Raw genomic sequence first — 65851 nt, forward strand, 5'->3', positions numbered from 1 at the left:
AGACAAAAGTTTGTAGTTCAAAACGAAGATTTCAATATACAGATAGTCAATTACGTGATGCAGTTAATGCTGTTAAAAAAGGTATGGTTATGTACAAAGCGAGCAAGACGTTTGGAATTCCCTATCAGACGCTTCGTGATAAAATATCTGGAAGAACATCTTTGAAAATACAACACTGCGGGTATGAATCAGTTCTTCGTGAACAAATTTAAAACAAGTTAGTCAAATGGTTACTAACATACACCAGAATGGGATTTGCCATGTCTGTAGTACAGCATTTAGATATTAGGCAAAAATATTTGAATTCCAACAATATAAAAGCACAATTTACTAACAACCGTCCTGCAAAATGTTGGTTTTATGCATATTCTCAAATCTGCATCATCTCAAAAACGTGGTGAATACTTAAACCGAGCTAGAGGAGGAGTAACTGAAAAAACCATAAGAGATTGGTTTACTGAAACTCCAAAGCTTTTAGGAGAAAACGCTCAATATTTTAATGATTCGATGCGCGTTTTCAATATGGATGAGAGTGGTTTTTGGTTGTCACCAAAAACTAATTAATTAATTGGTGAACGAGGTCACATTTTTTTATCGCAAATAGTGAGCTTTGCTCTAAAAATGGAATAATTCTTGTTGCTTTGTTCCCAAATGCAACACATATTTTGCAGCCGCCCGATGTTGCAGGTTGTGGGCCAATTAAAGCAATCAAAAGTGTTTTAATATGGCCAAAACAACCAGTCCAATTGTCCAAGCACAAAGTAGAACGTTTACCATCGGTTGTAACATCTGAAACGTGGCAGCTTATTCAGAAGACAAAAGTTCAAGAAAAGTCAAAAATAAAGGATGAAAAATTAAAAAAGGAACAATTATCTGCAGATAAAAATTAAAAAAAGAAGAAGAAAGATCAAGAAAGAAACAAATGGCTTTGGAAAAAAAGTTAATAAATGAAAAAACTAAAAAAGAAAGGGAAAACATGAAAATTAAAAAAAAAAAAGTTGCAAAAGAGTCAGAAAACGAGTTCCATTTATATGTTGATAATAATTATAAAATAAGACTAACATAGTTATGATGAAACGCTATCCTTTCCAGTTTAAGAACTTAAAGGATAAGGATACCAAAGTAATCGAAATGCCTAAAAATCTTTAAGTTTAGTTCATAATAATGTTTTACCTAAAAATGTTTTATAAAATGTTACTAATGCATTAAACTTTCATTTAAAACCGCGAGCGCATTTTGAACCAGACACTAAAGCAGATTTTAAGTGTCGACAATATATACGATAAGTGTGAAACACTTACGATAAGTATGGAAAACTGCGCTTTAAAAGATTGATCAAAGTAAGTACATTATTGATTTAAAGTTCAGAGTGTGAATAATTTTAAACTAACCCTTATCGTATTACATTGACGGCTGCAAAAATTCATTTCTAATGCATTTCTACTTTTTGTGTAATCTAATATATTATAATAACTTTTGTTAAACTCACGGTAAGTGTGGAAACGAACCTATAAATATATATATATATATTTTTTTTTTGTATATATATATTCGTCATTATTAATATAAGTTTGTACAACATTTTACCGTGAAATATATGACTGGAGCAGTAGAAGACAATAGTATTATCATCTTGCTCCATTTTTGTCTTTATTTATAAAGACTAACAAAATATTTGATATAGATGACAGTTAAACGAAAATATTATGGACGTTGCTAGTTTTATTATTATGAAAATAATTCATAAAACATATGCAGTTTTCACATGCGTAATTTTTTGGAAATGCCCGATTTTAATCATTTCCGATATAGGTTATAATTCCCGTTTCGTTAACTGTTCCTTCGAAAAAAAACATTTTATGATTTAAAATTTGAAGATCAGAACTCATTGTTACTGTTTCCTCAGTACACTTAGTTTCTGTAAGGTCCCGATGACAAGATACTTAGTATCTTGTCATCGGGACCTTATAAAATATAATAAAATATATAGTTTTTTACATCTTTTTTAATATTTCTTATTTACAATAATTGTGAAGTGTAAGGTATTATGAAGAATACATATATATTAATCTTTTACACGAGTTAAACTGTAAATAATATAAACTAGCAAAATATTGTAAATAATATAAAATACAAAACGTGAGAAAGAAATAAGAAAAAAAAAGTTTTCATGTGATATTATTGCGTTTTGTTCAAATATAACAGTGTTATCAATTTTAATCATTTGTGGTAGAAAACCTAAGAACGATTTTTTTCCCCTGTAATTTGCTTCATTATTTTCCAAATGCGCTTTGTGTTGTTTTTAAATTTGTTAATTAATTCTGAATAATAATTTTGTTTTAAGTTTTTATGAATTTTATCAAACAGTCATTTATAATTTTTGTAAATTTTTTCGTTTGCAATTGCTTTTGTTTTAAGAAAAGTTATATACAACTTTTGTTTGATTTTCGATGATTTTTTTAATCCCCTGGTAATCCAAAGAGAGTTCAAACTCTTAGGTTTTTCAATTATTTTGACAAAGGGAATGTTAGCGTCATATACCGAATAAAAAGTTTTGAATAAAGTTTCATATATGTCATTTGCATTATCATTAATGTTTATATTACTCCAATTTAGTAAAGATAGTTGGTCTTTGAATGATTTAAAGCTATTCTGATTATAAATTCGTTTCTTTATTACTTTTTTTTTATCAAATTTTTTTTCTGTATAGGTGTTAATTGTAACGAAAATGGGGAAACAGTCTGTTATATCAGTTTTTAAAATACCTTTTTGCAAATCATTATTAAAAATATCTGTTGAAATAATGTTATCAATTAGAGTCGCTGAGTTTTTTGTTACTCTAGTAGGTCGATTAATTAGGGGGATTGATCCTGTTTCAAAAATTGCGTCATAAAAACATTTTCATTTGTAGTCATTATTATTAAGAAAACAATTCATATTAAAGTCCCCAAGTAAATAATTTTTTTTCTTTTCCGCGTCGCCTTTATTAGTTATTTGTTGTAAAAACATGCTTAGGTTTTCGCTCATGCCACCAGGTGGCCAGTAGCAACAGCTAAACAATAGGTTTTTTGTTTTTTTGTTTTCAGTTTCAATTGTTAAAACTTCTTTATCGCAGTCAGAAACGCTAAACTCGCTTCTAAGTATAAGCCTTAGTGTTTCATGTGCGTAAATTAAAATTCCACCACCTCGTTTGTTTGTTTGTCTCTCTAATGAAATTATGTTAAAGTGCGGGATTTGAAAAGCGCTATTTAAATCTTTTAAAGTTAAGTTTTTGTTAGGCATATTGTATTAAAAAGATTTTTTGTTTCTTCTAATAGATTTAAAAGTTTTTCAAAGTTACGATTTAAACTTCTTATGTTGAGGTGGAGAATTCTAATTTGATTAGAATTTTTGTCATTCCTTATAAGAAACCCTTCTAATTCGCTTAAAAAAAGCTACGAACTATCTGAAAAATTCTCAGAATAAAAATTACTGTCGGGGTCTAAGTTTTCATCCAAGGAAAAAAATTCTTTTTCAAAAAAATTAAAAGCAAGAGATTCAAAATTATTTAGTGCAGCCATGATTGTTTTAAATAAGCTCAAAAGATTTCCTTTTAAGAATGCGTATTTTAGTTTACTTTTACTCTATCATTCTCAAAAATAGCATTTTTAAAGAAAATAATTTTATCGTATCGAACAGAAACATTCTCACCGTTTAAGCGTCATCGTTAAACATCGGCAAACAATTTTTTTCTAATCAAAACGGTCTCTAGCGAAAAGTCTTCGTTGATGAAAATATTAGTGCCTTTAAGTCGACTCGATTCTTGTAAAATCTTCACTTTAACTTTGTAACTTTGGAGCTTGATAATTTTTGTCCGAGATCTTCCGTCTGTCTTTAATCCGGTACGATGTGCACGCTCGATTTTAATGTCTTTAATTCCAAGTTGTTGCTGGAAAAACAAAAGAACTTTTTCTTCCGTTTGTCCCCACGTTTCTTTTTTATCTTCGTTTAAGCCATCTATTCGGAAAATATTTCTGCGCGATCGATCTTCAAGCTTACGATGTTTATCTTTTAAAACTTCGTTTTCAACTCTTCCATTCTTTTGTTGATTTCTTTGGTGTTCAAATTGTTCTTTAATAAATTTTTCGTTGAAGTTCAAAGTTCGTGTTTTTTGAACAATGCTTCTGTTTCTCTTTTAAACTCGCTAAATATTTCTTTTTTAAATTCATTAAATATTTCTTTAAACAATTTCTTTTTTCTTGTGTAGTTATTGCCATAGTAATTTTAAAAATTGCCAAGTTGGTTTGTAAAGATGATATATATATATATATATATATATATATATATATATATATATATATATATATATATATATATATATATATATATATATATATATATATATATATATATATATATATATATATATATAATTAAATTCTTTTGATTTTACAGTTGAAGAGCTTCAAAAAACGCGTCCGTTCGCTTCAAGTAACAATGCGCAAAAAACTAAGAAACGCTTAGAAACAAAAACTTTCTGAAAAAGATTAAACGCGTTATTGTTTGTTATTTAAACTCTTACTATCTTTGATATGATATTTTTCCCTTTGATTAATCAATTCTTTCTAACAGTCTTCGAATATAAGTAATTCTGTCACTCTACTCCTTTACATTGTTATGAACTTTTATTTTATCTGAGACAATCAGTAATTCAAAGATCTGGGTACTTTTTTTCTTTTCCAATACGAGTTCGAATGCGATGCGCGACTTTAAATTCACCAAATGCGAGATTTTAATTTTTTCAACTTAGCAAATTAGTCTGATTTCTACAACCTTTTAGTTTTTAAATTTGGTTTTATCTACACTAGTGATCGACCGAAACGGTAAATGAGCCGAAACCGAAATAAACCTAAAATTCGGGAACTCAAATTTGATGCCAAAACCGAAACCGAAACTTTGGCAAATACTATACCGAAAACAATACCGCAATTTCGGCTAGTCAAAATTTATTTTATTAGAAAAAATTACTCAAAAATGCAATTTTACATTTGTTGTTTTTTTTATACTCGTATTATGTTAAAATTAATGACACATGTGTATCCAAATTTGAGATTTATACATAAGTCGGCAATATTAATTAAGTTAATAGCGAAACTTATCAACTGGCAAATTTCCTTAACAAAACAAGATTTTTTCGATGTATTTTGTGAAAATTCTCAAAAGGTTTTGTAAAAATTTTAAAAAATAACTGCCTATCTAAATTAGATAAACATCGATTTTCGGTATATTTTTTAACCAAAATTTCGGTTTTTATCGAATTTATAAAAAGTACCGAAACCCAAATTTCGGTATTGGTTTAAATTGAAATTCCGGCCTAAATTAATACCAAAAAAGACGCCAACTTTTAGCGTCTGCAAGCATTGGTCCACTAAGTAATCGATGAACAAAACTACAGCGGTCCGCTCAAAATATCTATATAGGTCCAAGAAAAATTTTTCCTGGGTTTAATAATAAAATTTTAAAAAATGTCTCACCTTAAAATCGATTTGTATTCTGGCCCTAAAAATGAATTTTTTTGGTAGCAAAGAAATCAATTGAATTTTAAATTACAATCGTTTTTTTTAAAAAACAATGCACTTGTTACTTAATTAATGAAAAAAGTGGGTGAATTACGGGCGCTAAGAAGCAACAAGTCGTCATCTAATTTCACGACTATCCTAATACATTCTGGATTAAAATTTTTAAGGACGAAATAACAACATGGCATTATAAAAATGAGAATCATTAAGTTGTGCATCAGTCAATGTTTCAACAGATCAAATTGAGGGGTTTTTAAAGATAATTTATGACTTTTTCCAAAAATTCAAAAATAGTACGTCCTTGGACGTCCGCATTCGAAAGTGATTACTATTTATATAAAAGTGTTAAGTATAAGTTAGAATACTTGTAAAATAATATTTTATGATTCCTTAACTTATTTTCGACTTAAAAAGGATTAAAGTTTGAATAGAAAAGTAAAAAGACAGACACTTTTGAAGCATTTTTATGAACTAAAATAGTTTTTTATAAACATAGGCTTATAAAAAAACTTTTGAAAGAATTTTTTAATTATTAAAACTTGATTTTGAATTATCTTTAATATATTGGGAACTTTTGATTTGGATTTTGAACTTTTATTCCACACTTCGGTTTCAGCTTTTGCTCATTTTACAAGCCGCTTCATTTTTTAGGTGTAGGTCTTTTTATTGAATTAAGTAAAGCTTTCGATACAGTCAATCATTAAATCCAACTTTCAAAACTCAAAAGTTTTGTTTTAAAAAACACTAACATGTCCTGGTTCGAGAGCTATTTGATTAATAGAAAGTAGCATTTATTATATGATGAAGGAAAAACTGTTTATGAGACAATTATATATGGTGTTCCTCAAGGATCAATTTTAGGACCACTTCTATTTCTCATTTATATATACGATATAAATAAATTTTCTCACATTTTAAACAAAGTTTTCTTTGCAGATGATACCAGCTTGTTTTATTCAAATAAAGATACGAATATATCATTTCAAACAGTAAACAAAGAATTAGACAAACTAACCCAATAGTTTAAATCAAACAAATTATCTTTAAATATAATTATAACAAAATACACTATATTTCATTGTCTACATAAAAAATCAAATACTACCTCAGAATCTCCGGATTTTATTTATTGACAATAAATTAATTTAGAGAGAGCAATCAATAAAGTTTTTAGCCGTTTTTCTAGACAAAAGTCTAACCTGGAAAAGTAACCTGGATTATGTAACCTGGAAAAGTATTCTCTTGACGAAAATGTAACCTGTATAGGTGTTGTTGATAAATATCGAAAAATTTAAGAATAATGTACAAAGCTAAGCAGTTTTTAAATCAATTTTATTTAAAAAACATTTACTATTCTTATTTTCATCGAAACTTAAGTTAAGCGAACATTGCTAGGTTCAGCACTAAACCAACGAAAATAAAAGCATTGCTTACCAAACAAAAACAAGCTATGAAAATTGTTTCAAACGTAGATTGTTTCTCTCAAACACAATCACTATTCCCAACCCAATGGGCACACAAATTACCGTTTAGAGCCATTCGTCCATGTCCAAAATATTACGTATTTAGACGTCCATTAAACGTCCAAAGACGTATCATATTGGTCGTACCATATTGGACGTCGAAAGACGTACCACATGTCCAAATCCAAAGTAGATGGTACTCTATCAAGTGACGTTAAAACTCGCGGCCGCTTAATTGTAACGCAAATAAAGTAAACAAAGCGAGCGTTTATTAGCATAACGTATTTAATTACAATTACTTAGATAACATACCTTGAAGTAGATAGATTTTTAAAGATTAATTTTGAATAACTTAATGAAAAATTTAAATACTTTTTTTAAACATCTTCGCTTCAAACAAGGCTGCAAGCAACCACTAATTAGAGGTGGAAGTTACTGGAAAGAGAAAAGATGAAGATTGTAGAGCAAGATAACTATTGACTGGCGACATAAAAATTAGCAAATTATATGAGTCAGAAAAGCAAGATGAAGAAGCAAATACCAAGAAACTGGTGTTTGCGGAAGAAAACTAGACGAATAAGAGTATTCCATACAAGGCCAGATTTGAGATTTATGGAGATAAAAAATAAAATACGGAGTATAAAAGTGTCGAGCTCGATAAAGAGATGCAATCTTAGCAGGTGCTAATTTTAAAACAGATTTGGAGGATATCTGGAAGATTGTTAATATAAATTAAAAAGAGTATAGGGTCAAGATATGAACCTTAAGGAACCTAATTTTTGTTATGAAATACGAGATTTTATTACCTGAGTATAACTGGCTTTGGCGTAAGACAAAATTTTTTAACAATAGCTTCCAGATGTAATAAACAGACTTCTGTTTTCTTGAGAATTAATTTGCTAATAGATATGGAAGTAATGGTTTTCATTTGCAATTGCAGCAGCACGTGAGGAAAACCACGGGGAAGAGTGAGGCTTGACCTGGAATTGTCGAGGGAATAAAAAATTTCATGCCAACCTTAATCGACGAAGTTATGTAAGGAGCACATTTGTCAACGGGAAGACGAAAGATTTCTTTCCAAGGGCCATCAAGACGAAAATCACGGACAGAGTCCCAGTCAGCTTTAAGGTAGTTGGAAGAAGTACGATGATAAGGGGAATTAGATGACGAAGAAGTAATTTAATAGTTTTAGAGGGATCAAATTGTGATCAGAAGCACCTATGGGTAAATGTGGAGAAACTGGGCAGGTAATTAATTCGGGTTATCTGGAAAATGAGTAATTGATTTAAAGATTAAGAAAGGCAAAGTTGTGAGGTTTAATGCCTGCAGAGTCACTGACACTAGAGGCAAGCCATTCAGTTTGATGAGCATTAAAGTCACCGACAACAACAATATTAGCTGATGGATACAGAGAGAGGGCTTGTTCAATATGATTAGTAGGTCTGATGAACATTGCAAAAAATAAGACTCAACAGAAGAAACGTTACATTAAAGGCCACGAATATTAGTGATTAATAGGTTTAGAGAATTTGGTAATGACGATGGTTTTTTGTGTTTTATAGTTATTGGTACTTTATTCATTTTGAAATTTGTTAAAGAACTTGACTCAAAGCATAAATAGTACTCAGTACACTGTTTAATAGCCCAAGCAATTGCCTCATTACTATTAATAAACCCTAAACCCTTAAAAAACCCTAATTACTTAATTTAATTCCACAATATTAGTATTTTATTTTTGCTTAAGATAAAACTCTTTCAGCACTTGTTTTCAAAGGTGTGTTATATTAATAATAAACCTTTGAATACCAACAATAAACAACATTACCCCAATAAGAAACTATGTATGGAAATATAAAACTCCGTTCAAACGACCTACAGAAAAGCAATTTTTACTCCGTCAAATTAGTGCCACGGACGTTGATGCCATTATAAGTGCGCTAAAAACAAATAAATCCGCTGGTTACGACAATCTGCAACCTTCCTTTCTTAGAGATAGCAAAGATGAAAAAAAGTTACTCAATCTCATGTTTTTAGTCTTGTTATAAAAACCTAATGAATGGAAAATAGCTACAATTGTACCCATACTTAAATCTGGCAGTAAATTAAAGTTTGATAATTACAGACCAATCTTTTTCCTTTCCATAATATCTAAGGTTTTTGAGAAAATAATTCATCGACAAATAAGTGATTACCTAGAAGAAAGTAATTTACTATGCAATCACCAATTTGGTTTTAATAGCTGTTATAATTTTTACTGAAAACGTCAGAAAAAGCATCGATAAGAACCATTTTGTCGGATCCGTATTTATTGACATAACTTAGGCCTTCAACATAGTAAGCCATTTGAGTCTGTTATCTTAATTACCAGCTTATGAAATAAATGGCTTAGCATTACAACTAATAACGGACTATCTATTTAACAGAACCCAGTATGTCGCCTATGATGGGAAAGTGTCTGAGCCTCATAAAATCACAAGAGGAGTTCCGCAAGGTTGAATTCTTTGTTTTTTTTTGATTGAATGATGTATCAGACGTGTTAAAACATAGCTCGATTATCAAGTATGCTGATGAAACGGTTATTTTCGTAGCAGATAATGACATTCAATTAATAGAGGAAAAACTACTTGAAGACTTAAATAGGATATCAAAATGGTTTGAAATAAATGATTTATTGTTAAACCTTCAAAAAGGTAAAACTGTAGCAATGCTTTTTGGAACTGCAAGAAAATTATCTAAATGCCAATGCTTAAATCTACATATTAATGACGTTCAAATAAACAATACCAAAACATACAAATTTTTAGGAATCCATCTAGATCCAACCCTTTCACTTAACGACGATTTTAATTTTAAATGTAGTAAGATAAGTGGGCGTATTAGCATACTAAATAAAACACGACACCTGCTAACAATAAACGCTGTTAAATTAGTTTATGTCTCAATGATCTTGCTAACTTTTACTTAATGTGGTTTAATCAACTTATAACACGCGGCAACCCAATTATACCGAATCAGCCGTTTATATATTCGAATAAACCAAATAATATTAAATGCAAATAAAATTTCAAACATTTATATAAATTTGCCGCATTTTAAAGATGTCAATGGAAAAAAGCTGTTACTTGCTTATTTAAGATCTTAAAGAAAAAACTTGGTTCATATGTATTTTCTAAAAGTTTTAAGGCAATTTGTCATTCAGCAAACACAAGAAACAATGAAATATCATTGACCATACCAAAAGTAAAGCTTTACCAAAGAGTAATTTGGTATAATAGTTTCCCATTCGCTGTTAGCCAAAGTAAGAACCTTAGAGAATTTAAAACTAAACTAATGGATATTTCTAATTTTTAAATTTTATTTTATTCTGTGATAAATCTGTTAATATTTTAACATTACTTTATATTCTTAAGTAACAGTTAAAATTACTAATATTTTAATGTTTCAGGGCCCAATAAAATAACAGCCTAATTTATTGTGCATTACATGTATAAGTATTTTACAATAAATAATAAAAACAATAACTTTAAATGCGTTAGAGTATTTTATATGCAGTTTAGTTATTCGGACATTACTAATAATGTATAAGTAATAAGCAAATAAGTAAACTGTATTAAATTTACTCCAAAACATTCAAAAATAGACTTAATTATTTTTGTTTTACATTTTGAACATCTTTGAAGTGTTTAACACATAATATTATTTTATTCTTTTAAATATTTTTGTCAGTTTACCAACATCAGAAACAGTAAGCACATTTTGGTTGTTTAAGCATGTTAAATAACTTTTTAAATTTTAATAATATTTTAAAATACTATGCATATAAATAGCATGCTGAATTACTTATTAAATTGCCTTAGTATATTAAAAGTATTTAATAATAATTAATAACAATAATATATGGCAACAAGTGAAACCACAAACGTAAAAGAATGTGTGATATTAGATCGTGCTAAAGATGTAAAGAAGTTGCTGAGGAACCAAATGATTATCATAATATTATGACCTTCAAGTTGTTGAAATTATATCTTTATCTTTTTGCTCTCATGTCAAGAATCGTTTTCATAAAACAGACTCTTTACTAACAAACTAACTTATCACATGTTTGCTGTTCATAATTTAAACTTTAAATTTAAAAGCTTGCTTAAAAGCAGTATTTTTAATTAACCCTGCTTTGCATCAAATTATGCTGCAAATAAAAGTATACATAATAAACGAAATCGATTGAAAGATCTGCATCAACTTTAAGAGAAGTAGGAAGACAACACAAATTAAATTCTAAAATTTTTGATATAAGTTGTAACATTTCAAGGACTTCTAAAAAGAATACTTGTAAATACGTGATAGATCTGTAAGTATTAAAACATTTCCAAGCAAGCTGTTATTATGTTTAGAAGATCTGTTTCATTTCACTGATTAGCGTCAAATAAGTTTCTCAGAAGAGGCGACTCTTTGTCATTTAAAGTTATTATTAGTTGTGGGCCTTATGTGCAATTCTATATATTAGCACTGAATGTAAAGTGGATTGGACATGTGCAGTTTTTTACTAATTTCATTGAACTCAACAATGAATGTAAACAATCGGAACTTTATAATTGTTCTCAATAATGACTTAATAACACAACCTTTTGTTGAGGCTATAAACTAACATGATTCTAAACGTTTTAAGTTGTCTGGATTTTTAAGAAATCAATATTCAAGTATACGTATGTTGAAAATATGCTCAAACTGACAAAAAATATGCTGAACTAGCATGTTTAAAATAATATACATTACAACTTCTATTTAGAATTGTGTTCAATATAAAGTACAACTTTTCTTATTCAAATTTTATAGTTGAAAATAAAAGTTTAAATAAAGAGATTTATTGGTTATAGAAAGTTGGTTGGTTTATTTTTATTATACATTTTAAAAGAGGTTGTTTTGAAACGTGTGTAATATATTTTTGTTTTTTTTCATAGAAACAATAAATTATTTTGTTCTTGTGAGCAAAACTATGCCATGTACTTTTTTTGTCAACAGTTGCTCTAATATTTATATTTTGGCTTGTATTGGAGTGACGCAACGGAAAAACAATCAAAGTCCGAACAGCAGTTTCCTTCTTAGAGTATCAATATCAAACATATAAATCAATATTTTCACATAAAAGTTTGAATTGTTATATTGAGAAACAAATGGTTTTTAAAATAAAAATGATTTTCGGGGTAATTTTAATTCATTGAACTACTTAATGGTGTTTTAAATTTTAAGTATTGATTTTCTCAAAAGAGCATATATATATGTTTATATATATATATATATGTTTATATATATATATATATATATATATATATATATATATAAATATATATACATATATTACATATATTTATATATAAGTATACATGATATACAGTAAATATAAGTATAAAGTATATATAAGTATACATGATATACATAAAATTTTTAAAAATGTAGAAAGATTTTCAAGTATAAGATTTCATTTTAAATCATCTTTATAAAAGGTAAATGTTATAAATGCTCTGGCTGTGTTAAATTAAAATATTTTCCTTAAAATTAACAAGGTCAACACACTAGATTTGAATGTTCAGCAATAAGTTAACTTGCATGGAATGATACTTATAAAACACAGACTTACACAAACCGCCCACTTGGCAATATTGGTTGAAAAACATGGTATATATTTAATATTATTATTATTATTATTATTATAAAAATTATATATTATTAATATAATATTAATAATTAAGTAAAAACTAAAAATATAATGATATTAAATAATTATGAACCGTAAAAACACAAGTATGATATTATTTTGAAAACTATATATACTATTATTATTATTATTACAATGTTGATAGTTGGTACAGTCGTAAATAGGAACGGATTTATTTTGGTACCATTATATATTTTGGTACCAAAAATTGCGAATTTTTCGCAAATAGCTAAGCCGGCTAAGCTATTTGTTGACAACATAAGTAAATAAATGGAAGCTTAATAGTATGATCTTAGATTGCCAAACATCATTAGTGTAGTTTTAATGTACTGGAACCTTTTTAAAACAAATGTCTATTAACAATTTTGTTTATATCGATCAATGTTTATTTGGCATAGTGAAAATCTTTTTAATAAGACTTTTATTCTGATAAAGTTACTAATTAGTCACAGCAATTGAAAATATGGGTTTAATTAACAGAGAATGAAATACTTAATAGAACTTTTCAACATAAAAAACTGTCAAAAATAATGTTATTGTTTTTAAAAAACACTCACAACTTTTTTATGGTCATAAAAATTTCGCAAGATGCTTCTAAAGGAGCAACACTAGTTAGCATATCAATAAAATATGTTTTAATGAACATTCGGATATATAAACCAATAATTTGGATCAAGCCTTTGTATCTTAAACTTGATATATTTGGAAAACACCAAAAAATTTGTTGCACGTAGTTTTACTTTTTAGTTGTACTCCTAATGTTTAACATGTTATGATGAGCTTATAAAAAATTATGTCATTAAAAGTAAAGTTAACCCAGGAATTCGGTTCAAGTAAAGGAAATAATGTTTTCTGTGTGCTATTTTTGTAAATACAACTTTTATAATAATAAAATTGCTGTCATATGTTACTGATGTACAATACTCTGCAAATGTTTATTCCATGCATCACCAATGGCATTTGTAATGTGATTTTGGCATTTGGAATCTATCATATGTACAGACTGCTACAGTAATAAAGTAATAAAAAAGCACTCTTGGAGTTAGTGAATCCTTACGTTGTTGTTGTTGTTGTTGTTGTTGTTGTTGTTGTTGTTGTTGTTGTTGTTGTTGTTGTTGATTGGATTAGAAACAGAATCCACTACAAGACCTTTTTGGTTTAAGACTGTTCGTTTTGATCACTAAACTTATAGTCAAAATTAGCGCAGATGAATTAGTTGCTTAAGTTATAAACACTATTCGCAGTCTTTATTAACAGTAGCACCAAAATTTTTTAAATTATTTAGTTACTGAATTCTACTAAATAATAATGACATCTATAGCATTTTCATAAGCTTTTTTTTTTATGTTAGATGCTAAATGTTGAATTCTAATCAGTTATCTAGAAATAGGTCAATATATTATAAAATCTACATATTTACACATATTAACATATATATAAATTCTAATTTAGTTCATTAAACAACATTTTTTACATTTTGTTAAATTATAATATTAAAATATGTATTCAGTTTTATTCGTTGTATTATTTCAAGTCTATTGTGAATAATTTCAACATTAATTTGAAAATTTATTATAGGTTACACGTTTTTTTTAATAAGAAACCAAGCAAACGGGTTAGTATAAGATAGTTTATTTTTTTAAAGTTTGTTTTAAATCTAGTATTAAAAGTTTCTTAAATTTCTGGCTTTCATTTTTCATTTTATTTGCAATCAAATAGAGTTCCATTTGATTCCGCATGCAAATGAAATACTAATTTAAACTGTTGTTCTCCATTGTAGATAATGTTAACTTCGTGTAATCTTGATGTGATAAGTAGGTAAAAATTAAAAATTTTCCTCTAACTTTTAAATGAGTTTATTATTCATAAGTAACTTATCACTAAAAGTTTCTTAAGATTTTGGGGCTTCAAGTGGTAGTTTCTTATAAACTCGTTTCTTATTAAAAACGTGTATCTTATTACTAATTGTCTAATCGAGTTATTGTTAGTATATTTTATTTATATACGTTATTTTGACAAAATTAAATTTTTTTTTGATTACCTGGATGACTTTATGCCGTGTACATACATGTTTAGTAAAATTAGAAGCGTGACACATTGTTAAGAGGTTGTGAAAGTCCCCTGCTTTAAAAGTAATTATTGGTTTTCAGCTTTTTCTTACGCAAAAAAGCTGATATAGTAGGATTCTGGTCATTTGTATTATTTGGGCTTTACATTAATAATGTCAACAAAATAGGGGAAGGAGGGCTTTTAAATGCTTTGACAGTTGTTGACAAGGGGGAGAGTAGAAGGTCAAAAAAAGTTGAGGTCAACAGTTTTTTTTATAAGTTTATTTACTTTAAAAAAAGTAATTTTAGTAATAGGCAGTAAAAAAAAAAGTAATAGGCAGCGTTAGTAATCGTTTGTAATGTAGTGTTTAGGGGTAAGAGGTAATCAAATGTTGAGTCTCTTGAAGTTTGGCAAGGAGGAGGTGGGGGGGGGGGGAGGTTTAAATTGTCAAAAAGTTGTTGACGTAATTAATAGACAGCCTCATAGTTGTGTCTGGCATTTATTTTCTCTGTCACCAAAAACACAGGAATAAATAATAACAAATAGTGGAATAAAATATAGTAAATAATATGTAATGTTTAAGTAAAACTATGTTTATTTGGATTTGACGTTATGCATGTTTGAATAAGCAACAATCGTCTAATTTTCTGTAAGTGTTAACTTTCCATTTATGTATCAATATATATGTTTCGGTTTTTGAGTCCTTAAAAGCTTTTCGAAACAGGTCTCACCCCCAATAGTACACTAACAATTTGCCAGAAACCCAAATAACACAGACTAACAATTTGTCAAAGAGAGGGAAATTTGTTAATTTGTCGGATAAAGACAATCTATTAAGGGTTAATTTTTGGATTCAATAATTTGTAAGCGAGCAGCCCAAGATTTAAAATTTGCACCACACAATTTTATTAAAGTTTCATGCCCCTTTTAAACAGCCTCCCAAATTTACTTATGTTTTTAAACAACTTGCTGAGTTAAATATATAGATTTCTAAACAAAATACTCAAAAACGAGAAAGGAGATAATAACCCTATGAATTCACCCTTGTTAGAGGGATCATCCTTTTAAAACTAAAGTTTTAAATTAGTTTAATTTTTCGAAAAATTAAATTAGTGGCCCTCTAAAAAATAATAAAATAATGCCTCTAATAAAACAATGCCTGCTCTGTAAAAAGGTTGGATTTCTCTGGTTTAGGAAGCATATTTTTTTGTTTGCTCCTTTTTTTTGCTTTTTTTTTTTAATAGTATATAATGTTGCTTTTTTTTTTTTAAATAAAATAAGTTACATAAAGGTTCCACGTAAAAGCAGTATAAATAAATATGACAATTTAAAAAATAGATCGGGACACAAAGAAGATATGGGTAATGCAATACCATCTCAATCTTTTCATAGAGTTCCTTAAAAAATAAATATCATCCAAAAGTTCTAATAAACTGCAGATGTTAGTAAGATGTTAAATTTCCTATTTAAACACTCAAAAATTTAAAATATAGAAACCAATACATAAATAACTAAAAGAGAGCTTGTAACTTTGATGAGTTTAATGATTTTATGATTTTGTCATATCTTTATCAACTTTTTTTTTTTGTGAAAATAATTACATTTCTTGGTCGTGGAAATGTTATCGAAAACTCTGTATATTTATTTAATTTCATTGGAAATTTAAAAAAAATTTGATTGATTTGTTCTTAAGAAATACTTTTCATTTATATGTTTTTTAAATTTACAAATGAAGTTAGCTGGAGAGAGGTTGTTTGTATATTTATACATTAAAATTAGATTTATCATTTTCATGTCTCGTTAAGAGTTTTGTGTACTCCCCTTGTTTGTTCCCGCATATAATTCAATGCACAGATTTTTGAACATTGAGTATTTTTTTAAGTTTTGTAGGTTGCGTGCTACCCCATGTAGTATAGGCAAAATTATTATAAAACAATGAATTAAAGAAAAGTATAATTTAATCTTCATAATAAATAATTTATGATGGGTATAATAGTTTAATAATAATAAATAAATTAAGACATAATTTAAATAATTTAAGACAAAAACAATAAATGATTTAAGACAGCATATTAACAAAAGGACGAACTCGGTACATCAATCCGATAGTTTTACTAATTTTTGATAGTAAAGATTTAGTAAGGGGAAGCCAAAATAAATGCTTGTCAATAAGTATTCCGAAGACCTTTATATAGTCTTCTTGTTTTATTTCTTTATTATTTGAAAATAGATCTGGTAACTTTAGGAAAGAGGTTTAATTCATGCATGGTTGCAGGTTTAACTTCTTTTTATGAAATAATGTATGCATTGTTTTTTTAATGTTTAATTAGAGTTTATTTGCTGTAAACAACTCATTTATCTTCTTTAATTCAAAGTTCATGTAAGCATAAATTTGCTTGTTATTATTGTTGGAAATTAAAAAGATTTGTATCATCTGCAAGCATAACTGGGTTTAGTTTGACTGATGCATTTCTCAAGTCGTTTATATAAACTAAGCATAAGAGAAGGCCTAATATTGATCCTTGCGGTACTCCACACGGGATTTTAAGCATTTCGTATTCTTTGTTTTGAACATATTGTTTTCTAATATTAAGGTAACAATTAATGCAAATGTAGTCTTTATTAATTACCGCATAATACTTTAGCTTTTCTAACAAGATGCAACGATCGACGGTGTCAAAAGCTTTAGTTAGATCAATAGATATACCTAAGATAAATTTGTTTTCATTCTCGGCCTCTGCTGAAGGCTAAACGAGAAAAAAAAAGAAAAAGAATAGACAAAAATAGCAGAATCGATGTTTTTTAAATTACCCCTTACAAATCTGCACTCTTGAAAAAACCATAAGGTAACTATGATAACTGTGTATAAACTATAAATTTAGGGGCTCTTTAAAGAAATTCGGGGGTTAGAATGCAGTAGGTACTTAAAAAGTGCCTATTACATTCTTAAAAAAATGTCCTCAAATCTCTAAATTCCGACTGGAACGTCCGAATTCCGACTATACAACTAAAAAACCAATTGAATCCACGGCGATCAAGTAACAGGCCGTGACACACAAAACTTAGGAAAAAATGTGTGGGTCGATATTTCAACAACCAATATGATGATAATTGTTTTAAAATAAAATATGTTTCTCTCGTTAAAAAAAAAATAAAACAAAGTAAAAATTTGTACAGTTTAAAAATTTTTTTAAGTTTTTAATAATAAACTTTATTTTATTGCTTCAATTCATAAAATTGGTTAAATAATAAAATAAAAAAGTTTTATATCAGGTAAAAAATCAAAGCTAAATAAAATAGTGTCTAGGAATACTTATTTGTGTTCATGGGATTCCGACTGGAACGTCCGAATTCCGACTATACAACTAAAAAACCAATTGAATCCACGGCGATCAAGTAACAGGCCGTGACACACAAAACTTAGGAAAAAATGTGTGGGTCGATATTTCAACAACCAATATGATGATAATTGTTTTAAAATAAAATATGTTTCTCTCGTTAAAAAAAAAATAAAACAAAGTAAAAATTTGTACAGTTTAAAAATTTTTTTAAGTTTTTAATAATAAACTTTATTTTATTGCTTCAATTCATAAAATTGGTTAAATAATAAAATAAAAAAGTTTTATATCAGGTAAAAAATCAAAGCTAAATAAAATAGTGTCTAGGAATACTTATTTGTGTTCATGGGATCAATTTGCTCATTCATTACTATTTCTTTACTGTTTGGTGTCAAAATGTTCAAATATTTCAAAATTCTTTCAAATTTAGACCATGTGTTAACAACATTAGATACAGTATATACTTTTCTTTTTACACCATTGAAATATGATTCAAACTTTAAACAGCAATCAAATTTAAATAGAAATTTTGGTGTTGCATATTTAATAAAGTCTGTGGATTGTACACAAAATTAACTATCTGAAATGAAGGCTACAATTTCAAAAGTAAAATTGCGTTTTTTATTTAACTATGTGTCACAAAACATGTCAAAGTTAAAATTAACTTGTGCTAAAAATAAATCGATTTCGTCAAAAAAATTTCGGCTAGAGGATAATGCACGCTAGTTGATCTTTAAGAGTGTATAGATGTTAGTATTTAACTTAAAGGAGCATTGGCCAAATTGATGGTGGATTTTTTGGTCTTTATCTTCCTTTTATCTTAACTTTTCAAAATTTTTCGGCCACTTGTCACATTATTTGCATTAGGATTGCATTTTATTCAACATTTTTTCTCTTCTTCGTCTCTTGGAAATCTATAAACTGAAATTTTAGATTCGTTTGATTTTTTTTTCTGTGATAAGTAATTCTTAGAACAGCCATAAACACAGCATTTTTTCACCATTTTTTTAACAGTGTAAATAAAGCAGAAATAAAGCAGAGTAGTTTTAAATATATAAAAAAGAACACATTAACCTGGTTTATAAATACCCAAAACAGTCTAGCCACGCCGTGACGTCACGTTATGACGTTAGTTAACGGTGTCCTTGTGGGTAGTGTTGTCATAAACTGAAATTTTAGTATTCTGTATCAGCACCTATGAAAATACTCTGTACTCGTTACCAAATTCCGTACCAAAATGAAGGAAGATTTACACTGGCCACAAACCAAATTGCAAGCGTGCATAATGCGTGCTTAAAAGCGTGCATAATACAACATTATGAATTTGCATTTTTAGCAAAAACTTGTATTTTTTGAATTTCTAACCTGTTTTCCTAAAAACTTTCTGAAGTATAAAAAAATATTTTGCGTCGCTCGTTTTGTTGTATGTAAATTGCTATACCAAATTTTTGTTTTTTTACAAAAAAACAAAATTTTTACAAAAAACAAATCTTTGGAAATGAGATGGAAAACATAGCCTGTGGGCCAAACCTTAGCCTGTGGGCCAAACCTTAGCCTGTGGGCCTTAGCCAAAATGTCTTATGCGACTTATAGGATTTTTAAACAAAAAAAAAAAGACAAAATTTTGATAGCAATAAACACTTTTTAACTTATGTATTTTTATTTAATGGGGTTCAAATTTGAAATGTTTTTTGTTGCAAATTCTTATAGAATCCTAAAACACTTTTTGACTAGGTTAGTTGCTGAAAATAAAGGTCTATGAGTTGGAACCGCCAATTTATTTTTAGATGCTATATTGAGTTTCAAGAATAAAAAGAAATAAAAATGAAAATCGTAAATTTAATACTAGTACAAGTTGTTTATGTTCAAAAAAGGGAAAAAGTGAGTCAATCAACTAAACTGCAAATCCTCTTTATTCTTATACGCTATTACATCGTTATTTTATCATATTACTCTTTACTTATTGATGGTAAATCCTGAAAATATCTGAATGAAGAAAGGGCTTTATAAATAGCGCTACTGTACGGTTAAAATTGCTCGGTACTAATATTAATACCGATAAAACCGGGATTTTGAACGACTCGACTAAAAGATCTTTTTTTACCAAAAAATAATTCTGATAAAACAGTTATCAGTATTATTTCATTTAAATTTACTAAACCCCTCAATAAAGTTTGTTTTTTAAGTTCAAATTCAAAGAAACTTTTCTCTTTATATTTTTTCTTGAGTGTATTCTTAATCAGTTTATATATTATATTACTTTTATTTGTATTTTTTTTTTGTCAAACTAAAATTTAATTTTTGGAATTTGGAAAAGTTGACGATAAACATCCATGAACTCTCAAAATAAATGTTCACAATAAAAGATATGGGATCTTTTATCATTGTCATTGTTAACTGTTAATTTCGTCATTTAAACCTGTGTTTTTTAGTTTGTTTTTGCATATCTGCTCATCCGCTAAATATATGTAGTAATTTTAGTAGTTTATATATGATATTTTAATTAAGTCTTGGTGCCGTATGTTTTTTTAAATTTAGGAATAAAAACAATTTCAAGAATATCTTGAAGAAAATTGATTAAATAAAAAAAATCTCGGTGGTTATGAAAAATAAGCAATTTAGTTTATGGTCCAAATCTAAGTGAAATATAATATAAAACCACTTTTTGTTGAAACAATACTACTATGTTTTCCGCAAGAAAAAAAAAAAATTAGTTCGTTATTTTTTCAATTTTATCAACTCAAACCTTTGAACGATAAAAATTCCATTTTTTTGAATTTAAATTACAGAAAAATATTTAGTATTGTTAAAATATTAAAAAGTTTAACTATATTTTATTTTTATTCAAAAAACCAATTAAAACCACTGCTTTTTTAGGAATTTAAACTAGGTAATTTCAATAAAAATCACTGTGTAATTTGAGCATGCTCATATTCCACAAAAATGGCATCTTTAAATAAAGTCAAAACTAAATGTTTTTATGCATTGTTTTTCAAGCCAAAAAGTATCGGATTTTTAGCTAACATATTTTTCATTATGAAAAAATTAATTTTATTATTTTAGCACCAAAATTTCGCGCCACAGATTTATTCATGCGTGATGATATTATTTTAAAAACGCAGAAAATTTAACAGCGTTCTAATTAGATGATACCCGCTAATTACTGCATATAGATTTACGCTAATTGTACTAATTCCTGTAATCACCACATAAAGTCGATTCAAAAAATACATAGCAACTTTAACTTCACTGCTTACATCTAAGAAATCTTTAAGTATGCTCATATTACCAAGGTGCTCATATTACCCTACATAAATGATCTTTATTTATCATCAAATCTTATAAACCCCCCTACCCTACATGAATGATCTTTATTTATCATCAAATCTTATAAATTTTATTCTAATTGCAGATGACTATAATCTCATTTATTCACAAAACGATATTAAAATACTTTTTAAACATGTTAATGATCAGTTAGATAAAGTTAATGAGTGGTTTGTAAGTAACAATTTTTCTCTGAATACTGATAAATTCATTTTGTTATTTTATTCCCAAAATTGAATAAAACTGAAAACCACTCTTGAGCAATTTAAAAAAGAATCCAAACGGTTGTTCTTATTTATAGATCTCACAATGCTAGATTTTAAATGTTTCTTTTAAATAAAGTAAAACTCTAATAAAAAATCAAGATAGTTTAAAAAAAAAATCATTTTAAAAGAATGTTATTATCACAATCCACCATAACAAGGTTTATAAATAATATTACTCTCTCTATATAAATATATGTATATATCTCTCTTTTTATTTTTTTATTTTATTTTAATACAAGTATATACTCATTTTTTTTGCAACTGCAGCTGCTTTCTTTTTCTTTTTGCAACTGCAGATAATTTAAGCATTTTAGCAATTACTAATTACTACTTTGTATATTTACACCATTATAATATGGTACTTATAAACCACGATTTTATAAAAATGGGGCTCAGTGATAAGACAGAATTATTTTGTTGTATATATATACAAAAGTTGTATTTATTGTAGAAGGCGAAATAAACATATTAAAAAAAAGTTAGATTTTTTTTTTTTTTTTTTTTCAAAAATGAACAGCTTTTTTTTTCTTTGGCAAGAAATTTCAATACAACTTACTTGTCACAAATTTTACTTGTGTACTTTTTTTTTAATCTTAATTTAGTTTTATCAAAAAAATTATCAAAGTTATTTCACGATTTATTAGACAAAGATTTAATAATATGGACAAAATTTAGAACATTATACGTGAATCTAGTAAGAAATCTAGTTTTAAATTTCCAATAGCATTATACCCAAGCAAGTTTTGGTACATCAGAAAGAAAAGAGTAGCGAACTTTCTGTTAGATGCTCTTGCGTAGTGCTCCGTGAAAAGTAAGGACTTCTTGGGGCACCTAAGTTTAAAAAAAAAAATAAACAGTATGCATTAGCAACAGATGCAGGTGTTTGAGAAAAGCCCCACCCCTCCAATATTTTAAAGGAGATAAATTTTTAGCTTTTGGGTAATAAAAATTTAATATAATTTCGTCTAATATAAGTAATAATTACATGACAAAAAAAAATAAGTTGATTTGCGTGGGTCATTTTAAAAACGAAATATATTAAAATAACTTTTGTTTATTCCATAAAAAACACCACAAGTCAGATTCTTAAGGTGTTTCTAAAATCAACTGTAATTCAGACTTGCAGTCCAGCGCATGCTGAAAGGTGTATTTGTGATTTTTCAAGGGTATTTAACCTCAGATAACATAATTCGGTACTTGACTAATTTTTTTTACAAAAGTGACATATGGTGTTTTTGTACTAACCCGTTCATGTGTCTTATCACTATGCCCCTAAGTTGAAAAGTGCTTCCATTGTAAAGTGTCTCTTATTGGGTCAAAATGTAAAAAACTAAAACTACTGTGTTTCTTATAAATAAATATAGACAAGTACAGTTAAGATTATCATTTTTTTTGTTTACAAGGTACTTCTTTTTAAAAACTTTGAGCTCTAATAAGAAATTTTGGGGTGCTGGACCACAACAATGAATAAAGTATTCCATAACTTAGAACCTCTTGCGGTAATAGAGAATTTGCTTATGGTTGTAATTTTTAAAATTTATCGGATACACGTGAGTAATTTTATTGAATAGGGAAGACCGAGGCAAGATAAATAGTTGGGGAAGACACAAATTCCTTAATAGTAGTTTTTACTTGATATAATTATCGAACACTACTAGCTCTCTTATCAGTCTCTGGTTTAGGAAAGTACGATATAGAAACTGGTATAGAAAAGATAAAATTGCCCTTTAAGTATTAGTTGTGATGCTTCGATTGTTTACCACTGCTTCGTTATACCTTTTATCCATGTGTAAATAAGCTCAGCTACAGAAACAGGCAATATATTTCGTTTCTCTTTGACATTTATTAAGAACTTTAAATGCTACCTACTACCATGAATAGATGTTAATTACTTGCCTTCCTTTATGGCAATGAAAACGAATATATTTAAAGCAGGCAGCCTGGGGCAAGATGGAGAGGGTAAGACAACGAGTAATATATAGTTTTAAATTACAGGAATATTTTGACCTTCCAACAAAAGAATAGGTCCAGTTTTATAAATACTAAGAGTAGTGGCATTGAGAAATGATCCTATTACTATAACATTCTTCTCCCAGGCATATAAATATTATATTCTTCCTCCGGGCCGAAGTCATTTTCCACCATTACCAGGAGCAAATGATTTTTTTGTAAATTTTATGACAATTTTACTCAGGTAAAATTACTTTTACTATACTTAAAAATAATTTAGTAAACAACAAAAATTGTTAAGATCATCTTGCCCCGGTCTCCCCTAAAAAAATTTTTATTCAAGAGCAATTGTCTTATTTGTCTTTACTATTAAATCAAATTAGGGTGCCCAATTCACAAAACTTAATTTATTTTAAAAATTGATATTGTAAACGTCAATTTTTCTTGACCTCCCCAGTCGATAATTGTCAAAATATTTCATACCCCTCCTCCTTTCTATTTTGTTGTTATTATAAGGGACAGCATCAAATCAAAATATCTTCGTCAATAAATTTTTTACATTTTATTTTTTTTAAAAGTGGTATCAAAAACAACTTTAAAAAAATCTTTCTAACAATTTCTTTCGGTTAAACAATAAAAACAAAACATCAGGCAATCGTCTCTTTGAATTTGAGTAAATTATTAATGACGTACACATGACAACCTAAAAATAAAATAAGGTATTAATAAAATAGTAATGCAAAGTTACAAAAACCAATACCAAATACACTTTGGTAATTATTAAACCATGACTAAATTAAAATCTTATGCAATAACAATTCTTTTTTGGTGAAAAAAATCTCAACTTTCTCAATTTACTAAGTATTTATTTATTTTTTTTTTGAAATTTTTTTAAATTCAAACATATACATAATTTTTAATGACTTTTTTAAATATTGTTTTTTAAAGACTTTTAATGTGTTGATTTAGATTTTGACATTAGAAATTATAAATTTCTATTTTGCACTAAGAAAAATCAAATAAAAGTTAAAACAAATTTTTTTTTGTTTTGTCATTCAAAACAATAAATATAATAATAAAAACATACCTAATTTTTCCTTGCCCATTTTGCAAATAGCACTAGGTGTCTGTAATTATTGTAAGCATTTCAACAACTGATTTAAGTATATGCACACACATACTTACACAGTTATGTTAGGGGCAGCCATTTTAAGAGAATTTTTGAAAATAAAATACATACCTAGCTAAAGTTGTCGCAAATGCAAAAACAGCTGTAAAAAATCAACATTTGATAAATAAAATTTAAAACCTTATTGAAGTCAAAAATATTTTAATTGTGGAAAAAGGATGCAAGTAAAAAAGAGGATCAAGATGAATTAAAGTTTAATGGAATATTATACAAATATTTGTCAGGCGACGACCTGGAATGTGGTACTTGGTGATGACATGGAGTGTAGTACCTGGTAATGACCTGGAATGTGGTACCTGGTGATGATACAGAATGTGGTTAATGGTTTGAAGAAGGAAAAATGATGACAAATTGGATAAGTTATTAAAAGACATAACGAAAAGTAAACTATAAACATAAACGAGAGATTCGAAAAAAGTTCAAAAATATGTGGAGGTAATGTGGCAGTTCAAATAACATTCAGCATGTAGAGACTGGCTAAGAAATAAGTTTAAATTAGGAAAAAATTTTTAACTACAAAACACAAGATTTTAAAATTAAGATAACAGCTATTTGCATCCAAACTATGCTGAAACGAGAAGAGTATATACAAAACAATAAATTGAAAATAATACTTTAAAACTTAAGTAATAACAACTTAAAGTAATTTTAATATTTTAAAATTATATATTTTTTATTGGTTATTAAGTAATAACTATTTTAAAAATTTTAATCATTAAATAATATTTTAAGAATCAATTAGATATAAAGTAACTTATCAAACATCTCTGCTCTCCTGAACCATGCATAGCCATAATCTAAATATCTGAATGACATAAGTTTTTTTATTATTAATATGTAGAAAACACATAATACTAATTTATTCAAGATTGAAAAGTCTATTAAAAATCTTTAATAGTTAATATTCAAAAACTGGGGGAAATACTACTGATACTTACTGAATACTACTAAAGATATTTAAATAATATGTGACCTAATCTGGAAGTAGGGACTCTTAGATAAAAATTAATTTTTTTTTTGTAGTTATTAACGAATTGTAACACTTAGAATTAGGCTCGAAATTCCAAAATGCTAGTCTGCAATATTTTTTCCTCATTCAGTGATAATAGAGTTCCTCATACGTACAAGAGCTAATGGTAAAACCTACCACGTAAATAATTGTTAACATACTAATGACTAAAATATCTTAAAATAATTCCCTTTTCCCAGATTAGGTCACAGTAATACTGTATTTAAATAATTAAACTATTCATGTATTTTTACCAAACATTCTTAACAACTATAATAACTCAAACAAATATCTCTCATCTTTTATACTTTAACTTTAAAAATCAAATACAAACTTCTAACAAGATAATTTTGTGTATATATATATATATATATATATATATATATATATATATATATAATATATATATAAATATATAAATATATATATATATATATATATATATATATATATATATATATATATATATATATATATAAATATATATATATATATATATATAGGCCAAATAAAATGTTTTATTTACTTCATAAATATTAAAACCATAATATTCTCAAGAACTAAAAAGAGTATTTCGAACAACATTGGACAATGCAGCTTTAAATAAAAAAGAACCAACAAAAAAATGAGAAAAAAAAATTTAATTTTAATCTTTATTGAAACAAGAAAATTTATGTATTTTAAAAATTTAATTTTTATGATTAATGCAACTCTTTAATGATTCCCAAAACCTCAGTTGATTTATATTTTTAAACCTTATCGAATAGTTGGTTCCATTTTATTTAAACTTTTGAAAAAAGTTTATTAATAAATATAAACTGATAAAAATATATATTCTAATCATAACTGCTATAAAAACGTTAATCTAACTTCTTTCATGGTTAATACGTGTTCTAATCTGGGTAACTGTAAAATTTTCTAATAAACTAGTGTTTTGAAGAACATCTACTATTCGAGTTTGAGAAAGAGGTCCTCCTAAAATTAGATCTTTCCCATGGTTTTTTAAATCATTTAGTTGCTCTGCTGACCAGCTTTTCCTATCATAACTCAAATGCCTTTTTGTCTAAATTAAATACAATATATCTATACATATATACATATATATTCATATATATACATATATTATTATCTAAATTAAAAATTTTAAAAATTAACTAAACTAAAATTTAACAAAACAACCTTTGTGTCTATTTCTGTGACAGTGCATTTTCTCTTGATGCTTTTTAATTTATCGTACACTTGTCTTGGAGAACAATTAAAACTATTGGACGGTGAATTAGCAAGCGAAGATCTCACTTGGCTATATGTTATGTTTTGATTTTCTGGGAATAGTGAACTTAATAATGAGGTCTCATCATTACTCCATATTTTTTTAGGAGTATTAAAACTTCCTTGATTAATATTGATTGGAGAATGAGGAATAAAATCAACTCTTGGTTTTGATGGTGAAGATTGAAAACTTTTTCTGATTATATCGCTTCCTTTAACAGCATGGTCCAACTGATTTTTGGTTTCATAATGGACAGCTGCAGTTTTTTTGCTATGCGCCATGGAACCTGCCACAATACCTCTCTGGTTATAAAACGGAATACTTTCATCATTTACCATAGTCGATGTTGTTTTCCGAACTATGTTAGCCGATAATTTTTTAGGAATGCAACGCCCATCAAAAATACCAGCTTTTACCCATAAGGAGTTTAATCTGCCACTAATATCTCCGGGAGACATTTCATTTCCAGACCAAGATAAAAAAAACTTATCTGAATTATTAGTTGGCAACTTTGGTCTAACAAATTTAACAAATATTTCAAACCATTCGAATTCTAATGGATTTAGTGTTACTCGAGCTGGACCATACTTTGCAACGGTTTTGTGATCCGAAACACTTACCACTCGAATTCCATTACCTAAAACTTTGTGTCTTGCATACTCATTCATACTCATATGAGCAGTAACACCAAATCTGTGAGCACCACAAAAATGAACAATATAAATCATATGGTCCCTATATGAACAATACTCAAATTGAGATAATGGTTTAGCATTATCAATTTTTAAACAGTCTTGCAGTTCTTTGGCAAATAATGCATTTTTGCTGTTTTCATATTTTTTAATTTGATCTGGTGTAACAAGCATTTCATAGTCATCTTCTGCTTTTTTATATTTTTGTAGATTAGCTTTAGCTTTATATTTTTTTTTCCAATTTTCTATGTTCATAATTGTTTTATAAATATCTTCAACAGAGAGATTAGGCGGCCTGTTTTTTGATGCTGAAAGAAATAAACAAAAATCTTTTAATGAATTTAAGTAGGTTTTTATTGAGCCTGCTTCTAATTTTCGCTCAACTCAATATTTTTGAAGATAAAGATTTCTAATGATATCCGTATCATTTTCAAAAAGTACATTAACAGATGATGTTGCATTAACGGCAAGTAAAATTCTTTTGACATCCTCTCTAACCCTTTCAAGAGATCTGGAACTACGACCTCTATCCGGACCTGTATAAAAATTGTAAAAATCAGATAGCAAATTTTCAACCGATGAGTTTAATTTAACTTTTAATGACTGATTTGAAATTTCCTCTGTATCAGAAAAAACATAATCAGAGTCATTATCATTATCATCATTATAATTGCCAACATCATCATAATCTTCATCTAAACAATTTGGGACATTAGATACTCTAGGTCTTAGTTGAGGCAATGTAGAAATTGGAATAGTTAGATTTTCCGTATTAAAATACTGAGGTTTTTCAGTAATTGAAGATGTTGGTTTATTTAAAAAACTGTCATTATTTGAAGTTCCATTTTCAGAACTGTATGATGAAAATGTGGGTTTATAAATCTCAAGAGCTTTATTGGGAGATTCAGTACTTATCTCTATCCCTTTGTATATCTTTGCACTTTTTAAAAGTGCATAATATTCTTTTCCAGGATGAATATTGTGAGCCTTACTCCTTAGATGTTCGCCAACGTTTTTTGTAACTTTGTAGCAGTTGGGCACTGGACATGTTTTTTTTTATGATAGTTTTTAAATTTTAATGGAGAAGATTTTTTTTATAAGGTTTTCTCAAATTAAAAACCCCAACATCACTCTTGCTACTTGCTATAAACCAATTATGTTCTAGTGCCATATGACTAGGAAGATCCAAAGTAGATACATTACATTTTAAGCAGTTTTTTATATACTGATTTCTAACAACAAAAAGAAACTAAATATTTAAACATAAAAAATCTTAGCAAGATAGTTAAATCAAACAAGTAATAATCTAAACTATAAACACAAAGAACCAATACTAAAATCAATTTAAACTGTAAATATTATTTATTCTTTAATCTTACTTCAAAACTTAAATTAATCTTACTTCAAAACTGGAGCTTTAGAAAATTTTTTTGGCATTTCAGGAAGTGTTATAAATTCTTGAAAACTACTTTCTACACTAGATGTTAAGCTAAAACAAAATCATAAAAGATTATTAATTACAGAATTTATTACTTTTTCATAACTTCAATTGAAAGTGGACAACTAATTAAGAATGTTTATGTAAACATACTTCAAAATTTGAGATTCAGAAGTAATAACTTGTGAAGGAGCAGGACTTGCAATAAGATCATCAAAACTTTCTATATATTCATTACTAGATGCTAAGCTAAAACGAAATCAAACAAGATTATTGAATCCAAAAATGTATTACTTCTTCATTACTTCAACTGAAAGCTAATTAAAAAAATGTTTAAGCAAGCATACTTTAAAATTTGAGCTTCAGAGCTGATAATATGTGAAGCAGCTGGACTTGGAACCAAATCTTTCAAAGTTTCTTTAAATTCATTACTAGATGTCAAGCTAAAACAAAATCAAACAAGATTATTCAATCCAAAAATCTAATACTTCTTCATTACTCTAACTGAAAGTGGACCACTAATTGAAAAGGTTTATGTAAACATACTTTAATTTTTGAGCTTCAGAGCTAAAAACTTTTAAAGCAGAGGGACTTGAAACCAAACCTCCCAAAGTTTCTTGTAATTCATTACTAGATGTTAAGATAAATCACAATCATAGAAGATTATTAAATACAAAAATCTAATACTTCTTCATTACTCTAACTGAAAGTGGACAACTTATTAAAAAAGTTTATGGTAAACATACTTAAACATTTGAGCTTCAGAGCTAATAACTTGTAAAGCAGAGGGACTTGCAAACAAATCTCCAAAAGTTTCTTGTAATTCATTATTAAATGTTAAGCTAAAAGATAATCATAGAAGATTATTAAATACAAAAATCAATTACTTCTTCATTACTCTAATTGAAAGAGGACAACTAATTAAAAAAGTTTATGTAAACATACTTTAAAATTTGAGCTTCAGAGCTGATAACAGCCGAATTTGCAACAAAATCTTCAAAAGTTTCTTTGCATTCTTTACTAGATGTTAGGCTAAAACAAAATTAAGCAAGATTATTCATCACAAAAATTTATCACTTCTTTGTTAATTTAATTGAAAGTGGACAACTAATTAAAAAAATTTATATAAACATAATTTAAACTAGTTGTGTTAGAAATAACAACTTTCCAAAGTCTTGGGTTTGGTACAAATAATTCATTTTTGTTTACATGAAGTAATGCAAGAGTCAATTTTGTTACGAAAAAAGTTATCAATAAAAGACTAAAATTAAATACTGTTTTGCAATATAAAAAAAGAAAAAACTTAAACTTAACACTGCAAATTTTTTCAAACTAACAGTAAACCTTTTTTTTCCAAAAAAAACAAAAGACTATTTTCTTTTCAGCCATTTTTCAAAACAGTAATATATCTAGATTATTCTATTTTTTTTTTATATACAGTTTTTAAGATTTTTATCCACTCACTCAGAAATAAGTTATATATATGTAATAACTTCTGAAAAAGCTGGAATCGTTATAGGTGCATAATAGTAGACTTACTTTGTATACTAGGTTGTAAAAAATAATGTAAAATGTAAAATATTGCTCCAACTCTTCCATAATGTCATATTTAAAGACAAAAATGAGATTACAGAAAGGCGTCCAACCACACAAGGGTATTGACTATATATACATATGGTATAAGTATAAAACCCTGGATGTTAAACTTATAAAAAAATAAGTTAATACAATATAATCTACTGGTGTTTCCTCAATAAAAACCAGAAAACATTTGAAAAAACGAAAGAAAATAAAAGTTATTTACTGTAATTAGCAGTTTCAGAAGTAATAACTTCTGAAAATGCTAATGCATATAAAATCTTCTCATAATCAAAACTTATTTAAAATTATACAAATTTGAATATTAAAGCATAAATAAAAAAAAAGAAGATAAATAAAAAATACTTTTTAAACTGTAATCACAAATATTTGGTTAGTTAAAATATTTTTTATATTTTAACTAAATAAATATTTAAATATTAACTAACTATTTACATATATTATTCTTTCTCTCTCCCTCTCTCTCTCTCCCTCTCTCTCTTATTTGTAAATAATTTTCATTTAGTAAGTATGTAAGAGTAGAATAAAATACAAATATTGAATGAATGAATGTATGAATAATTGAATTTAAAAGTATATCTTACCTTGATGAAAACTCCTTTTTTTTTGACACCTATAAATACTCAAGATAATATATACAGTCCTGATCAAATTATAAGCCCAAATTAATATTTTTTTGTCTTTTTTCAAGTAAAACTTGTTTTATTTCAAATTTTATTTGAAATACAAACAATACAAATATAAACTTTATATTTATATAAAATATAATCATTTTGCAACATGAAATACACAAAATAGTCATAAAAATATGTTTATAGTTTAAAATTTAATATTTTGTTAATCCCCTCTTACTAATTAAAGGTACTTTTTACTACACTTAGACATTAATTACACAAAGACATTTCTGCATAATATAAATACAATTTAATTTTCAAATAGCCTATATAATAGTCCTATATAAATCAATAAGTCAATAGTTTTTTAAAGGATGTTGCAGTGTGGCATAGAGCTGCATTTAGTATAAATATGATCCTTTTGTTATTTGAAAATCAATCACTCAATAGAAGCAAAAGACGAGTTTCTTTTATTTGGATCCAGGAGTACTCATAATATGTTTTTATGTATTAACATATTCGAAACAAAAATAATTTTTTCTCTTATTAGTTTTGTCTTGTGTAGGTGCAGGGCTATTAAAATATATCATTTTTACAAAAGACTAATCAAATTAACATAGCTAATGTGAATTCTATTTTCCAAATATGTTCAGAAATAATGTAGACATGAAAATTTAACACCAATTTTAGTGTTATTTTATTATTTTTTACTATTTTATTATTTTTGCTAAATGCAAACATGAAAAATGAATCATTTTACAATAGTTTTATATAGTGCAACTAATATAAAAAAAGGTAATTCATAAAATTTAGCTATCAAAATTTGTAGACGCCGAGTATATAATCTCTCACCAAAACTATTATAAATTATTATTAAAGTAAAAAAAATTTGATAAAGCATCAAAAAATATTTTTTAACTTTTAAACAACCACAAAAAAAAGTTTAGATATTTAAATAAATATAATAGGAATAAAAAATAAAAATAAATAAATAATGAAAAAAATTAAAAACCTTTTTAAATTCACACCCTTGTGAAGCAATATTTTAGCAAATTTAAAATTTTACTAAAAAACTTTTAAAATATGCTAGTAATATAAATATTCTTATACAATTTATATCTTACCATTGATGGAGTGATAAAAACTTTTCTTTGCAAATCCTTTTTTAATAAAAAAAGCTACATTGAATAGGTTATAAAATTTTATCCAATTTTTATAATAATATTAAGTACAGTAAACTGCTGATAACTCAAACCTCCAAGGGACCAAGTAATAACTTATACTTAGCAAATGTTTGAGTTATCGGGACATTTTTTGAATCTTTTACAGATAAAATAAAAAAATATTTGATCTGAATGGTAATTAAAATGTCTAATAAATTAAAATGTTCAAAGGTCATTTTGTCTCAGTTTTGAAGTAATGTTTTTTTCGATTGATATTGAGAAAATTAATCAAATTTAATTAAATGAATGAAAATTAATCACTTTCATTAAGATTTTAATTTATTTTTGCTCTAAAGTTTGAATTTTAAAGCAGAATTTCCAGCTAAAAGGACATATATAATTGAACATGGCAAGTATTTGATTTATTGGGGGTTCAAGTTATCAAGTGATTTTTATAGAAAAATGTTAGTGAGAGTTAGTGTTAGTAACAGGAATGTGATAACAATTCCTGTTACTAACACTAACTCTCACTAACACTTGAAACTATTGAAAACTCAAGCTACTAATAGTTTGAGTTATCAATAGTTTCAGATAGCAGGAGTTTACAGTAATATCAAATATTGTAATATAACCTATTATTTTTAAATATACAACTTATAATGTAAACCATTTAATTTAATGAAACAAACCTTTCCGTGTAAATATGCTATAACATCATCAATAGTGAAAGGTTGCAAATACTTTTTCTAAAAATAAAAACAAAAAAGAATAATATATTTTACTGTTGTGACCAGAACCATAAAACTTGTTTTATGCGGAAGTGAGGAAACTAATTGCGATTTTATTTCAAAACAAATAAAGTTATTATATTAAAAAAAGTAGTGCAATTTTTTTTGTTTTTGTTTTTTTTATTTATAGAATTTTTTTATTTTTTTAAATTAAATTTTTTTATATTTAGAAAACAATAAACTTCTATTTAATATTTACAAAACTACCAGGTTTAAACATCTATTTAATATTTACCAAATACCAGGTTTACCACATAAATATCGAAAAATTTAAAAGATTGTTTTAAATTTTTCAATATTTATGTGGTAAACCTGGTAATTTTTAAAATTTGTAAGTATTTTTTGTTGTTATTTTTTTACCTAATGCCTAATGAATTTTGTTGAATATGTATTTGCAATATAAATACTAAATAAATTTAAATATAAAAAATAAATAATTTACATTTTTTCTCCAACATTGATTAGAGCCATCTCCATAATTATAACGAAGCTCTGTATCTTTCGGGATATACTTTTTAGCAAATAACATGAGACTTTCTTTGCCATCTATGATGCATGTCCTTGGCAAGCAATTTGAAAATTTTTCAGGAGCATCATTAATGTAACGTCCCAAACATTGTGAGTCTGTAGCGTCAATGCTAATTAAAGATAAATGAACTTGTTAAAAGAAAATTAAACAATATCAAGTTATAAATATATCAAAGTAGTGATCAAATTTAATTAAGTTTTAATTTTAATACATAAGCAACACTGGTTAGGAAAAATGAACTTCCTGATTTAATGCACTTCAGCAGTGCTCTGTGATAAGGTCTTTGTAGATTACCCTTTAAACTAAAAAAACCTTGACAATAAAATATAACTAATTTATATATTGCTTATTTGATTAATCACACATCCTCACTGGTAATTAATACTTTATATTATGCATAAAATATGATGTAAAATGAGTGGGAATCAATCATAAAGTATAATTATTATGTATTTCAGGTAAATCTTAAAATCCTTTGTCATGACCTAAAGTAATTTTTAGGTGTTTACCCTATTTTTGTATCAAGGATGTGATTAGTAGTATTCTAATATTTAATACATTTAACAACAACATAGATGAAAGCTCAATATCTGTTATAAGTGCATAGTTTGTTATTCTGGTCAAGTAATCTATAATAAACATTATAACTTTTGTTAACAAACAGATGCTATAATCTGTATTGAATCTGTATATGCAACTCAGATATTCAATTCCTAACTCTAATAACTCTGGTTTTAAATTTTTTCAAACTAAAAAGACTGAATCCTTTTAAAAAAATTTAAATTAAATGTCATTTAAATGTCTTTTTTGCCTAACATTAAAAAAGGGAATTTGGAAACCACTTTCACTATGCAAAATATTTTGGAAGGGACTGTTAAAAGGTTAACACTCATTGATATTATATATAATTTAAGTTTTGTTATTTCTTTAATATGAATTTGTTAACTGTTTAAAAAAAAAAAGAATGAATAATATTAATAAACTCACTCCTTTAAAAAATGTTGAAACATTTAGGATTTAGGAACAACTTTGATTTTAAAATCATCAAATATAGCAATGACCACAGTTGTTAACAAGGCCAATTATAGCAAGGCCAAGCCCAAGAGTTTCAAGGCCAAGTCCAAGAGTTTCAAAGCCAAGGCCAAGGACTTTATTTTTGGGCCTAAGCAAACCCAAGATCAACTTTGACCAAGCCAAAATAGTGTTAGCATTTTGAAGTAGTTTTGACTCATCAAGTTAAATTTAAAACTAAAACTTTTTTTTATGGTATAATCTTTTAGAAGAAGTTGAATACAAAGATAATAATAAGGTTAGGCAAATAATCTAATATATTAAATGGAGAGATGATCCAATTCCAAAATTTAACAACCCATTTTCCAACTTTGAGTCTCAAACTATTTTCTGTGATTATTTTTTACCAATTCTTTATAGTTCAGATCCTTATAATCAGGTGGGGATAGTTCAGATCCTTATAATCAAGTGGGGATAAAATTTTTAAAAAATAAAAAACTATTTAACTTTATTGAAAAATTAAAGAATTCTAATTATTTTGATTTCTTAAAATCTATGGAATCGGAATCAGCCCACCTTTAATTAAATTTTATTTCATTTATCAATTGTAGAATCAAGTCAACTTATAATATAAGTTTAAATATATTAAGTTAAAAACTTTAAAAATAACTATATAATTAAAAATCTCATACCTCATTTTTTTATTATTCAAATAAAGATCAAAAATAAAACATCCTTTATTTTGCATAGCATATCTTTGGCTGCGTAGTTTAGCTTCATTTCTTGAAATAGTTTCACCTTTATATTCAAGTAAAGCATCGCCGACTTTAAATTCTTTTTTTGTAAATACTCCGTGTCCTTTAAAAATCATATGATTTGTTAAATCACAAAGTATATATAGGTATGAAATACATATATATACATATATATATATATATATATATATATATATATATATATATATATATATATATATATATATATATATATATATATATATATATATATATATATATATATATATATATATATATATATATATATATATAGAAAGTGTAGTTAGATCTGCAACTTGATTTCACACATTTTTTAAGGGACGACAGATATCTCTGTTTGTACATTAAATTACTATTAGGGAGAACATGCAGTGAGTATATCTACACATGCTGGGAGTAAATCTATATATATATATATAGACTGATAGGTTAGGGTGGGGCACGAATTGTAATTGCTTTATCAACTTAACCTTTATAATCTAAATAAGTAACTTAACAATTACATTATCAATGAAAATCTTTTGAAAATCCTCCTCTTTATAACTAACATTATAGATTTTTTCTTGAACTGATGGTGAACTTTTAGGTCTTCTCTTAAATATAACAACTAGTTTTACTACAAATAAACTTTACATACTATACAAATAACATGTTATTAACACATAAAATATTGGTTTGTGTATTTAAGAGATCTAGAGTAAAAGTAATATACATATATTTATATACATATATATATATATATATATATATATATGTATATATATATATATATATATATATATATATATATATATATATATATATATATATATATAATATATATATATATATATATATATATATATATATATATTTATATATATATATATATATATATATATATATATATATATATATATATATATATATATATATATATATATATATATATATATATATATATATATATATATATATATATATATATATATATATAATGTAACAAGATATTGGTATACATACAGATGTCACAACAAATGTGTGTGCTTTATTTAAACTCTTATATTAGGGTAGGTTTTTTGAAAGTCCATTTTCTTTATTAAATAAATAAAACTATACTTAATTTAAGTATAATAAACTATGCTATAAACTAATCTATATTTCAACTTAGATGATTGCGGTTTGCTATGATTTTGTAATTAAGATTTATGCCCAGAAGAAATCGTCCCTATTTTACGAGAAATCGTTCCTGTTTCTCGGAAATAGTTCCTGAAGAAATCGTTCCTACGGCTTTTTTCCAAGAAATCGTTCCGATTTTTAAAGTTGAAAGTTAGTTGAGTGTAATAGGAACGATTTTATTTTGGTACCAATATATATTTTGGTACCAAATATTGCCAAATAGCTAAGTCTGCTTAGCTATTTGTTTACAAATTATGTAAATAAATAACAAAGCTGGGTAAAAGCTTAAAAATGTGATATTTGATTTCAAAACACCATTAGTGTAGTTTTAATGTACCATTTTAAAACGAATGTCTATTAATTATTTTGTTTTATATTGGTCTATGTTTATTTGAAATAGTTAAGTTTAATATAGTTACTAAATTATTCGAAGTGAAAATATGGGTTTATTTAATAGAGAATTTCCAACATGCAAAACTGTCAACAATTGTTGTTGATTCTTAAAAATAGTTATGTTTTTATGATCATAAAAGTTTTATATGATGTATCTAATGAAAAATACTAGTTAGCGCATCAATAAAATAAAGACTTTGACGAGGGCAGGAAAAAATTCAAAAAAGAATGGCATAATTCAGAAGAAAAGACTCGTCGGAAGGGGCAATCGTTGTCAATTATCGTGCCGGACAGAGCAAGGGCCGGGAGTTTCTTGTTTGTCTTGAGTGCCCAGCCCGCCTATGACAAAAAATGAAAAATGATTTTTATGTTATTTTTGATCTTTGTTTTCAATCAAACCCATGATTATAAAATTATTTTTTTTAATTTTAAATCTTTATTTAGTTAAGTATCTAGAATACAAATATATTCATAAGAAATTAAGTAGTAAATCCTTTTATTTTTCCATATTTCGCCGTAAGTTTATTATTTACAAGTTTCGTGAACCTAAGTATAACGGAAATTAAAATTAAAATTGTAGAGGAAGGACTTCAAGAAGATTGTACTGATCTTATCTGCAGCGCAACCTATTTTATGAATAGCTGTTTGTTCTCTATGGGTATTTTTATATTTTGAGGCAATTGAAATTTAAAATTGAAAAATAATAATTAAAAAAATAACAATTATAGACTACCAATTTTTTTTTTTGATGAAAATAAAATATGTCTACCGTATATATTTTATCTTTTATTTATGTAAAATAATAAAATTAAATAACTATGCAAAAATGGTTCTGCTATTCTAATTTCAGATTTGAAAATGTGTCATTACTGGGTAATTATTCTTAAGTCACTATTTCAATCTTTGAAATTTCAATATTCTAACGTAGTGATAGGTTATTGTTTTATAAAATTGAAATAATATAGATATTTTTTATTATGGTAGATCATGGTAGATAAAAAGTCAATGCCCATTTTTTAAAATATAATTTTTCTATAAACCCAAGGCTTTAGCCATATTTTTATGGGATTAAAAGTTAGTCATCAGAAAAAAAAGTTACTTCGTTTCATTTCCAAGAAATTTAAAAAAAAGTAAAAAACTATCCTACGGTCAAGCCTTGGGAAGCCCCGAATGTTAATAGTAATATTGTTATTTCTGTTGCTTGATATTGAAGGCACTGTTTTCTGCTTGATAAATTACATCCAAACTAAAGCAAGTTAATGTTTTTTACTACAAATAGAAGAAGTTTTTTATCTTATTTAAATGTAATAGTTTATGATTTTAAAAGTCTTAAAAATCAATCAAAACTCCTAATATTAGGAGTTAATTACTATTATAAATTTATTTTCAACTTTACTGTTTATGTTATTTTTCATTATTTAAAAGTGATACGCAGGCCGCTCATGTTCAGATGTTTCTCAATTTTGGAATGTTGGTTCTTACATTTTATGCAGCATTTTTAAACAAAATTTTTATTAACCACTTAACCAATTAAAAGATTTTACGGATAAAATACGTTTTATAACAAGAAAACATTTCAGTTTCTTATATATTATAATTGTGGCCTTATGCCCTCCACTCTAAAGATATTATTTATTTTATTTTTACACTGTCATACAATGAAAGTAATTCTTGAGTAACGGATGTGTAAAACGTAGACTTATATACTAAAAAGTGAATTAAACTCGGAAAGAATGTTTATATTAATTCTCAATATAGTGAGTAAAGCATGATTAATTCTAAGTAAATTGAAATTTCCCCCTGAACCTCTTTTTATTAAAAGAGGCAATGATTAGTTTTACTTCTCGAAGGTAGCGATCTAAATACTGCACCACGGCTGCTTTTATAAATGCAATGGAGAGGTTGAAAATGAGATATAAAAGAAAAACTTTTTATTTTTCTAGCAGAAAATCCAATGGCGGAAAATGTGTGAGTTTTGACTGTTAAAATGTTATTTTTGAGACATGATATCTTGATAAAACAAAAGCGAAAAAATAAAAATCTGTTTGCACATATGTTTTTTAATGTATTATACTCCCGGTTTGACCGATAGGATTTGCATAAATCATTTCACTAAAAAAAGAAATTCAGTTTTTTCACAACCACCATTTTTTACAAAAAATTTTGATATAAACTTATGCTTTAACTGGATTTCTGCAGATGTTTAGATTCTTCATGTAAAATCTATCGGTCGTCTGAAGTAAGAAAAACCACAAGTCAGTGACTTAAGGCGATTCTAAAATCAACTGTTATGTGATTTCTTATGGGAACTTTTTTTTTATGTGATTTCTCAAGGGAACTTGTATCTAACCACAGATAACACAAATTAGTGCTTGACTCATTTTAGTAATAAAGTGCCTTAAGGATTTTCTGAAAGGTTCATTTGTCTTTTTGCTACGCCGAGACGTGCTTTTTTATTGTAAAGCGTGGCTTACAAATATTAAAAAGTTAAAAACTAAAATTACTGTTACATTTAAAAGCTATATGCATGAATAGTTAAGATATCTATTCTTTTCGTTTATAAGATAAGCTAAAGAAGTTTAAAAGAAATAAAATGAAGCTAAAGAAGTTTAAAAGAAATGAAAAGCTTAAAAAGAATCTATTTTTTTTACATTTAGCATCGGCGTTACTGCATTAGCAGTTAGAAGAAAAGCTACTTTTTTCGATTATGCGATAAAAAATTGCACTCAAGTTTTCTATAAAAGTTAACTCACAATAAACTGCCAAACGAATCTCTCCATAAAAATGACAGCATTACGATTACCTAACTAAATATCGCATTTGTAACTGAGCACCCCCGATTTCTTATCCAATTATCGCAGATTGCGATAACGCTTCTGCTTATATTACGTCGGTAAAAAGTTCTCGTTGAATTTATTAATAGAAAAAGAGAAGAACATTTTTTTAGGTGACTGTTTAATAAAGTCAGAGTAACCAGGCTCCTCCATGCCCCCAATTGGGAAAGCACAGCAAGTTAAACGGCCCTTTGCCACAATTTAGTGGGAACTTTTTGAAATTTAAAATATTTTTTTTTAAATGCTTAATATTAAGTTGTTTTTTAGTTTTAGGTTCTTAATCACAGATGTTGGGGGCCGCACCACTAGCCACAGCACCAAATAAAGTATTCCATAACTTAGAACCTCCTATGGCAATATAATTTGTTTTGAAAATAATAAACTCAATTAGCTTAATATTTTTTCTAGTTTTTATTTAAATATAATGATTTTATTTATAATTGCATAATGGAACAAAATAAAGTTTTTTGGAAAGCTCTTTATTTCGAGTTAAAAACTTATAACTACAGAAAGTAAAATTTAGTTTGAAGTCACAAACTTAAAGGTGGTGGTAGTGTAGTAATTTTCAAGAGAGTTGCCCCTTATTTTTAAACTGGGTGAGGCGTTCGTAAAATTAACGAGGAATTACATAACAGAGTAAGTCCGGTAAATTATTTACGGATTATATATTATTATATAAATTATACATACGGATTAAATTATCTTTAGAAAGTTTGCAGACCAGTTTGGTATAATATGAAAAAAAAAAGTTTTATTAGGCTTCTAACGTTTTTTTTTAGATTAAAAGGCCAATTTTTAAAAATATTTAAATACAAAAATAACAACAATGAATAAAAAGTCAGGTTTATTTTTACATAATAAATTTTACTTGATAGAAATAATATTACCAGACTCAATTATATATAATAAAATAAAACGGGTTAATTAAGTTAATTCTTGGATTTGCAATAACTCGTTCGAAAACTTAGAAAGTTTGAAAAAAAGGTAAAAATAAGAACAACAACATGCTATTTAAAACGAAACTACTTAAGGATTAAAATTGTCTGTTTCTTAAGTAACTTCAACCATAGAATGAAGATGACAAACTGATTGCGATTGTCGAGGTTGTAAATGAACTGAAATAATTTAAAAATAATATCGGACCAATAAGGAATACCCAGCAGGGATTTGTACCGAGAAAACATTGCCACTAATATTACCTTGTATGAGAAGTAACGAGTACGGTTTCAAGAAGTTTTCTGCAGCAATCAAAACTTTTTTCAAACTGACATTCGGTTAATTACTAAATAACAGTTATAAACAAGTTATGGCATGGAATAACTTTCAAATCCATCGAATTGTTCTAAAGATAAAAACGAACTAGCAAAAATAAATATAAATTAGTTTACTACATTTATGTAACACTACATTTGAAACAGAAATAGTTTTCTTTTAAAAAAACAAAAACAAACAAAAAAAAATTTTTTAGTGTTTTTTTGGGCGCCCGTATCAGGCCAAATGTACCAAAACAGGTCCATTAATGATTAAAAATATTTATTCTAATTAATAATAATACAAAAAAAAAGTGTTAGTAATACAAATAAAGTTTTGTGTTGAAATAAGAGCAATATAAAAGATACCTTAAAATCCTTAGTAAATGGTCAAGAGACTCCAGTAATGAAATAAACTTATTTTTTGCTGTTGTTCTTTACAACAGTGAAAAAGTTTTGCAAACCTGATATGATTGCTAACCTTTAAATTATAATAATTTAAAAGTTGACAGTTATATCGTGCTTGCAAAAGCAATAAAAAAAACACAACGAACATAAGGTCATCAACAATACAAAGAATCACAGCAGTTGAATGAATACTTGGCTAAAATTGTAGCAAAAATTAGCAAATTTTATAAAATGTGGAAAGAATCTGTGAATGCATACGACATGTTCTTGCATGATGAGTCTAAGCATAAGGCAAAACAAAATGTATACAAAGTTCAGTCAAACAAGCAGAAGGATGAGGTGAGATGCTAGATGGATAAAATGAATGGAGAATCTAGATTTGTGAAGCAAATAATTACAAAAAATATAGATTTTGTTAAAGGTTGTATTAAAGGTTGTATTAAAGGTTGTATTAAAGTATTTGAAAAAATACTTACAAATGAAGTTTAAGTAAAAACAAGTTGGACAATTCATTTTGAAAATTTGCTAAATAAAGAGTTTAATAGGATCAAGAAAGGTAAATAAGGTTAGAGGACCAGCAGAGTTGATAACAAGTAGTAAAAGGAAACAAACAAGGGAAAGGAAAGATATTCAAAAGGCTCAGTTAGGCAAGTCTGATAATCCTTTTAGTGTATTAAGGTAGTTTTTAAAAGCTTCATGGATGTGGATGTTCATTAGGTGTTAGATCTTTGCAATGAAATTGTACAAATATATAATCCCAAATGACTGTACCCATGAAATCAAGCCATGGCTGTTCTAAATATTATACTTTTAAGGTACGCAATCATATCATGCTTGCAAAACTTTTTTACTGTTGTAAAGTACAACTGCAAAAGGATGTTAAATGAAAATAAAAAATTGGACAGTAAAAATTTGTAAATACAATATGACTCTCTAAAGGGTAGTTTATATTAAAGAATAAACCTGCTTGATTAAGTAATGAAGGTTTTAGAAAGAACTATTGCAAGAGCATATAACAACATAATAAGCAGCGTATTTATCAGTAAAATACTGTTTGTTTTTAGGTCAGAGAAGGGGACAACAGGCGTAATATTTATGATACTATAGCTTTTTATAAAAATATGACAATATTAATCAAAACAAATTAATGAGAGTAAAATTTTTGGAATAAAGGTTGGTGTGCCATCAGGGTTGAGAACTCAGTCCTTTGCTTTTTATTGTTAAGCTCTAAAGAGTTTAGAATAGGTTTACCATGAGACCTATTCTAGTTTATTTGTGCTTGATTGCAAAATCAGAAGAAAAACTTATACTAAGAAATCAGTGTCGGAAGGAATGGTGTTAAAAAGATGTCAAGTAAAGAATGAGCTAGAAAGAAAATACAAGGAAGCGACCAAGTGGAGAGTGTAGAAAAGAGTTAGAGCTAAAGAGATGTAGTGTTTCAATGTTCTTATAAGATAGTCGGTTTTGAGTGCAGAAAAAAAGGCAAAAAAGATAGTAAAATTAATAATAGATAAAAAAACAAGGTAATGATAAGTTTTGTCATCTCAAAGATACAATTGGTACAGCTGCAGGAGCAGAAAAAGCATCAAGGGCATGAGTAAGATGTGTGTGGGTTATTTAAATGTGGTGGGTCTGACTTTGAAAAACAAAAAAATAAGCAAATATTTTTAGAGATTAGAAATAGACAGTCTATCTATTACAGTGTATCAGGGAAGATTAAAGAGTTTAGAAATATAGAGCATAAAATGATTAGTTATTAGTAGGTAAAAAGTAGAAGAATAAAAACTTAAAAAGTGCATTGCAGGTTGTACAATGCAACACTTAAAAAGTGACAGGTAAGGACAGAAGATGCTCAAGGTTATATAAATTGGAGGAACAGCATTATGAGAAATGTTCAATCTGTAGAAGAGACAAAACAAAGGCGCTGGAATAATGATGAGGATCATCATTATAATTAATTTCAAAAAGTCATATATAAATGCTAATTTTTTTCAAAAACTTTGTATATAATCTAATAAAAATATTTTGTATTAGTATTCCTAAGAATACTAATACAATCTATGTGCTTGATCACCAATGCCAAAACTATGAAAAACATAAATTAATAACATAAAAAAATAAACAATAAATTTAGGATTATTTAGGATATATTTAAACAATATATTTAGGATTTTAAGATTAAAAGTTTTCCCTTGTTAAGTCTTAATTTAAATAAAAAAGAAAACTAGCCTATTAAGTTTAATGAAAACTGCCACATAAAAAAGCTTAACATATCCTACTTCTGTTTTTTAAAAATATTTTGCGTTGCGTACTTTATGGACAATCACTTAACTGGTTTACAGGTAAATCAATTTAAAAATGTATAATTTTGTTATTGATAATTTTATTGATGATTACTGGTAAATTTGGTTTAAAAAAATATTATAAAAATCTAAGAAACTACATACATTCATTCAATAAAAAACTGCACTACTCATCTATTTAACACATAGAAAACTAGAAATAAATAGAAAAGTTTTTCTCCATTTTTATTTTTTACTTAAACAGTTATTTTCTTCCTGTTATTATTCTGTCTCTAGAATTTTGTTGATTTGATATTTACTAAATGTGCACATAATTATTTTACTCATATCATAAACATAATCTTATCAAAAAAAAGTCAAAGAGGTAATAAAGTAACAAATATTTTGTCTGTATACAAATTTTTTATAATTCTTATTATAGAGGATAATTTTTTTATAATTCTTATTATAGATGGGAGAAAAAAAATGCATCTAGTTGCTGATAATTATTCATTTTCAGTCTAATTTGTATACTTAATTAACAATTTTAAAATACTTCATTAAATTAGTAAATTATTTGTTTAGTGCAGCAGTTACACTATTAGCAGCCAAAGTCAGTTTGTTACTTGTTAAATACTTGTTTGTACACCTCATAATTTAAGAGCACTGTATAGTGCTCTTAAATTATGAGTACAAGTATTTAACCTCATTATTTTGCTATTAGCCAAAACTATAGAAAGGGTTATACCAATATTCTAAAGATTTTTTTTTTTTTTGAATGAATACCCATAAAAAATACGCAAGATAATTTTTGTCAAATTTAAAACTTGAAGTTTGTTATGGGTTTAGCATCATAGTTTAGAGCTATTATTCTAAAAGAACATTAATCCCATTATTAGACGTGCAAATATAGGTATGTCCATTAAAATATTTAAAAATTGTTACAATATTAGGCCTTTTACCAAAACTAAATGATATAATACTCAACAGTATCATTTCGTCAGTATAAAATCAGAAAGTATTTTTTCTTCTATCGAGCTCATCACAACAAGTGTATCCCTATTAAATGGCCGGATCATAGATGATTTATGCTTCTTGAAAGCATATTTAAAAGAAATCATACTAAAGATTGAATTTAAAAGAATTGATTTTATTTTCTTGTTATTTCTTTATAAAACTAAGTTATGATTATTTTGTTGTATTTTTTAAGCAGTTGAAAATGATAAAAAAGTTATACAAAACAAAATAGTCATGTAATTTGAAATTTAAATTTAAAAGTTCTTCAATTTTAAAAACTAATAGGCATTCCAAAGTAATTTTAGAATGTGTCAAATTACACCAGTAATGAATTTTACTCTTACAGAATTACCGGTAATAAGAAAGTTCAGTAAATTTGCAATCCCTATGCATTACCTCATAAACACAAAAAACTAGACTAGTATAGAATAGAATAGACTGGACAGTATAGTATAGAATAGACTGGTATTAGAATACTTATCTATTTAGACATAAAATATAGTAGTCATAATAAAAAAATAACTAAAGTTAAAATATTCAACAACAAAAGCAACAATTATTATTTATTTTCAAATTGATAAGTTTCTGAAATCAAAAATTATTTTTTTTAATTTTCCATTGTTTCAAAAATTTGAAACTAATATGTGTTTATAACACATATTAGTTGTGACTCTACGATGCACTATGCATCATAGAGTCACAGCAATCATTTAATTGCAGTTCATAAATTACTGCCCTGAAAAACTTTGAAATTTCATTTTTAGTTAAAAAAGGTAATTCAAGATTTGATTTGAAAATAATAGAAAACCGAAACCTTATTTATTTTTTTTGGAATTGTTTTTTTTAGATATTTAGCGCTTTAAAACACTATTAAAACAATGTTACTTATCCTTAAATACCTTCCTAATCAATTGTTTAAAAGGTTAACCAGTGCAAAAAGCACAGATAAAGAGTATATACATCTTTTTTTTGTTGTTGCTTTTTTCTGAATTATTGTAAAAAACTAAATGCATTGTAAAAAAATTTATTTTCTTTAGTTATCCTTTAAATTTTGATTCGAATCGCAAAAAACGAAATTCTTTGATTTTGAAATTCAATTTAAAAAAAAATGCCGATATATATATATATATATATACATATATATATATATATATATATATATATATATATATATATATATATATATATATATATATATATATATATATATATATAAATATATATATATATATATATATATATATATATATATATATATATATATATATATATATATATATATATATATATATATATATATATATATAAATATATATATATTTTAACAATGAGCGAGATCTTGTCTCGTTCTTGTTTCTCGTGAGAAATGGGACTTCTTGTAAGAAACGAGAAATAAATGATTCTCGCGAGAAGTAGAACGAGGCATAAATATTATATTATTTTCCAAATTAAAATTTATTATAATTTACAAAATGCTTAATAAATTATTTTTAATAATTAACTTATATTTTGACTCCGTGATTTTAATAAATCTAATTAAAAATTTAATTTGTTTTTGACAAAAAAAATTAATTTTTTAATTAGATCTTTAATAAGATTTTTTAATTAGATTTAAAAAAAACAACTAATTAAAACATTTTAATTAGATTTTAAATATTTTCAATTAGATTTTAAATACAAAAAATTTTTGTATAAAATGGTGCACTTTCGACTTGATTTCATTAGTTTACCTGTGGAATTCAAATTGACACATATTGTTCATATTGAAAAGAAATATCCTTGCTTCATTTCAATGATCAAAAATGTCACCAAGAAAAAACAAATATATATATATTTATATATATATATATATATATATATATATATGTATATATGTATATGTATATAAATGTACATTTATATACATATATGTATATGTATATAAATGTACATGAAGCAAGGATATATATAAATATATATATATATATATATATATATATATAAAATATATATAAATATATATATATATATATATATATACATATATATATACATATTTATATAAATATAAATATATACATATATATATACATATATATACACACATTTATATACATATACATATATACATATATATATATATATATAAATATATATATATATATATATATATATATATATATTTGTATATATATATATATATATATATATATATATATATATATATATATATATATATTTATTATTATATATATATATAATTTATAATATATATATATATATATATATATATATATATATATATATATATATATATATATATATATATATATATATATATATATATATATATATATATCTATATAATTTTCAAATTGTTTAAATGTTAGATTGTTATATATCATTAAAAAGAGGATCAATACAGTATTTTAAAGGTAAAAAAATTATCAAACTCAAACAATTTGTAAATATGGAATTGTTGAAGAAACTGTGGTCAAAATAAATGTTTTTTTACCTAAAATTACTAGAACTTTGTCAATTCTTAACCAAATGCCTGTAACTTAGTATCAAAAGATAGGTGCAAGAGTGGGATACACAATTCCATTAAAATATAACCACCAGGCATATCTGAGCGGCTAGAGGGGGCTTCAAACCATCACCTTAACAGTCAATTAATCTTAATTTCATACACAAAATGGTGGTTTTTTTTACTGAATTGGTTTTAATTTGTTTCTGGAGCATTGCTAAATTTGAGAGGTTTATGTTTAAGTAAAGGTGGGTGTGGTGTGATGGATAAACACAACCTTTTTCCCAAAAAAAAATTGTTTATACAAATATATTTTGATTTATTATTATTACAATGTTTTATGTGAAAAAAAAAAAAAATTACATTTATTTTTTACTAATTCAAAACAAACTCTTGTGGCCCATCCACTTAAGGTAAGGTGTATGCGTGCCCGCACCTCCGCTCTAAAAAAAAATAAAACAAAACTTAACAACAAGATTTTAAAAATCCTAAAAATGCTTATATTTAAGGTTATAAAAATTAATATAAATGTGAATTTCACCAGATTACTTTCATGATTTGCCGTATAAATATAATAAATTTATAAATTTAATCAATATTTAAATACGAGGTATAATAAGTGTGTGTGTGTCGGGGAGAGGGGCTTAAAATTTTTAAAATTTTATAAAAATAATTTTATTCGCTTAAATATTTTCGCTTAAATGGTAACACAATAAATGAAGACATATAACTGCTATTATTTAAAAATAACATCAATTTTGCAGTCGTTTTTCTTCGATTTTTTATCTTTGCTTACATTTGACGTCATTTGCTATTATCAAGATTAAACATTTTGAATTAATAGACTTGAAAACCAGGGTGGAGGGGGGCTACAATACCAAAGCTCCCACTCTTTTTAAAGTGAGGGGGCTGAATCCTTAGAGCTCCCACTGCTCTACCACCCCTATTTAAATATAAATATAAATGATGCAATTTCAATTTTGTTCTTCTATCTCGTGTAAAATACGTTATATAATAAATTTAAAATAAAAAATGTAATGGAAATATTAAAAATAAATAAAATAAAAATTTAAAAAAAAAATTATAAAAACTGTAAATTTACCTGATTTTGGTAACCTCTTGTAATACTGCAGCTGTTGTTGTGATGCAGCAGTTGTTGCTGTTGAATGACGTTATACCATGTCGACTTTTAGTAAAAAGACGTTTTAACATTTCTTTGCAATAGTTTCAAGTTACAAAAAACTATAAAATATTTTAAAGAGCAAAACTATGAACAACACTAAAGATAAAAAATCATATTGAATTTAAATCATTAGTTCTACTTATAGCAAAATGTATTGTCTTGGCTTTTAGTAAATGATTAAAAGCGGTGAGTTCCAAAATGAAACTTACTAATAATCATACTTAACAATAGACACCAACGTGAAGGTAAGCCAAGCTGCCTATCAACACAAATCACCACAACAATAATAAAAATTCATAAATTCAGGTGTTATAATTGTTGGGGTCCAAACATTATTTTTATACACTATTTATTTTACAGAACTTGAATACATTTTTGTCTACTGCATGTTTGCTGTATTTTTTTGTTTTTTTTTTACTTTGTTGTATTTTTTTTAATTTTTTTTATTGTGTTGTATTTTTTTCCCTTTTTTATTTTTTATAAATATGTTTTTTGTTTTGGGGGTAGGTATTAATTGTTACAAGGGTTGGATCTTTTGGGCCAAAATGTAGATTTTTGAAATAGGAAGTTTACCCCTCCCCTACAATTAGGCAGGGGAGAATATTAATATATAAATATTAGGCATTAACAATTAACTTAAATTATAAGAAGTTATAAACATGAAATATCAAAATAATTGAACATTAAAAATTTTAATACACTTAACAAAAAATATAGATAAAAATTTTAATACACTTAACAAAAATTATAGATAATAGCCAGCTAGTATAACAGCCTAGTTCTACACACACGGTAAATCACTTGCTTGGCTAGTTTAACATCCTAGCTCTACACACGCCGCAAGTCAAATCACTTGGTTGGCTAGTTTAACTGCCTAGCTCTACACACACTACAAGTCAAAGCACTTGCTTGGCTAGTTTCACAACCTAGCTCTACACGATAGGTTATAAATAATATATGAATAAAAATATATATTTATATATAATTTAAAATATTACTACCACATAAGTAATATTACAGTTTATTTTATGTTCACTTTTAGAAAATGATTTGACCCAGCTTACTCCCAAAAGCAATGTGTTTTGGCAATTCTTGGGCATCAAATATGGTACTTATTCAGCACAAGCACATTATCACCTGGCCAAATTATGAAAACATCAATTCTCCTAATACGATATCAGCAACAATTTGGAATTTTTTCATCAGATGGTCTATGGCTTCTGAATCAGTTTCATTTTGTTTCCAGTAAGAAATAGTATAAACTCTGTCTTCTTTTCTTTTATTGACTTTTTTTACTCGTCTGTCATAAATTACAGACTTACTATGATCTGCATCAAACCATTCATGACATAGTTCTCTTCCAACATTTCTTTCAGACATTACATCATCTAAGTCATTAGATACTCATACTCATTGGGAGATAAGTTCTTATATGAATTTTTTATCTCATTAAAAGATAGTAAACACAGCTCATGCTCCAACTTTCGTTTTTCGTTTTCATCTATTTTTTGCCTTTTGCACGTTTGTCTTTTTGAAATTTCGGCTCATAATGCAGCATGATTCAGTCGATTTGTTATCCTTTTTATATGAGCTGCTTTAATAGACCACTTAACTACATTTTCTCTAGATATTTGGTTTAGACTAACAAGATAATCCATAGTCCTATTCTTATTTGATCATGATTTGCAAGATATATAACAAATAGTTGCATTGGGGGCTCTTCTTTTAGCTTCACTAAACATACCCATTAACTCTTCACTATCTATCTTGTGAAGCCTAGCACTTGCTGTCTCTTCTTTGAGTTTCTCTGTAGTAAAAATGGAAAAGTATCTTTCATATTGTCGAATCAAGACTTTCTCCACTGCCTTAAGACAAGCAAAATTCATTTTGATCAGCTGATCATCAATGGTGCATAAACTAGTAATTGGTTCTAAAATCTTTGGAAGTAGCTTTTTCCCAAACAAATCTGTTGTTCTGCTAAACAGTGCAGCTGCATCGGATTTGCAATCAATTATTGTTTTTAAAACATCCCTTACTACCTGGATACCAGTAAGATGATCAAAAGTTGCATCGGCAGCTGATGCATAAAACTTAGTATCCATGGTCCAGTGAGAAGTATTCCTAATTTACCAAGCACACACATTTGTTTTTTAGCTGTGACATTACAAAATGCTGCTCGCAGTAGTGCTTGTAAAGTTCCACATTTTACAGTGCCAGTGGTCAAGAAACATAGAAAATTATCATAGTGTTTAATAAAAATTGAACAAGTTTTGAAAAGAATGTGAAAACGGTTTCCTCTGTATCTTGGAATGATACTTTTTCTTAGTTTTTTACTGTCTAAAAAATCAACAAAACCTTTTGGATCACTTTTGACATCTTTAAATCTCATTTTGTTCATAGCCAAAACAATTTTAACTGCCATACAATCGTATCCAAATAAATCAGATTGTTAGAATTCCAGAGACTTCAGTGCTACTCGCCACTCAGTCCAATAGTGTCAAGAGGGTGCAAATGGCAGTTTAGTTCATTAAGATTTTTCCCCCATTTTTCACAAATTTCGGTTATGGTAAGATGGTTGGCTGCAACTCTATCTGACATTGTGTTTGATATATTTGATATAATTAAACTACGACATTCATCAAAGGATAGCAAATGAAAGTTTGAATAAATTAAATTGTCCACTGTGTTACAAATATGATTTTGATAATCATCAGACGTTCCTCCAGGCATTTGGTCTAGAGCAATGACTAGACATTTGTTTTTCGATATTAAGTGAACGCTGTTAATATGAACACCTTCTTGAGTGGTGGCATCAAACCCAAGATGAGTTTTTAATTACTGGTGGCCCATTCTGCTGCGTGTAGGTTTGATATACTACCAAGCTCATGTGCCATTTGTTCAACAGTAATACGCTGTGGAATATGCAATAACTTAATATCCAAATAATGCAATATTTTCTTTAATAAGAATAGAATGTTACTTGTAGGGGCATTAGACAATAACATACTATAAATTATCATTTTAGTTTGTAATGAATAGGTGTTGTTATCCCTTCTTAATTTTAGTCATATCATTTTCAAATCCAGTAATAACAATTTTATTTTCTCTATTAACAATACTATGTTTAAGCATTACTTGTCTTAACTTTTCTCTTGCCTTAATTTTTATTTCCATTCTAGTCATTATAAGATTGTGAATTTGCCTACTGTAGTTATGAGTTGGTAATTTTTGTTTTAGGTTTCTAACTTCTTCTTTTAAAGCTTTAATAATTTCTTCTTTTCTTTTAACACTTTGCCTCATGACTTTTAATTTATATGGCATACTCTTTAATTTAGCTTTCACAAAAGCTTTCTTATTTTGGTGTTCTCCTGAAGTACTAGCCAACATTGAAGACAAAACTGACAACCTTTTTTTAAATATTATTTTCTTTGGGGTAAGTTTTTCTCGTGAAGTAGGTCTACTATGTATGCCTAAAATATTGCATGTTGACAATAAAGTTTTTTTTTTTTTTTTATGTATTTTTTGTTCCATAGTATACATTTTCGTGAATGCATAATAAAGATTCATTAAGATTGAATATACATACAAATATAAAAAAAAAAAATCACAAACATAAATAATAAACAATCTTCTGTAAGAAGAACGCGGGAAACTCGCAGAAGACCAAAAGGTCTTATCATAAATAACCGCTTTACATTGTCATACATATATATATATATATATATATATATATATATATATATATATATATATATATATATATATATATATATATATATATATATATATATATATATATATATATATATATATATATATATATATATATATATATATATATATATATATATATATATACGTATAGAAATATTAAAATATTTACAAAATTTTTACGTTAAATTGTTACATTATAATTGTATTAAAGTGTAAGATAACAATTATACAAACATGTGTCGTTACTTTTTCTTAATATTTCCACGTTTATTGCTAACGCAATGTTTGAAATATATATTAAAGTATATTAAAAAATAAGAGTTTATATAAGAAGCTAGCAGTGAACAACTTTAGAAAAAATCAGTAAGTAAATTTTTATACTTTAAAATACTCCTTTTAATAGTTTTTTTAAAGCCATTTAAGTTTTCAAAGTTAATAATATTTTGTTTAAGTAATAAAAACTTATTCCAGATATGAGGTGCACGATAAGTAATTTTAAATTGCACAAGCTTAGTTTTGCATGAAGGCTCAAAATGGGTACTGTTTGTGCGCAATAGGTATTTATACTCGGGCTTTTGTTTATAAAGACTATAGAAAATTGAAGGAGTTTTTTGCATTTTACTATTATACATAAGACTTAGAACATTATGCATATTTAGTTCAAACAATATTAATAAAGACATCTGTTCAAAAAGAGGCTTTGTGTGTTCGTTTTTATTTTTAAAATTAATTACTCGTATAGCATGCTTCTGTTTACGATAGAGAGGTTCTAGTTTGCTTTTATAGGTTCTACCTCATACACCATAATACATAATACATAATAAATAAATGGCGTGATCGGTATATTATTCCGATACTTTTAGATATTTTACTACCTAAATAGGCGATATGTTTATTCCAATTTAGATTTTCGTCAATAAAACACCTAAATATTTAGTAACATTATCCCTACTTATTTCTCTATTTTCAATAAACAATTTTGGAAGAGAAGATTTGACTTTTTTTTTTTTTATAAGAAGGATGAAATAAAAAAAAAAACTTCGTTTTACTTAAGTTAACCGAAAGTTTATTTGGCCTAAACCATCCAGAAATTTTTTCTAATTCTTGATTCATTTATACGCACAGTTCGTTTATAATTTTTCCGGAGATGAAAAAGTTGCTATCATCAGCAAACATTGTGGTTGAAATTCTTTTTGATGTCCGATAGAGATCGTTAACATAGATTGAAAAAAGCGAAGGCCTAAGTATTTAACCCTGAGGAACACCACACTTTAATATAGAAGGATTAGAGAGTTTATTATCTCCATAGTATATAGATTGCACACGTTTATCTAAGTAGCTTTCTATCCATTTGTTCGTTCTACCCCTTATGCCATACATGTTAAGCTTTGATAATAATATTTTGTGGTCGACTGTATCAAAAGCCTTAGAGAGATCTATGAATACACCTAATGTAACTTCTCCGTTTGTAAATAGTTTTTTATTTCATCAACTGGGTAAAGGATTGCGTGTTCAGCTGATGTATTTTTTTGAAAGCCGAATTGTTTGGAGTAAATAAAATTATTTTCTTTAAAAAAAAGTATATACTCTATTGTGCATAATTCTCTCAAGTATCTTAGAGAATGTAGAAAGTATTGAAATTGGTCTGTAATTGCCTGTTTCACTTGTATCTCCTATATAATATCTCCAATAAGTAGTTTCACTACTTATTGGAGATATTACAGTAATGCATTCTGACAACTTTGCAATTGAAGAGCATGAAACAGTGTGAGTGATACTTCTAGACGGAGGCTGTAATGCCTGTGCCATTGTCAACACTGGTCCAGCATAAGCAAAGATATCATTGCAAATTGCCAAAAAATATGTTGAACTTCTTTTATAGTTGAAAACCCATTTTTTTACAATATTCAAAAGGCTATGGATATTATTGGTGGTTATGTTAAAGTCAAAATACTCATTTACTTCTTTAACAGTTTCAATGGATAACTCTCTATTTTTAATAAATACAACAAATATATGTCTGTTGACATATATCTGAAATGAGTGTAAGTCATTTCTTTCAGAAGGTAATGGGAAGCTATCAAGTAAATATTTTTTGCATGCACCTTGAAATATATGCAACTTTTTTGTTTAAGCCATGATACCTATAACAGTTGTAATATGGAGAAATACTTAGCAATTTGAAGAGTTTGTTATTAGAAAAGGAAAATAGAAAAGGCAGTTATTTAAAAAAAAAGCATACCTTTTATAACAAATGAATGTTAGATCAATAAATTTTTTTTAAATCTAAATAGAAAGCACAACAAAATTAAGTCAATATATGAAAATAAAACTTTCTTTTTCATTTAGTATTTTGCTAGTCATAACAAATGAAAAAATCTTTCCATAACAATCTAAATAAATATCTGAAAATCTAATAGACATTTATATATAAATTATAAATTTTAATAATAAATGTATCAAATGAAGTAATAAAAATCTAAAGATTATAGTTATTAAAAATTTGTTTAGATAAAATAATTTTAAAACGTAATTTACATTACGTGATAAAAGTAAGTAAAGACTATAAAGTTAAATTAAACCCTTGGAATATTAAATACAACAGATTATTTGCAATATTAAAATAAACAAAATCAAATACAAATATGTAACAATTGTATGTATTATTTATTATTTTTATTTTATTATTTTATTTTATTTTTTTTATTTTTTATTTTTTTATTTTATTTTTTATTTTGCCGTTTAACAAATTTGATAGTTTCCATAAATTTACAAATAAGTTAACGGCCGGAGCAAGGAGAAGGCATAATTTGCCTTATCGCCAAGCACCGTGTTACAATTTATAATTTTTACAAAGTTGCTTCAGGAATATATAACATAAATATAAAATTAAATGAATGTTTACAAAAGATATATAATAAAAAAAGTAAAATATCGTTTAATACTTTTGTATTTATATGTATGGTATACATATTTTCCTATTCTGTCGGCTGCCCTACCGTCTCTGTTGCCATTCCTTTTTTCAGATCTGCGGCCACGATCGTGTGTCGAAACACCTGAGTAAGGATGGCTATTGCCCTATCTAAAAACTTGCTTGTCTTTGCCATCGTGCTGGACCCACATCAAAAAAGATCGATTTGTCAAATGTCCTGGATTCTGTCTGCGATATATTTTATAGTCTTCATATGTAAGCGCTGGAACTAAAATATATATAATGAATAATATAAAAAATATATTTTACCAAAGATTACCAAAAATTGATATAAAATTAATAAAATTACAGATTTTTTTATTACCTTAATTTAAAAAAACTATAAAATATAAACTAACCAGTGGAAACAGTAGGAGATGCAACTAAAGATTGAATGATTGAAACTATTATTTCAATGAATTGAAATTATAAATAAAATAGTGTTTAACAAAAAAAAGTTTTACCAGTTGTAACAGTAGATGTAACATTTTTCTATCAGAAATCAGAAAGAAATATAATGTAAAATCTTACCACTGGTACTTGAACCACTGTTTTTTATAAATCTGTCTAAAAATGAAAATGCATTCAATTAAACTAAAACTTTAAGTATTTAATTCATCATATTAAAAAACAAAATGTACAAAACCATTATCAGTGACTCAAAAAAATAATATTAACTTAACAAATAATATAATAAAACTTTAATGTTCCTTACTAAAAGTTATTTCTAATACAGAAAAAAAGTAAAATCCAATAAATGAAACGATCAATAATATATATATATATATATAAATATATATATATATATATATATATATATATATATATATATATATATATATATATATATATATATGTATATATATATATATATATATATATATATATATATATATATATATATATATATATATATATATATATATATATATATATATATATATATATATATATATATATATATATACATCCGTGCACAAAAATATCAGGTTAAATAATAAAAAGGGTTGTTCATAAAATATATGACAGTCTTTTAAGGGATAGGTGCATTAAAAAGTGTCACTAAATATCACATGGGGGAAGAGTGTGGTTAGCTACAGTGAGACGTGACACATTTTTTCAAATTTAAATTCTAATCACAGCGGAATTAATGAACCTTTAAGAAAAAATTGCAAAGTCTGAGGTAAAATAAGAGATATTTTGTTAAAAAATAATGTCAGGTCTTATGTAGGGGGGAGGGGAGGGGTTGAGGATAATGTCACACGGAGGAGGGGAATCTAAAGAGTCAAAAAAGTATCACATATTTTTGGAACAGCCCCAAAGCAACTTTTTAAATGGTAAAAATAAAAAATAACGCTAACTGATTCTTTCTAGTGCCTGTTGATCTAAAGAATAAGAAAAAGTTCAATATCATGACATCATGACTTCTTTCTCAATTACGAAAAATGTTAATTATCAAATTAAATTATTTACATTCATAAATTTAAAAACATAAATGAAACATGTTATTTATATTTATACTTTTAACAAACAAACTGTCATTGATAAGCTAATTAATCCAACTGATATTAGCACTCTCAACATTGTCTGTCAATGACAAATTTGTTATTGACAATCTTCTACAGCCTTCTGTTGAATCGATTTCAGCCATTTGTCAATTGAATTGATACTAATTCTATAAATTATATAACTAATGAATAAATAAAAATATAATTTATGCCATACTTATTGTATACTAGCAGTATTAGTATATTACATATTATTATTTATGATTATTTATTTATAATAAATTTTTAGTAATAAGATAAGTATTGCAATAATAAATATTAATATTCTTTATTATGCAATACTAATAATATTACTAATAATATTTATTATTAAGCTTATCTATATTATTAGGCTTATCTATAATTTTATTAATAATATTTTATATAATATTTTTGATAATAATATAAGCTTAATTTTTGTCAACACTTAAATTTGCCTGATAATCTATAAATATATCGCTTAATCTACATTATATCATTTGTTTTCTACAGCCGCCCCTCTCGCCTAACCGATATCGTTAAAAACACAATATAGGTACCAAAAGTGCTGATCCTAATAGAGTATGTGCTGGTCCAAAAATACTCCTGAATTTTGGTAAGTGCTTAGATAATGTATAAACTTAAGAAACAGAATAGAATAGAAAAAATATAGACGGTATTTTCAACACTTGCTTAGTACAAGAATTACAGATTATTTTTAGATGTAGATAAATTCTATTTTAACGTTTGTAAATATAATATTCTACCTTCTAAAAAAACTCTATGTTTATATGAAACTCTAAAAAAATATACAACAAAACACCATCCTATCGCACCACCTAAACGCAAAGTTCTAAAAACGTGGAACCAGCATAGCACAAAAATCAACTACGTAAAACCCGGACTTCTGCGTACCTAATATATATATATATATATTTATAAATATAGCATCACCCAAATGGGGATGTTTAAATTTTAGCAAATTTTAAAGTGAAAACAAAGTTGTATAGATATAAATAAACGGAAAACATATATATATATATATATATATATATATATATATATATATATATATATATATATATATATATATATATATATATATTTATATATATTACTATACTTTCTAATATACATTATTAAATATATTATTTATATATAAATAACAAATATTAAAAAAGCAGTTCTAAATAATAAAACTTTTAAATATATGTAATATATATTTTAGGCAAAAAGTATTGCATTAAATTTCACTTAAAAGCTGAGACCTTTATCCCTCGTGTTTTATCCACTGAGACCTTTTATCCCTCGGTAAAAGGTCTCAGTGGGATAAAACCCGTAAATTATAAAATGCTGATGCAAAACATCTGTATTTTTGGTAAATATATTGCTTCATGTTGTTACTGTTGTAATTTGCAGGGTAAAAAAAAATTTCAGTTATCGTTATCAGTGGTTTTTTGAAACACTATTTGTAAATCTGGATTTATTTAATGCACATTAATTATTTTTTTTTTACGAAAACCAGCTGTGGAAATTTGTTCTACTTAATTTATCAAACTACCATAGTGATTTTACGGCTTTACGTGGTGGGAATAGTATTTAAGTAGTGTTTTCCGTTTATTTATATCTATACAACTTTGTTTTCACTTTAAAATTTGCTAAAATTTAAACATCCCCATTTGGGTGATGCTATATTTATAAATATAGCATCATCCAAATATAATGTTTTAGTTTTTACTGGATATTAATAAACCGAGTAAAAAAACGACAACAGTAATTTGCTTATCATTTTGTTTCCTATGCGTTAGTCGAAATATTTAGTTTGTGTAAAACCGAATATTTTTTTTCAAGTTTTAATTTAATTTAAGTATTTTACTCAATTTTCACATCTTAAAAATTTTAAAAGGATACCGGAAATTGTATAGGGCAACGGTCCTAAGTGCATTTATAAATACATTCAAGTTAAAATTTAGCCTTTACAAAGGCGTTGCTAGATATTTTGGACACCAATCGACTAAAAAAACATTATATGGGGCCATTCGTAAATTACGTACACAGTTATGGGATATTATGTAGGTGTGTACCAGTATATACAAATTTATTTCCCAAAAGCGTACGAATGCTTACATTGGGGGGGAGGGGGTGTTAATGATATTGAGTATGTTCGCGGTTTTGCCATCTAAATTCGATTTTATTTTTTTTTAAACATTGAATTTCACGTGTGTAACCAATCAGTGTTGTGTTTTTTTTTTTGACATCAGGCACAATTTTTTTTCTTTATAATTAATGAGCAAAGCCAACGACAACGGGGGGTTGGGGAGCTTGTTTCCCTACACTTTTTTTCTGAAGAACCTTTTTTTTTTTTAAAATATATCTAGATATAGAAGACTATTTTTGAAAATTGACAATTGTACCCCCACTTCGAAACACGTGTCGTCAGCCCTGATGAGGAGAGAAAAAGGGCGATAATCGTTCCAAATAACTAATATCTGACCATACCAAAACCCTTGCCTAATGTATCTACATGTTAATTGTAAAATCAACTACAGTGTGTGCAGTGCATTTCTGCGCTTTGATTTTATTGATGATCCAAGTGCAGAATTTTTTTTAGTTGGTGCACAAAAGTGTGCAGTATCAAAAAAAACAACCTTTAAACACAAACAAAAACGGAAGAATAGCTTTTCAAAAACGGTATCATGTTTAGAATAACGATGTTATTTTATACAATTTTACATTAAGGTGTAATATTGGGGTGAAAAAAAGATATTGAACAGACTAAAAAATACTAATTAATTAACTCAAATAAGCTCAGAAAATTATAGACATTATTATATTTAAAATCATTTTGTATTTTGTAAAATTTTGTATCCCCTCCATCTAAAATTTTTTTTTCAAATAAGTACATAAAGTAACATTTTTTTGTAGTTATTTTAGGTCCTTCCAGAAGTCCTTACGGTCACAGAGCACCTTAATTAAGAATACAGAGAAATGTCAAATAAAATATTTTGTTTTTTTTTGTTTTTAATGTTTTTAAATATTTATGCGTTGAGCAAAGGATTTATTTTGAAAAAAAATTATGCGTACGTACGCTGTGGGAGGAAGGGGGGGAAGGGTAGACAATATTGTAATAAATGTAAAAATAATAATGTAATAAAAACAATATTGTAAGCGCTTTTTGATACAACAATGTAAAAAAATATATATACAGCAAGCGCTTTTTAATACAATCTTATTTATAGTTGAAACATCGGCTTTACGACTTTGTTTGACAAGCACAGTTTTTTCAATTCCGTGTTGCTTATATATATATATATATATATATATATATATATATATATATATATATATATATATATATATATATATATATATATATATATATATATATATATATATATATATATATATATATATATATATATATATATATATATATATATATGCTTTTTAGTTTCTCAGCTAAAAATATTTAGCTGAGTAACACCTGTATCATTGTTTGCGCATGCCCAATACTATTGATTTCTTAACTAGTTTCATTTTATTTTGATTGAAATGTTTATTGAATTGATAATGTTGTTAAAAAACTCCTTGTACTCATGATGTAGCTCTGTTTTAAATTGCCATCACAATGTGTGCTGGATGCCACAGTGTGACTATGCGCTACAAAGTCTATAAGTCAGTGCATAGCTTTTTTAGATCTTTTTGTGAGATTCATATGCATCCCCAGTTATTAAATTTTCTTGATTGGCTATAAAATAACAAATTAGAAACCAAATAATTTATTTTATCAAACGTGTATTCTACGGCTTGCATCCAGCTAGCAACTCAATAGAGCGTCTTTAATACAATCAAACAGTATGTTTGTTGTGCACTCTCTCTCTGCATACACATAATTGTTGGACTAGTATCTTATATGTAGAAACATAAAATACAACTTTGAAATTTCAAGAGTTTGTCTGGATTCAAGTAAAATCGATGTCTATAAATCAGACTATAATCAATTAATTTTTCAATATTTATAGAACTATTACTATTTTGTTGTCCAACGATAAATTTTAATCACGTGATTATTGTATTTTCCAGGGATTTTTTCTATTTCTCGTGTTGTATTGTCAGACAAGATACTTTGATTTTTTCTTCTTTTTAGAGGTTGGATAAAAAGTGTTTAATTTTCCAAACTAATTCTTTTATCCAAACCAATATGAATTCTTTTTTTAATCATCAGTCATATTATTAAAAAGTATTTTTATTTCTCCATGTGACTGAAATAAATTTACGCATAGTAAAAAAAAGAATGGCTAAAGTATGGATCTTTGGGGAACACCACATGTTATGTTTATAAATAATTGCGACGGAAATTCCTTGTCAAAAGCAAATTGTTTACGGTTAGTGCAACAAACTTACATTTACTTTTACATTAACTGCCTTTCAACTAAAGGAATTAATCCAGAAATGGAGGGCTAACCTTAGGCAAAACTACATTTACTTTTAAATGAACTGCCTATCAAGTAAAGAAAAGAATCCAGAAATGGAGGGCTATCCTTAAACAACATAACTGCTTACTGGTGGAGTGCGAAGTCCTATGGTTTACCTTTTTTTTTGGTGCACTTCGTTAAGTAAGAGTAAGTTAGAACATTGGTTTGAAGAACGATTTAAAGTCAGATGTAAAAGACAAAGAAAATAACTTTAAACTAATTTTTTTTCCCACAGACATACTTTTCTTAAAATCAGTAGAAATATAGTAAAAATGAAAATAATAGAAGCAGCACTTTAATTTTATCTTGTCAAAACTAAATGTAACAAGTAATTAGTAGTGTCATTTTAAACCTTATTTTATCTATATTGGATTATTTTTAATTTACACTTTCAAGATCAACGAGACTATTGGCAGATGTATATTGAGCCTGGTGCAGATGTGAATTTCAAATCATAGTAAAACCATACGAGGTTTTTTGTGCGGACGTTAACTTCTTTTGACAGAGATCACGATATAAAAATGGTATAAGTTCTCTATTAAAAACTAAGGGAGTTCCAGAAAGATGTAAAAACGGATTGAGTTAAAGCTGAAATCCTTCTGTTGGCAATTTTTGTTGATAAAGACCAACCACTTGGTCATCTATTGTATATTTCACCAAGCAACAGATTAATTTGTGATATTTTTAGTAAAAAAGTTTGGATACAATTTTATTATCAGAACTCATCATCACAGCAAAATTGTAAATCTATTGACCATAATTTAAGAAATTTAATTCTCAAAACAAGAAATATATTTCTTGTTTTAAGAAAAATATTTCGTAATAAAAAATTCAATTTAGCTGTGCTTACAATAAAATATATTTAAGATAATGTAGAGCGTGTAATGAGCTTGAATGAAGATTCAGAAGCTACTTTAAATAAAAAGTTCTTGCAAAGAACCGTTAAAAAAGAAAAAAAAGAGTGAGTTCAAGGAGCTAGCTACGGCGACGGTTTCCTCGCTTTCTCGTTTTTTAATGGTTCTAATAGGATGGCTCTTTTATCTACTTTTTTTGTTACTTACACGAGTTAATTTTTATCAAAAAGTAAATTACATAAGTATTTTTAAACGTTTTATGTAAATTTACATTTCCGTATAAGTAATTAATTTTTTTGAAACAACTTTTACTTTATAATTTAAGTTTTTTTACTCTCAAAAGTAAGTTACGTAAAAGAAGATTACAACAAAAAGTAATTTACTTTTACATAAAAAAGCTGTTTATTTTTACATTTAAAAGTTAAGTACTTATGAAAATTACATTACATAATATAAAAGTTCCTCAAACTGTAGTTTACATTTACCTATAAAAAAAACTAATTAAAAAAAAATTATATTAAAAAGTAACTTACATAAAAGTAATATGCTACCAAATGTAAACTAAATATACAAATAAAATAATATTTTTTACGTAGGAATTTTTTATTTTAAAAGTAACAATAAATCTTTATTAAAAATAAATTATACAAAATAAAATTTGAATTAAATAAACTTACATTTTATATAATTTGTAAAGTAAATTAAGGTGGTACTATGGTCAAAAAAGTTCAAATTTTTTGATTTTTTGAATATAACTTGGCATATTCTTAGCATTTTCATTCATGCTGAAAACAATAGTGTTATTTATTTTTTAATATTTTCTATATAAAACTGTCTATTTTTCATATAAAAAATAGTAGTAGAAATTATTTCTCCTTTTTCAACGGCATAGCAACAAAGATTAACATTATGTATATCATCTTATTGAACCTCCTGAAGCGAGTATTTTCCATAGTAAGTTTTGAGAAATTACTTAGTGATATTAGCCTTCTTTTTTTGCCGTGAAAACATTAAAAGCAGCACTTATTTAAGCCGTTATCACCTAATTTCTTGTTTTGATTGTTAAGTGACTTGCATAATAAAAGCACATTTTATCTATTTCAGTTACTGATTTTTAATATAGCTAGAGTATAATTGTTTATTATTGTTTTTAAATTATTCAGTTTAGATTAAAATAAAATTATTATTTCTAATCAATTAATATGAAAACTGAAGCTTTAAGCAGAAGAAAAAATGGTGCCTCAAAAGTTTTTTAAAAAAATGCACTTCGAAAAAATTAAGTTTGGCAATTTTTCCCCAAAATAAAAAAACTTCTGCGAACAAAGAATTGTCATTAATTGGCAGAAATAAATTAAGCATTTTACCTAACTTCACAACATCATCAAGCAATTTTATTTCTAATAATGAACCTAATCTACAACCTCAATTAATCAATTAATCAATATGTTCTGAATTACACGATTTTACAACTCAAAGATGATTACAAATAGTATAGTTACTGATCAGGGTTGTTATCTGTCAAATATGTCTGAGACATATTTTCTGCCGACATAAAATATGTCCCACATATTTTCTATCGACATATTTTGACATAATTTTATATCTGAATTATTTGCTGTTTGATATTCTTGAAGAAAAAATCAATCTAACAAATTTATTGCGCATTTCAACTTAATATACAGAGTTAAGTAAAAATAGTTTAACAAATTTGTTGCTTTTTTGCAATCAATTAAGCTTCATAAAACTTTTACTTTAAACCCTATAAGCAAACATCAGTTGTTTCATAAAGGTCTTTTTCTGCCCTTTTTAGCGATGTATTATTTGATAGTATTGACTAATATTGGCATTTATTGACTTATTTACTGATTACGATTTATTTATTGATTATGACTAATATTGACATTGATAGTATTGACTAATATTGACATTTGATAGTATTGACTAATATTGACTAGTTTTGAGGCATCATTTGATAGTATTTGATAGTATTGATTTCTATTGATTAGTATTGGCGCTTTTCCTTATTAGAATGTAAAAACCATCTCAAGCTGAGTTTTTATTACTGAAAGTGGTTTTTATTAGTATGACAAAACTTAAAACTATTTCTTTGATTAAAATAATAATAAAAAAAAACTTTTTCAGTTATTTTTAATTACTAGTTGACCATGAAAAAGATCTCATTACGAAAAATTGAATTCAAAAGATTCTATGAAAAAAACGGTTCACAGAATTTCAAAAAATTCGTGCCAAATTAAATTCATTTAAGCTGAAGAATTTGAAATACTTCACAAAAGTTATATTCAACTCATTAAATTCATATTAAGAAGACTAACCGGTAATAATTTTTAACTAATTACGAATAATATACTTTTAGTTATAATAGTTATGATTTATTTAACAATAAAATAATTGACAATTGCATTATAACAGCATACTTAACTGACATAAACTTCCATAAAATGTTTTGAGTGAAATATATATTGGAATAATTATTTTTTTCGTTTTCCTTACGATTTAAAGTCAAAAATGGAGAATAATTTATTGAATGAATCAACTATTAGTTAAAAATAACTAAAAATGTTTTTTTTAAATATTATTTTAATCAAGAGAATAATTTTAAGTTTAGTCATATTAATAAAAACCTTTTTCAGTAATAAAAACTCAGCTTGAGATAATTTTTACATTCTAATAAGGTAAATCGCCAATACTAATCTATACTAATCCATACTAATCAATACTATCAAATACTATCAAATATTATCAAATGATGCTTGAATACTAGTCGATACTCTCAAATGATACATCGTTAAAAATACATTGTCAATAGTATTGACAAAGTATTTTTAGCGATGTATCATTTGATAGTATTGACTCAATACTATCAAATGATACATCGCTGAAATGGGCAGAAAAAGACCTTTACGAAACAAAAGATATTTGCTTATAGGATTTAAAATAAAAGTTTTATGAAGAATAACACAGGTCAACAAAAACAAAATTTTTTTCTGGTGCCAAGAAAACAATTTGTTTTTTATGTTGGATTTCTTATTTTGATTTCAAATATGCAACTTATTTTTTACCATCACGTCAAGTTGTAAAGATATTTGGGTTCAAATCTATAGAATTTGGGGAAAAGTCCCTAACATTGTCGAAAAAAAAGTTGTTCAAAAGTATGTCAACCTGAGTCTTAGAAGAAGTGTATTTTCATAGAGATTTTAAAGATGTTATTCGTTTGTAATAAAAATAAGTATTTTTTGTATTATTGCTGAAAAACATTTTGTTGACATTTTTTTAAGAGTTTTTTTCAAATAATTTTTTTGCCAAAAAATTTTATAGAGAAATTTTTATGTTTTCTAAAATTTCTATACTGTCTTCTAAAATACGCTTTTTTTGAGACCCAAGTTGACATACTTTTAAACAACTTTTTTTTTGACAATATTAGGAACTTTACCCCAAATATTTAAGATCTAAACCCAAATATCTTTAAAACTTGACATGATGGTAAAAAATGAGTTGCATATTTGAAATCAAAATGTAA

At 26.3% G+C, this 65851-nt stretch overlaps 2 protein-coding genes across 2 annotated transcripts; both read right to left on the minus strand.

Annotated features, from left to right (window-relative positions):
- Positions 1–26348: 26348 nt before the first annotated feature.
- On the minus strand, positions 26349–28080 carry LOC136075061 (uncharacterized). The gene is made up of 2 exons (XM_065787298.1): positions 27042–28080; positions 26349–26925 (listed from the first exon to the last, which is right to left on the minus strand). The coding sequence occupies exons 1-2, from the start codon at positions 28077–28079 to the stop codon at positions 26728–26730; spliced, it is 1236 nt and encodes a 411-aa protein (XP_065643370.1). The 5' UTR covers position 28080; the 3' UTR covers positions 26349–26727.
- On the minus strand, positions 27986–48802 carry LOC136074003 (uncharacterized). The gene is made up of 12 exons (XM_065786301.1): positions 48693–48802; positions 48469–48533; positions 35659–35824; positions 33869–34064; positions 33328–33384; positions 32600–32635; positions 31446–31474; positions 30208–30294; positions 30009–30104; positions 29610–29705; positions 29416–29511; positions 27986–29313 (listed from the first exon to the last, which is right to left on the minus strand). Exons 1-12 carry the CDS (start codon positions 48800–48802, stop codon positions 29223–29225), a joined length of 1125 nt encoding a protein of 374 aa, XP_065642373.1. The 3' UTR covers positions 27986–29222.
- Positions 48803–65851: the final 17049 nt, after the last annotated feature.

This window comes from Hydra vulgaris, chromosome 01 (genome assembly GCF_038396675.1).
Source record: "Hydra vulgaris chromosome 01, alternate assembly HydraT2T_AEP".
NCBI classification, from domain to species: domain Eukaryota; kingdom Metazoa; phylum Cnidaria; class Hydrozoa; order Anthoathecata; family Hydridae; genus Hydra; species Hydra vulgaris.

Coding starts and splice junctions, on each gene's coding strand:
- LOC136074003 (XM_065786301.1), bottom strand. CDS start 48,802: ATGTTAAAACGTCTTTTTACTAAAAGTCGACATGGTATAACGTCATTC. Junction 48,534..48,692: donor CAAGAGGTTACCAAAATCAG/GTAAATTTACAG, acceptor ATATTTAAATAG/GGGTGGTAGAGCAGTGGGAG. Junction 29,512..29,609: donor TCTGAAGCTCAAATTTTAAA/GTATGCTTGCTT, acceptor ATTTCGTTTTAG/CTTAGCATCTAGTAATGAAT.
- LOC136075061 (XM_065787298.1), bottom strand. CDS start 28,079: ATGAACATAGAAAATTGGAAAAAAAAATATAAAGCTAAAGCTAATCTA. Junction 26,926..27,041: donor TCACAGAAATAGACACAAAG/GTTGTTTTGTTA, acceptor TATTTAATTTAG/ACAAAAAGGCATTTGAGTTA.